The sequence below is a fragment of the Hevea brasiliensis genome, chromosome 10 (genome assembly GCF_030052815.1).
Source record: "Hevea brasiliensis isolate MT/VB/25A 57/8 chromosome 10, ASM3005281v1, whole genome shotgun sequence".
Classification (NCBI taxonomy): domain Eukaryota; kingdom Viridiplantae; phylum Streptophyta; class Magnoliopsida; order Malpighiales; family Euphorbiaceae; genus Hevea; species Hevea brasiliensis.
Window position 1 is genome coordinate 96677453 of NC_079502.1, and position 70435 is coordinate 96747887.

Sequence of the window (70435 nt, forward strand, 5' to 3'; positions counted from 1 at the left end):
AAAAATGTAATTTTATTATTTATTTAACTTAAAAATCTGCTATAGGAATTTTTATGAAATTTTTTAATAATAAATTAAAATGTAAAATGTAAAAGTGAAATGAGTAAAATGAAAGGAATATAAAAAGTAACCGTATGGTGTTTCAGAAAACGAATCTATTCTTCCCAATTTTTTTTTAACCTACTTTTGTTGCAAAAGAAATCAGAATTTATGCTTCCTCCTTTTCCTTTTTTAATTTTGTTGGAAAATAAATCAGTCTTTTTTTTGAAAATTTACCTATTTTTGTCGCAGAATTAATTTTGATTATTCCAATGTAAGAATGGTAAGTAGTAAGTACACAATAATAGTGGTGGGTGAGGGAATATCTTTCTTTAAAAGCTGTGATTTACTTTAAGTAATGTGAATAATTAGATGCTTATCTTCTCTTTGTTTCTTTTTAATTTATTTAAATTAAATTTATGTTAACATATAAAATAAATTATTTTTACTTTTTAATAATTTTAGGAGCAAATAAATAAACATCTTATTTGATAGATGGAAACTCTATTTGCAAACGAGTGAAGCAAAGGGATAAATTCACCTCATTTGGAAATTTTAAATTAGTTTCGACCTTTCCCATTTGTTGCTGTCACAAAAGTGATTCAACCATCAGCCCACAGTTACTGCCCTGAGTCACCTTCCTCCTCAGCTGCTGCGTTAACTTTTTTTTTTTTTAGTTCTCCGTCGTAATCGGTGTTTACTTTTGATTGTGGAATTTATGCAAACAGGTGATGATCGTGCGAGCAAGACCCACACCAAGAGGCAGAAGAAGAACTTGTTTAAAGCTGCTGGGGCTGGGACAAACCGCCGAAGAAGTTGCTTGGCCCTACGATAGAGAGGCCCGCAATATTAGAGGAAAGATAGCAGAAGTCAATTCGCCATTTATGCATCTTCCGTTTTTTATATTTAAATCATATATTCAAAATAAATAATTATTAAAATCCTTATCAATAAAATTGAATCCTAATTAATAAAAAAATTTTATAAACGTCCTTAATTTTGTTAGATTTAATTTGTAGGAAATTTCAATGATATTTTATTGAAATTTATTTGTGTATTTCTTAATTGAAATTTTAGATTCTTCTAGAAAATTTATATATTATAGGGATTTGCATTGAAATTCTTTTATGCAATTTTGTTTTGAATTTTTTTTCTTCACAATCAGAACTTTGAAAATTTCTTTTTGAGAAACATAAAAAGAGTTCAAGCGTTGGGATTAGGGTGTGTAATTCTATCAAAAGAATAACACAACTGAGGAAGAGATGAGATACACAGAAAGGGAGACACAGAGATGGAGCCTAAAGAGAGATGGACCATTTATTTTCTAACAGTGAGATATTTAGATTTTTTTTTAATGACTTATTTACAATAGAACATAAATCCAAATTTAACAGGTCCAAAATTCACAAATCCAAATGCAATATGAGTAGTCTGAAATGACTTAAAACCAGAGCAAAATGTATTACATTAAGGAGACACAGCAGAGATTCACAACATTATTTAATCAGGTGTGAGAATTTCAAATCATGTACAAATTGAAATTGTAAGCAATGTATGAACAAAAAATGGAGCTAGTATAAACGGTAATAATCCTCATATTTGACACAAGACCAATTACAAACAAATGTATTCAAATGGATGACCCAGAGAAAGAGACCATAAGTGTTCAACAGATTGGGAACAAAATCATCAAGCCTGAGCAAGCTTCTTTACCACTGTAGCCATATATTTGCCCTGATGTTCTGCAAGTGCCAGCTCCGATTCACTTGGCTCTCTCAAGCCATCACCAGCATAAACACCAGCACCATATGGAGAGCCGCCTCGTATAGAATCCATCTTAAACATACCAGCTCCAAAGGTGTAACCAACAGGAACATATAGCATTCCATGGTGAGCCAACTGGGTAATTGCTGTCCATCTGCCCCAAATGAAACAAGAGAAATGATTAATATTATATAGTTTCTCAAGCAAGCATTTTAATTTACCCTTTCATTTTTAAAATTTATGATAAAGCTTCGCTAAAATCATCCTTCCCCATAACCTTACATGACAAAGGATACAGATTTCAGAAAGGACATATGCACTTCATACAAACAAGACAAATTTAGTTGTTTATGACAACACTTAAATATATCTTTTTTGAGGAGATTTTCAATCTGACATGAGAAAAATGCCCTATCAAACACCAAAAATTAAACATGTTAATCCCAACACTATATCTGTTATTGCCAATCATAAACGCAATCAAATGCTATAGTTTTGGCGGGCTGTGAACCACGTAAACAAGGGACTATAAAAAACTTCCATATTTTTTTGATGTACCTGCAATTCCTTACAGGAACCATGTACAATTTAGATAGTAACCCAAACCCCCAACCCAATTTTAAGAATGAGAGAATCATGAGATCAAACTTAAGCTGTTGTGGAGCAACATTAAGATTTCTCAGACATCTAATCATGGAAAGGAAAAAAGATACTGCAGTGTAAGGTATTGGTAGCATAAATTTAGGTAGCAAGTCAAGTCTCTCACCTTAATTATCTCACAAATTAACAAGAGAAAGTAGATGGGTGGATTTTTTATGCCACTCTACAAAGAAGCCCTCTAGGCATGTAGCCTATAAGTCATGTCTTTTCTTCAACATAAAAAACCAAAGCTAATTGCTCCTCAACAAACATCAGCTATGAAATGATAATTCATATCCACTTAACAATAACACTAAGTGCTTATTTCATTTGATGAATATGCTTCTAGAGGCATTCAATACTCTACGTAGGACAAAACCAAACCATTTTAATCAACATTCCCTCTTTTAATCCTCAATCTGTGTTACATGCAATCTCCGGCAAGTGTTGTCATTCCTAAAATAACATGAAGGAATATAGTATCAAAAGGTTTACAATCTTTTAATATTGATGCAGAATTGATTTTAAAAGGAGTTGAATGGCGAAAAATGATCCATATAGCTAACCTGACTAATTTTGGATTAAGACTTAATAGTTATTATTATTGTTGTATTAACAAGTGAACCAACTATCTGCATTCTGCATTTCTAATTTTGCATAGAGTTTCATGTGATAATGTCGATTATTGTCCATGTAAAAGTAAAGTGTTAACATATATATTGGATTTTCCTTTTTAACCAAGACGAGATAACTTCAATTAACTAAAAGGTGTTACTCTTTAAGATTCTCCCAAGCATTCATCTCATTCTAAACCAAAAATCCATCCACCAATTATTCGACAGTACTCCAATGTTACACAGAAACAGAGTAAACTTCTTGGATATGGTTTTCCCTAGATTCTTGATTCATGAACACTTCTCATTCTAGTTCTCTATACATCTGCACTCAGGCATAACCTCCCAAAAAATTTTAATGCATATCCAAAAACAATAGCACTTATTTGGTATCTCAAAAAATAGAAGCTTTCTTAAAACCTCATATCTATTAGGACTCGTTACCTCTGTTATAGCCATGAAGTTAACTGCCATAGCCTGACATCTATATATAAATTCAGTGCACTCTAACCTCTTATCCATTGAACTGTCAAATCAAATATCTCCCCACTTTAATTATCCCTATTATGTTACGAAAAATTGGTCAATCCGCATCAGTTCCTCAGAGTTCTGAGGCTTGAATGATCAGCTCTCATGTCAATTCAATTCAATTACTCCAGAATCTAGATTAAACTATATAATAAAAGAACTACATGGAACAAAAAGCTTTCAAGGCACAGAATAGCTTACGCTGTTGTTTCTTGGCCGCCACCTTGTGTCCCGGTACTCACGAAGAATCCAGCAGGCCTTCCAGCAAGCTTCTGCTCTTTCCACAACTGCCCGGTAGAGTCAAAGAACGACTTCATCTGTGCGGCCATGCACCCGTACCTCGTCGGAAACCCGAACAAAACCCCATCGGCATCCGTCAATTCCTCTGCCGTTATCTCCGGAATCTCAGGGTCCTTCGGTGGTGCCTTCATGTGTTCCAACACATCAGCCGGTAAGGTCTCCGGAACCCGATACAAAACAGCCTGCACTCCTTCTACTCCGTCGACTCCCTTCTTCATCCGCCTGGCCAACCCCTCTACGTGACCGTACATCGAGTAAAACACAATGAATATCTTCAATTGTGAGGTGGAATCGATTGCGACGGCGGCATTGTTATCAGCGTTTTCCTCAATAGGGATCGGCGCGTCGACAGATGATCGTTGGGGGTCTTCAGCAACGGCAGGGCGTTTGTTCTTGCTTGGAACACAGCCTCCTCCTTTCCCCATCCCGAATAACCCAATTCCGAGCAAGAATTGGGAATTCGCAATTCGTAGCTGAGAGAAAAAGAATTTGATTGGGTATTTGAGAGCTTCAGATCCGGTGATCGTAGAAAACTGGTCGTATGGAATCTGACGAGTTGGTGTGAAATACAGAATGGATTTGACCTATAATGCCACGTGCATGTTAATATGTAAGAGAAACGACGCCGTGCTAATGTTACTGAAGCGTGAAGCATTTTGGGCCTTAGGCTGTCTCATTCAGGGAAGCCGGCGGGTCCCCCTCATCGGCTGCGTCGGCAGTTATCAAGACGTTTTGTTCCCTTGGATTCATGCCGGCATTTCTAGCGGTTAATGCCTTAATGGTGAAGAGCTGAAAAGTATGACGATGACACGACACGACACGACTCGACGATGTTTTACAGTATCTGAGAAGATTGCAAAAAGGTTTTTTTTTTTATAAATAATTTTTTTTTTTAATTTGGTCGAGCTTTGCCTTCCACTCTCGTTGTTGGTCAATTCTCCTTAGGTTTCATGGCCTTGGGTTATTCGGCGTGTTTTTTAGCTCCTTGCTTGGCTACTTCTTGGTGGTTGCTGTGGCTGAAATCGGTTTTTCTCCTTTGCATGGCCAGTGAAGAGAGTTTCTCTGCTATGTGCGAAGTGTGGCGTTGTGGTGCTCTGAAGATGCAAGCCCTTTTTAGCGGGCTTGGGTTGCTAACCGATTAGCCTGCTTGTAACAGAGCCTTGAGCATTGCATTTGCATAGCTTTACTGTCAATGAAACTCTCATAACTTTTGACAAAAAATATTTACATATAAAATGCATTAAAATATATTTTATAATAAATTATATATTTAATAGTATTTAATAGTATTAAAATATCAGAGCCATAAAAATAAAATATAATATTAATGCAATCCAGTTCACAAAATATTGGACCCAATTAAAACCCAAATTGGGTTTTGTTGGGCACTTTTGGGCCTAGTTTTACCAAATTCCGTTAGAAGCTTCTTGTTCTGGGCTGATTCTCAGGTCCAAGCCACAAACAAGCAGGCTGCTCATCTACTGTGTTAATTTTATATATATTAACTTTATAATTTAACTAATAAAATTATTAATTTTGTTTGAATATCTACTTTGAAATAATTGAAAGAATAAAAAAAAAAGTTACAAAGATAAAAGTGGGAATAAATATCCAAGATCCCATTAAGTAGTGACACTTTAGGTGTTTTTTTTTTTTTAATTTTAATCAATTTGAAATCTTATAATTATAAAAATGAATTTAATATTGTTAAATTTAATATATTGTAATTTTGATTTATATTTATTCCATTAACCCCATTAGTCCAAATCTCTTATATGAATGAGGAGAAATTAGTAGATACATTTAGGGCAACAAACATTTTCATAATGAATGGATTCAAATAAATGCAATATTATATGAATGCTAATAAGTTAAATTAATCAATATCTTTTATTTAATTTTAATTAAAATTTAAACTCGAAATTTTATAATTTTAAAAAATAAATCTAATATTATTAAGCTAAATTGATAACATTTCTTTTCATAAAGTTCTTTCATGTCTAAGTGATGATTAAAAGGTAGATGTGTGGGTTTAAGGATGCATCTTAAATTCCCACTAATCTTAGCAAAGCAGCATTAATAAGCATAATTAAAATTTTATTACTTGAAAGTTTAGCAAATCCCATCAATTAAACATAACATATAATTATAATTATTGTTAGAATCTTTGTTTAGTCTTAGTTCAATGACTAAAAATATATCACTCAATTTATAAACATATATTTTAATTTTCACTCTCTCAATTTAAAAAAAAAAAAATTATTAAAACCCTTGTTTTACATATTATTAATTAATTAGATTAATTAAGAAGGACCAACAAAAAGGTTCAGATATGAGCCAGCCTCCATGTAGTCTTGGCAATGACATATTCCTCCTCTTCTCAATGGACCACCATTAATGCCACTGTCTTTGGATCTGGGACATCTGAGAGAAAAACCTAGAAACTCTTCATCATATCTACACCAACACACAGCCCATGCATCATTCCCCACATTGCTAGCCCTACAAGTGTCAAAGATTTAACAAGAGAGAAAAATAGTACTTAATAACACAACCCAAAAAGAAAGATTAATTAGTGTTCACCATGTGCTAAAGCACACACAGAAGAAAGAAAGAAAAAAAGAAAGAACGAAAGAAAGAAAGAATACAGCTTGGAATTCGTAAAAGAGATTATGAAGAAGGAAAGATCATCCACTTGTCCACTATCCAAGTTTCGATGGTTTTGTGATGGTTAAGCATTAAAAAAAAATTTAATTAATGGGTATAAAAAAATAGGGATTAATATATTGTAAGGTTCTTGATTTTGATTATTAAATTTATAAAAACCCTAAAGATACATAACTTAGCTGTTGCAGTTTTGCAGAGATTTTCTTGCTTTTAAGTATAGAGAATAATCCTACTTTATAGTATTGTAATTTTAGTGAAAGTGCCATGCTTATAGAGGCTAGCCTAAGCATAAAGGCTCCAATCTCCATCTCATCTATTCATTTTCTCCTCCTTAATCCTTATTGATTTCTTTTCAAGTAGTTGACTATAATCTTTTTCACCAATGGGTAGGATTTGAATTAACTTGGAACTTGAAATTAATATATTAATTGAGATTAATTTCATTGGTTGTGTGTTAGCTATGTGTTTAGCACCTTGAACATATAGCTTAATATATAAATAAGATTAAGTCATAATCTACCCACTTAATGGCCTAAATTAAGGCAGAAATCAAGGGTTGCTGAAATCTAAGTCATTGGTATGCAATTAAAGGACAAAATGGAAAGAAAGATCTGGTGTGTGAGGAGGGAAACATGAAAGGATACTGTATACATGTGGCATATACAACGCGAACAAATATTTGGTTTCAAGAAAACTAGGCTTCCATGGGATGACATGTAGACGAGCACTCACAATCTAGAGGAACACACATCCCTATCTCTCAGCTTTATTAAGGTCATATATATGAACATTGGAGGTCTTATTTAGGACCTACCCTATCACATGTAATGAGGATTAAATGTAAGCAATTGGGACACACCTAGACATGATGGGACTACATGCTTGATATTTATAAAGTAAGAATGTAGTTAGTGGGCATTATCTATCACAATTTTAATACATTTTTAACCCTCATGTCATATATATATATATAAAAAATTTTCATATTATTAAAATATAAAAAAATAAAAATAAAGTAAAATATATATAATTATACATATTTAATTAAATATATATTATTCTATAATAGCACTTGACACATATTGTATGTGAAATAAAATAATTACTAACAGATGTGTTTGTTAATAAATAAAAATGTCTATTGCACACAAACAGTTACAACTGTTAGGAGATGTGCTATAACAAATGTATCTATTATAAACAAATATTTTTATTACACACATATATATATATATATATATATTTTAATAATTAAAAGCATATTACTCACTGACAAATTTAAGTTTAAATTCCTACTTCTGTAATTCCATAAAAAATTATTTAATTAATTAATAACTCAATTGATATCTTTGTTTTTCACTGTTATACAATTTAAAAAAAAAAAAAAACATTCGATTAATAGTTCAAGTATTTATTTTTTTAATATAAAAGATCAGGGAATTAAATTCTCATAAAAATATTTTATTATATTAATTATCAATTAGTTTTCCTCAAAAGGGATAATAAAGTTTATAATAATTAATGTTCTTGTTATTAAATTGTATGATTTTTTTTAGAGGAAAAAAAAAAAGAGAAACTTCTGGCCCATGTATTATAAGGTGATGGCATGTATATATGTATATAATCATGGTGATAATATATATAAACATCAACAATAATCAATATATAAGATGTTTTTCTTTGTGCAAAACCATCTATAAGGCCAATAGAAGTATAGAATTAAGCAAAGAGTTGGGACCACTACACATTCCCTTTAAATGGGAATGAAAATGAAAGTTAAAAGATTTTATTGACGCATGTCTAATATGTATGATTAAGATGCATAATTTACTTTGCTAATGAGAGAGATGTTTTTGGGATTTGTTAAATTTTCCCTTAATTAAGGATATTAAGTTTTGATTAGCGAGATCAAAAGATGGGAAATCTAGCTAGCTAATTACAAAATTAATTATACTTATTGGGTTTAGTTTAATTAATTAGCATCTAATTATAGTTGGAAGATGGGAAACAAGAGTTGCAAGTGTCGGTATAAACATGACACCCCATTAGTTTAATCCTTTTTTAATTAGTGCAAATTAAGCAAAAGTAATTAAAAGCTTATAATTAAACAACTCAAAAGCATACAAAAGAATCCCAACCATACCATGCGTATCTTCTTCACTCTTTTTCTTTTAATTAAATAACACCAAAGCTTGGGTCACCATTAACATATAAGCTAAGCTGCCAGCTTAGGAGAATCTCTTCTTCTCTCTCCCTTTCATCCTTATCCTTTCTTACCACCTTTGTCAATACTTTAATCTATGATTAACCCTAGTAATTAAACTCTCACCAACTTAATTTAGAAATAGCCCATCAAATCATGTTCCTGATCTCGATCAGACCCATTCTATTCAATAATATTATTCAAGATAATTAAGATCGGATTGCAGAATCTTTTTCTTCAAATTTTTATTTTAATTTTGCTTTCAATTTTAATTTATCTAAATTTAATAATAAAAATTTTTATTTTTAATTTAAAATTGATCTCAATCAACAAGTTTGATCTAATTAAAATCAATTTCTATTAAGAAGGAATGTATATAGTTAAATGATCAATTTCACTTTTTATTTATTGGTATATTTAATTTTAGTCCATTTTAATTTTTTTTTATCTAAATTAACTTAGAAATTTTAATTTAAATTCAATTTAACCGTTAAATTTTTTGATTTATATCAAAAAATCAAGAAATTTAATTTCTTAATTTTTAGCTAAATTCTTAATTTAATCCAAAAATAAAAAGCTCAATTTTTTAATTTTTTTAATTTTTGATTTAAATTGAGTTTAAATTAAAACTTTCATATTAGTTTAGATTAAAAAAAAAAAAAAAAGACTAAATTGAACATCCTCATTAAGGTCTCATTCTGTAACAATTTTTAAAGTAGTGTTTAATGTATTAACTTTAATCAAAATATTATATCTCTTATTTATACTGTTAAATTACATAGTATTTAAATTAATATTTAGAGATTGAGAGAGTTAATTTATAAAACGTTATGCATCCTAATTTTTAGATATTAAAGGGAGTATTTTTATTAAGAACAAAATGGCGAGATAATTATTTTTTACATTTAATAATAAATTAAAAATTATTTTTATTGAATATTAATATTTAATATTTAATTATAAATAATTAATAAAATAATCAACAAGCTCTAAGAGTAGAGTTAAAATTGAGGAAGGTATACAGTGGTCACATGTTCATTAAAAATATTATTAATCTCTCCTGTTGCTAGGCTAGAGGTTAAAAAGTAAAACAAAGGAGTTAGAAAATGGAAGACCCTCAATAAATTATGTTCACAAATATCAAAACCCAATCAAATAAAAGCTTCTTTTGACACCATTGACAATGCTTTATCCTCTACCTATCACTGACAACTCCATATCACGTGTCATTCTTTGCAGAGTGACCAAATTCCAAATTGCTTTGCTGCAAATAAGTCACCAAAAATTTACCCCATTTGAGCTAATGCCCCATCAAGGAACCTGCATTATCAGTATTATTATTATTATTATTATTTAATACTTTTTAATAAATATAATAAAAATTATATATTTTTCAATAATAGTTTCAATACAGACGCTGACGCCCAGCTCATGCAAGTTGCCAAAATTTCCAAAATTTGACCCAAAGAAGGTGGCTAAAGTTTTTACGCATGAAAACGTTTTGCATTTATGGATTATTCCTTAAGATAAGCTTGCGTAAAATCAAACTATATACTGTACATAATTAAATTAGACCTTCCACATTTGTATGCCTCTCTCTATAATTTTCCTCCTTCTTTTTCTTGGAAACAAGAAAATTTTTTGTTTCGTGTTCCCCATCTTATTCAAACTAACTATCATTGTCATGCTGAATCATCACCCAACAAGTTTCAAAATTTTGGTTTCACATCATTTCCATTGTTTTAATTAATAATTTATTATTTAAAATAATTTAATTCTTCAATTCCATACGATTTAAGGGTCAAACTTGAAATATAAAGAAAATAAAGTTGACAAAACAACAAATCTTTAAAATTGACAAATTAGATCAAATTAAATTAATATGATTTGATTGGGTTGTTCCAATGTTTTAATTCAATTCAGTTTTTATTTTATAAAATTTGGATAATTTAACTTTTACTGTTGGTTTTGATTTAGAATATCCACAATGATGGATTGCTATCCTAATTGATTTAAATATCGAAGTTAATTGGTTGTAATAATCCACCATTGTCGATTAATAATTAATCATGGTGGCCCTCTAGTACTTGTACGGGAAAAGAAAATTACAATGAAGGGTTAAGAGGACGAAGGCCAAAACAATGGCGGCTAAGGGGATACCGATAGTAGCAAAACGTGAGGAAGAGAGAGTCAAGCATTGGTGGGCAGGTGAAGTAAAACAGTGGATTTGTGTATTAGAAAGTTACACGTGGATGGATAGAATATGTGGTCCCATGCAAGTACACAGGGGGAAGTGACACGCGTAAAAGGATTTAGTTGCATCCCATGTGCCTTTACTTAGCTAACTTGTCCTTTGTCGCACCACCCATGACCATATGGGTGTGGCTCTTTTAGCTTGGCTTGCTGAGTTTTTAGCCATTCGAACTCTCTCACTAGCTCTGCAAAAAATCAATATCTTGTATTGTATTTACAGGGAAATGTGTCCACACTGTCATGTGATAAATATTCAAGAAAATCCATTAAGCTTTGATCTTAATTAATTTATAATTGCTAATTATGATACTATTACGTTCTTAATCAAACTTTGAAAAGTCAAAAGGTTCAATAATGAAACCTAAGTTTGAAGTCCTCTCTTAAGATTACACCACATTAATCCGCAAATGCTATATGATTGGAGGAAAAAATTTTTTATCGAGTGAATAATTCAAAGAAAATTCTTTTTTAAATTAAATTTATTATAGATTTAAATTATAAATACGTAAGACCCATTTATATATTAAGTGAATTTTATTATATATTTTATATTTAATATTTATGATAAATTAGATTTATATAAATTATTTAATTTATATCTTTAATTGATAAAAAATTATATCATATTTCTAAATAATGTGTTAATGACTGATTGACTTGGTAACAACTTAATTATTAGTTAAATAAGGGGATAAATTTTATATCTTAAATAATAACTCAATGGATGAAATTGTAGATAATTTAAGATTTATAGTTCATAAAAATAAATAGGATTCATGGCTAATAAGAAAAGGAAAAACCACTCCACTTGCAATCAATGTAGTGAAAGAATCATTAAGCGTTAGAAAGTTAGTACAGCAGCTTTTTAGGGTTTATCTTTCTTTCACGTCCTAGGCAAAATGATTGAGACGGTGCTTCTGATACCAACGTGCCTAGCTGCTGTGGTTGCCTTTAGATGGTGGAATATGAGGGAATGTAAGCCAGTCGATCGGTTTGATTTTGAATCGAATTGACAAAATTAATAGTGCTCACTCTTGAAACATAGCTCCATCAATGTCTAATCGATCTATTGGTCCTTACCTGACTCCCTAGCAAACTGCTAACCCCTGACCTTTCATCTACAAAAGAAAGTGTATGAGTAAGAAGAAGAAGAAGTGATTGGTTGCAAGCAACACATCAAGAGCATCTTTTTATCCTTGATTTTTTTTTTCCTAATGATTTTGTTGTGTTTCAGTTAAAGATTCATTGTCTCTTGCTTCACTGCTAGAACTTTTTTGAGGACAGGCAAAGTGGGCATCCCTTTCTTGTCTACACTTGAATAATATTCTTAGAAAACTGGTCAAGCCAATGCCACATGTATCAATCCCATCTTTATCCATTCTATTTAGACCACCTTTGTTACAATATTGTTGCATTTTAGATGAAAAAAGGAAGTGGTTTTGAATTGAAATGTGATTGGTGTACGTGTTTGATATTAGTGAAGTTGGTAATCACATTCATGTTGTGAAATTTTAAGTTTGAGTTTCAGTCGAAGCTAATTATATTAAAAAAAATTAATATTCAATTATGAAACTATTTATTCGATAACTATATATTAGTAAACCATATATATTTGATTAATTACCAATATAGTAATAGTTTAATGTGGGGTTTAAACATAGGCAAAGATTCACTTTAATGAGTATCCTAATCAAATGAGAGCAAGCAAAAAGAGTGCATATCAAATAAAAGATACATGGTAAGCAAGTATTTTGTCCCAAATGAAGGGTTTTAAGTAATTAACTAGACGTCAACAATGACGACATCTACAGTGCACTCAAATTGCTCCAACCACTTCAATATTTTAATCACTCTCTACGAGTCCGTCCTTGATGTTTCATTTCTTAATGAGCAAACGCAAGTGTGTGTGGAAATTTTCACATTTTCACCCATCTCGAGCCACGCATGAAACAATAGTTTAAAAGCCATAGCTATAAGCCAAGAGCTAAAAGAGTGCGGCTTGGCCACTTAGATATGGAAACGTAATAGGAGAGTACCACCCAATTGGACAACAAAAGTGACTTGCATGTCCAAATCCAGAGGCCAACCGTACCCTTTTGTTTATTGACTTCAAGGTTGTCACCGGGCAGGTTTGGGATCCCAGCCACATGAAATTACAACATTGTGGGTGGGGTGCTTCCTTTCCTCACTTCCATAATGACCTTTCTTTCTTCACTAATTACCTAATTAAGTGTAATATCTCTAATTTTTAAATTTATTATTTTATGAATAAATATTAATATTTTATTTTCTTTAAATTTTAAAAAATTATTTGAAATTTTTTAGATTTTAGAAATCGGATTCGATTTTCTAAAAATATAAAACTTTAATGATTTTTAAAAATTTATTTAAAGATCACATGACAAAACTAAAAATATATTTAGACTCTACGAATTTTTCTGAGTTTTTTAAAATTTTTTCGAAATTTTTGGGCCTCGTTTTCGATCTCAAGGTAGAATAAAAATTTAAAATTTTGTATCATGAATCTGACAGACCGAATCAAACCAGACCGGATTGGACCGATCGAATTGGACCGGCCTTCTTCTTCTTTTTCCTTCTCGCCGCACGTTCCCTTCCCTCTTCCTCTCTCTCCCATTTTCTCTCTCCTCTCACCTCCCCTCACCGGCCGCTGCCACCCCAGCCTCTCCATCTCGTTGGCGCGCTGTCCTAGTGCCTCCCCACGGCCGGCCGACGCTCAAGGCAGCCGGAAAATGCGCATGAAGTTCCCCCTGTGCTCGCGCGCCGTTTCGGCTTCCGGCCAAAATCCGGCGGATCCGATCACCGATCGGATCAAATCTTGTATCAAAACTCATCTACACCTTGAGAGCTTTCCATAAACACCAAGAACACCAAAATTCATTAAGCGTTTTACCCAATTTTTGTCTGGAAAGTTTTAGCCCATTTCAATTGGGTTAGATTTCTCGCAATCCGTGAACCCCACGAGAAAATCGAAAGTACCAGAAGGCTCCACTCGTCGAGAGCTTTGCGGAATATAAATTTCAAAATTTTCCGACACCGTTTTTCGGTGGATCCCACGAAACTTTATAATATTTTTCCGAGCACTAAATGAGCTTAGAAAATTCTGTAAAAATTATATACTAACCCCCATATTGTGGGCTTCGTGTAGGTACTTTCAATTCACGGAAATTCAATGGTTGCCCGGGTCTGTAAATTTCTGACCAGACAGACAGGCTACCAAAAAAGCCTTGAAATTGGATCGAGATTTTAGCTACCCCATCATTGTCAGACGTTTCGAGCACATTTCCAGGGTCGGAATTCGCATAGGTAAACCCGAACCTTACTTTTTCTTAATTATCTAGTGCTTGAATGAGATTAAAAATCCATAAAATATTTGTGGTAGCTTAGAAAATTATAATTCCTTTTGCATTAGCTTAGTAATAATGCTAAGGATCGCGGGCAAAGTTTTAGAATTTTTAGAGCTTATTTGGGTAGTTTTTGCAAAAGGATTAATTATAATGACTAAATTATAATTTTACATATTATGATTGATGACTGTTTGGATTGGCTCAGGAGGGGCTGTGTGATGTGTTTGAGTTATGGGTGTACGGTTTGTAGATATAGAAGTGCGTTTTAAGCTTTTTTTACAAGTTGGGTAGGTCCTAGGTATAGGAGAGACTCTGCCAGATTTTCGGCACGATTTAGGATATTTTTGATCTTTTCTCAGTTGTATTGAGTAAAATGTATTAAATAATTATAATAAAATTATCAGGTGAGTCGGGATAGCCTTCCTCCTCCGCCCAGCCACCACAGTGACTTCGGTTGAGTCTGTGAGTAAAATATTAATTTTAATTATAATTTCAAAATTATTATATGTTCAAGCATGCTCATGCATCACTTATATGTATATATCTATGTAGTTAAATACTAGGCACATTTTATATTGCATTCTTAATTGATGGATTGCCATGGGTGTTATTTGTAGTAATTTGGAGCAGTGTGTATGCGTTGACGTGCGTATGGTATGGTGTTGGATATGAACAGGATGGGTAGACACGGCTTGAGATCTTTGCTGGGACCCCGTATTTGGTTTATTAAGCGAAAGTTCGGCTTGAGATCTTCGCTGGTAAAGGTTGGATTAAGAGGGCTGTATAGGGGATTAGCTCCCGTTTATGTATTGTTTGATGTTATCGGGTGTGTGAGTGCTCTAAATTGCCTTTTTGCTGTTATGATGTGAAAACATTAACGATGTTGCATTTCACTCCACATGGTATATTAGCTTTAGATAGTTATAGAGATTATGGTTAAAATTGATATTTTACTCTCTAAGTCGAATGTTCACTCCTGTTCATTTATTTTTCCAGGCTACAGGAGGATTATTATTGTGGTTAATCTGCTTTTCTTCTTCGCAGGTCGTCTATTAATGTCTGTACTGTTTGTATAATTCTATTAACTCCTAGATTTCGCATGTGTTATAAATATTTATTTGATTGGGTCTGTAATATAATTGTCATGTTAGACCTGTAAACTTATTAAATATATGTATGGTTGGATTGGATGAGGGAGTAGAGCTCCCATTTATTTTTATGACATTTGATTATGTGGAAGGTGAGCTGAGCTCTCCAGTTTATTATATATATTATGTTTACAGGTCGGGCGAGTCAAAAACTCCTCTTTAAATGGTTCATGTTATGGCTGGACTCTGTCCGGTTAAATTTTTGAAATTGAGCCCAAATGGGCCTTATAGTTGGGTTGAAGAATAGTTAGGCTTACTACGGGTCTCGGGAGCTTTAGGCTGGCCCAGGTCTTAGTGCCGAGGTTAGGTCGTGACATTAAGAAAGCCTAATCCACCCCTAACTCCCTATCTATTAAGGACAGAATAAGACATGAATATGCCTCATGAGTATAATGAGTATGCTTCATGATTTAATTATTTTCATGTTTATGGTGGTCCTTTGGCTTTCATTTGCTGAATTAATTTGAGATGCACATAAAGTTAAATCAAGCAGTATTTGATCATATATATAAAAAAAAAAAGGAAATCAATATTGGTTAGATATACATGCGAATTGTTGCACAATCTTGCTAAATGAGCATTTCATTATCATCTAGGGAGATGGGAAATTTTTGCCATATCAGTCCTTGCTTGTGCTATGTATGTATAGGGGAGGGTGACATGGAGTTTGTTTGGGCATGTTCTATAATTTCTTCTCTCTGGTAGCTATTGGTTTTGGGTGAATTATTTCCACCAGCAGAGAAGGTGGATAAAAGAAGGACAGTTAAAGGACGTTGACGTCCTGTTTTGTCTTACATCAAGGTCAATAAATTAATTGTGAATGGCAATGTTGATATTAACATGGACACCAAGTCCTTGCTTGTCATCTAAGCTTGAAAAAAAAAAAAAAGACTTGTGAAAAGCACCTCTGATGCCGCCCCCCCTCCTCTCCTTGAGTCATGCTGCCCCCTTGCCTTATATAATGAACCCCTCCCATGTTTCTTCCAACTTGTCCACTCCTTTAACATAGAACACTACTCATAAAAAGAGAGGAGAGGAAAAGGAAAGAAAATAAAAGAAAAGGAGGGGAAAAAGGGTGAGAAGCTAAAAGATGACAACCACTATGAATCTCAGTAAGGTTGATCAAGATCACATGGTTCTCCTCTCTCAATTGTACCCTGGTGTATACCCACAAATGGTTCCACAGCAAGGTTTGTTCTCAACACAGAAACCAAGCATACACGAAAGAAAGAAAGAAAAACAGATTCTTGTGCATATATGTCTCTAACATGAACTTTCTGATCATCTTCTTTAGGTGAGCCTAAACCACGACGCAGGCGAAAGAAGAACAAAGGAGGAGAAAACGGTGTAACTGTTGCCAAGAAGAGGAAACTCAGGGCTGATCAGGTTAATCTTCTTGAGATGAATTTTGGTAACGAACATAAGCTGGAGTCTGAGAGGAAGGATAAGCTTGCTTCAGAGTTAGGACTTGATCCCCGTCAAGTTGCTGTTTGGTTTCAAAACCGAAGGGCTCGCTGGAAGAACAAGAAACTTGAGGAAGAGTACACTAAGTTGAAGACTGCCCATGAGAGTAATATTGTTGAGAAATGCCGTCTTGAATCTGAGGTTCATCTCTCTCTCTCTCTCTCTGTCTCTGTCTCTGTCTCTGTGCGTGAGTTTTTCTTTTTGGTATCCAAGAGTTTTGAGTACAAGTTACTTGATCAAATCTTATATTTTGACTTGGGGAGTAATGAAAGAATCAAACTTATATGATCCTATTTAACAAAAATCAAGTTTAAGGGTCCCAACTCGTTAATTTTCCTTCTGTTTCTTGGAAACCAAGCAGAGAATTAATGAAAGTAATGGTACAGGCTATACTCCAGTTTGCCATGCTTTCTTTTTTAACTTAGTTTCTTACTAAACTAAAACAGTAAACAACACGTAACCATTTCACGTCTTAAAATAATAGCTAATTAGGATGTTGCTGCCTAATTCCGTGATTTATGACCCATCTTTCCTTGCAGCCAAACTTAAGAGTATTGCCTTTCAATCCTTTTTGCTAGATTTGACCCCAAAAAAAAAAAATTCTGTTTTGCTAGAAAAAGACTTGTCTGCATATGACCCACCAATTTTTTTTTTTCTTTTTTAAATTGCATGAGCTCTGGGCTATGCCACGTAGTTGGGTCTAGGCTACAAAAAACCTTGCATAAAAGTGAACAAAATTGACTAGGAACAGAACGTGTCACTTCCTACGGTACTATATACTACAGAGTCCTCCAATCCAAATCCAATTCACCATGGCTTGCCGTACAATGTGAGGTCGGCTGGCCTGGGCCTCGCAAACGCCCACTAGGGTAGCACCACCACACCTTGTTCCCTCCTTGAATCCTGCACGCCGTGTACGAAATTTTTATAGAAATATCTCTCTCTCTCTTATAAAAAAAAAATTTAAAAATTTTTGTTTTGGATTCGTTGTGTGTTTGCGTGTGTATAGGTTTTGAAGCTTAAGGAGCAACTTTCAGAAGCAGAGAAAGAGATTCAACGATTAACAGAACGTGTTGATGGGGTTTCAAGTAATAGTTCTAGTTCAACTCTGTCGATGGAAGCCATGGACACACCATTTCTTGGAGAATTTGGGATGGAAGGCTATGGGGATATTTTTTACATGCCAGAAACCAATTACATTCATGGCATGGAATGGTTTAATCTCTATGTGTAACTAGCTTAATTAATTTTAGCTTATGTAGATACTAGTTAATTAAGTAACAATCCAATGTAAATTTTATCTATCTAGTGCTTAATTATTATTATTATTATTATTATTATTGGTGGTGTGTTTATTAATTTAATTGGATATGCCAATAATTAGTTAAGTAATTAACTTACTTTTGACTGAAAGCTATGTAGCTAACCTACCCATAACTTTGTTTTATAAAAACAAAGTTCTTGAAAAAATCATTTTTTAAAAATTCTAAACTATTAAAAAACAATACACAAAAATCATGAGTTAAGATTTAATTGATTCCCAAACTCTAAGCATATTTTAATAATTGCATGAGGAGCGGATAAGATTAATTGCACCCATAGATAAAAAGAAAAAGAAAAAAAAAAAGGAAAGGTACTATACTATATTAGTTCAGAGACCAAATTAATGGAGATGTCAAATGGACAAAAAGATGATGGCTAACAAACAGCTCAAAGAGAAGACAAGACTCAAGTATACATGGGATAAGGCCACACTAGTTTTGGAAAAACATTTATGTGGACCTTATCTTAAGGTTAATGGCATCAGACTGATCAATGCCTGATTTTTTTTTTTACAAAAAAAAAAAAAAGAATGTATAAAAATTAATGATGCTAATGTCTATGTGTCTGTTACCCCATTGGTTCTGCAATTGTTGATAAGGGTTAAAATAGTCTACCTATGAAAAGGTGACACATATAATAACAAGGTGATCTCTAGGGTGCTTGAATGTTTGACTTGAAAATATATATAAAGTCTGTTTAATATTACGGTGTAAACTTAATAAATTTCAACTATTTATTTATTTATTTTTAATTATAAAGATATAATGATTTAAGTATAGTGATATCTCCTTTCGTCACACTTCATTATGTTCTTAATATTTTTTAAGGGAGAATATCTAATTGATTATTGTAGAGGTGCAACTAGCCATTGGCATGATGAGTTTTTATCCCGCTAATTCTTATATGTTTCTCTTACCTATAAGTGATGTAAGGACAATCAATTCAATTGTATCGATTATAATATATTAATAAAAGAAGTAGTCGTTCATATTATATTTATGCCTCATTATTTATTATATTTGAGATACTTACTTATATGTAATGCTTGTGATATTTTTTCAATTAGTTTGCCAAACCCATATTAATATACTTATCTTATTGGATAGATTATCGTGAGATTTTCTTAACTGACTTATTTTGAAAGAACTAAATTTTAAAGAATCACGTTTTATTCATATTAATAAAAATATCATTACCACATTATTATAAAATTTAAAGAATGTTGTGATAAATAAAATATATAAATAGAGATATCATTATCATGTTGCCTGATACAAATTTCTCTATAGTAATCACATAGTATCCATACATGACTGGTGGCTGCTCATCCATAAGAAAGTGACATTTGCTCCACTCATCACGCCATGCAAACATGTATAAATAAGAGAAGCAAAGACTCAATTAAGGATCCTTTCACTCAACCTCTAGCTTATTTCTACTAATTCTATGAACTCTAACTCTCTTCATATCTTTCTCATGAGTCGCTGATTTAAGCATCAGAGATTCATGGGTAGGAAACCATCCTTTCCCATCATAACATTTCTTTTGTGGTCGAAGGTCCATGTGCCAAATATCCAAGACTTGCCTACTTCCAACCCTTACATTCTTAATTGACAGGAAATGTAAGCTTGCGTATATTCTTAGGAACTGGATTAACCTTGTTGGATTTAGTTTTTTATCATTATTATTTTTTTTTTTTTACAAAGCAAGGTTTCTATATAAAGTTGAGAATTTATTGCCCACAAAACAAACTAATAATAATAATAATAATAATAATAATAATAATAATATATTTTATTCAGCTCAAAATTCAAAATTAATAAGCCATATATTAGTAAGTGTATTATGATCAAAAAATATATATAATTAAGTACAAAGGCAAAGAGAGCTATATATAGACAGGAATCTTTCAGAAGTTCCAACAACACCCAAATGGATGAGACACCAACAACAAATATTGATGAATATCAATCAGATGTCTCTCAATGCGCTTACCCACAAGGGGTAAAAAAAAATAAAGAAAAGCCAGAAAATGGAGGACAACTTCTTTTTCATTTGGGAATTCTTGTACGCCATGGGTTTCTTCATGACCCTACCAGTTCAACAATCTGATAATGGATCAATTCATGGGCCCTAAGCCCAAATTACACGCGGCAAATTTGTCTGGAATTGGGCTCAAACAGCTGCTTGGACATGGCTTCACCACTGGTTGTACTAGCTACCACCTAATGGTTCTTCTTCAACTGTATGTAGCTACTTCAGATTCCAGACATTCCATGTTAAATTTAATGAATAGAACAACAGGGGTAAGATTTCAGGGGCAGTGGCAATGTGAAAAAGAAATCTGATGGATGAGAGGAACAAGAAGCAGAAGAGTTCTTATCCCAGTTTACTTGTCTGTTTTGACAACTTCTTATGATCTGAATAAAAGTTGTTGCATGGCAATTTCATGTTTTGGTATTATAAGGGTTCAAGAATCAGCAACTCCCATATTAGGCTTGAAATTTTTTTGCACATAATCAATTATTGTACCCCTCATTTGTGATAAGATAGCTTTCTAGCAGACAGGCTGCGTCAATTAGTTGCCATTGTTTCTCTGAACATCACACGGACAAACTCATGTTGCAGAGATAGGAAGGAAATTAGGAAAAACATTGTTTGTATCAAGAAAAGAAGAGTAATACTTAATGTTTTAAATGAATAAAAATTCTACCAATGAGATTTATGTTCGAGTATGTTTATGATCTCGAGTTAAAGTTTCAATCAAATATGAATAAAAAAATTAAAGTGATTAAGAAAAATATAAAATTTATTAATAAATCTATAATATATGGAAGTATGAATAAGGGGAAAAGTTTTAAACCAATTAAAATAATATAATTTTTTCTATAATATTTACAATATTAATTGAAATCTATTATAATTTTATTTAAATATTAAATTAATACTTCCTATTTTAATTAGGTAAGTAATTCTAAAATTATAATTTTAAAATAAATAGAATTCTTTTTATATTATTATTGATATTAAAATTTTATTTAAAAAAAAATGCAATCAATCTAATAATTAAAAGAAACACATGCATACATGGCCAAAAATTTTGGTACATTTTTTTTCTAATTTCTTATATTTTTCTTTTTCTTTTTTTTTGTTAAAATGCCAATTAATGTGAAGAAAAATATCAAATTAATTACTTCAATATATTTACTCCAATAAGATAAAAAAATAAATGCTAAAATTATGGTATTTTAAAAATTATTGAAATCAATAATAATATAAGAAATAAATAAATATAATATGATATTTATATGGGAAACTAATTAAATACGGTTTGCACCCATTTAGCATAATTTTCCATATAAATTATTGTTAGCATTGTAATTTTCTATATAAATAGGTGCATTAAATAAACTTTAATGATGCATATTTACACTGGTTAGAAAAACTAAATAACTTGTATTAATAAATTATTATTAAAATTGATATATTTTATTTTTTAAATATATTAATAAAATAATAAACAAATTATTATTTAAAAAAAAACAAAATAGTTACAATTTGTTGCAAATGAAAAAACAAAATAAGCTTTTTTAGATAGGAAAAATTAAATTAATATGTGTATTTATTTATACTGATTAAGGAATTAAATTATAAAATGTTACTTCTCTACTTTTAAAAGTTAAGCTAATTTAATAATTATTTTTATTAAATATTTTTATTTTAAATTTATTATATAAATAATTAATTATTAAATAAGTATATCTGATAATTATTAAAATATGTAATCGTTATTATAAAAATTAGTAAATAACAGAATTATTTGTGTCTTTATGGTGGGTAATTAATTTAGAAAAGATTATCCATAAGAGTTGGTTGTCAATGATGCTCAGCCTTTGCTGCATAAGTCATAATAACAAAACCTAATCCAGTAAAGCGTGGACAGCTGGATTCCGCTTCTCACACGTGTCACCCCGACAAACCCTAATCTCTCTCATTCCATTCACCAGTCACCTCCACCCTCCACCTCCTCGTCCTACCCCTCCCATTGGCCACCGCCCCACCAAAACATCACCTTCTCTCTCTCTCTCTCTCTCTCTCTCTCTCTCTCTCTGTTTTTGTTTTTAAGACAACCCAATATTTCTGACTTAATAAGAGAGACAATAGAGACACTGAAACTGAGATTAGAAGGGGATTGCTGGGTTCTATTTGTATGTCTTGTCTCTTTCTCTCTCTCTCTCTCTCTCTATGTGGACATTCGACTTGCATATTCTTAGGCCTTTTTGATTGTTCTTCACCTTCAACTCTCAGCCGTTGATCTTTTAGAGAAAAGGGAAAGTATCTAGAACAAAAGAAGTGCTCATTCTTCTTTCCTTGGCTAGTCTTTATAAAATATCCCACCTGGACTTCCACCTCAGTATTTTTTCCACGCCTTCAAACCAGGTCCCTCTATCTTTCTCTCATCTAATTTTAGTCTGTTTTTTTGCATGTGTATCTATCTTTTGGGTGCTCATGTTTAGCTTGTTTCATTATGCTTATGGATCTATGATTCTATTCTGTGGAATTATTAGTTAGGTGACCTCAATTTTGTACATGCTTACCGTGAAATATTTTATCAGTAATTCATATTTTTTGCTTTTCTTTCTGAATTGGGTTTGTTTTTGTTTTTGGTTTTGAGATTGTTGTAGGGAACTGGAAACATTTCGATATGGTTCGTAATTCACTCTTGTATTTCTCTAAGCTTAGGTTTACTTATGTGTCAATGTTTGGAATTTTTGTTTATGCACATCAATTGTCAGTTTTGAGGATGTATGCAATGATTTATTCACATCTCTTTTTTTTTAGCTTAATAATTAACTTATGAATCTTTCTAAAGTTGGTTCAAAGAAATATTTTGTGATAGGTTTCTGCTGCCATGCTTGCTTTTACTCTCTGTAATGATGACCTTTCTATGATGGATTTGTTTTATTTAAATTAGCATAATGCCAACTTGCTCTAGCTTGTCCAAGTAATGGCCATAATGGATGTGTGGGATGTGTTCAAGCACAATCTACTAAAATTTGCTAGGTTTGGATTTTTGTCATGTTAAGATAATGGATAGGTCAGGGAAAAGAAGGGTTCTTCTAGATACATGGTGGTGATACTAGGATGTTATTTGTCACTTAATCATCATGAATTGTGGCTAGAACTGGTGACAAGATCAGATATTTCTCCAGCTTCAAAAATTGTAACGTGTCCATTTTTGTGGCCTGGGAGTCTGGGGTCCACCCAATCACTGCGATTGGGATGAATCCATGCTCAGTACGCTAAATGGCAAATTTGGAGTATACATTTCCCACAGTAGACACCTAGGTTTGTCCCTAATTGTATTTGAACATTGAGATATTGAGAAAATAATGTTATCAAGCTCTTTGCTTTATTGCCATTTCTCTTGAATGTTTGATTGCATCAGGTTAGTTTGGCTAGTCCAATTGGATGATGTTATGAGCCTAAAATAATTAATAAAAGGTATGTAATTTAATGTTTGTGAAGCTTAGATGTTTGGGGTCACTAGTAAGTCTGAGGGGAATATTGTCTTTTTTTAACCGAGAAATCATTTCAGGCAACTTGGCCAAAGAGGTGAAATGTTTATGGCCTTTTGCTTGGAAAATGATTATAACTTTGCTGGAAAACTGCGAATAAGTTGGAATATTTATTTGAAGTGACTTCTCTTTTCCTGTTTGGTTTGCTGCTGAATCTTTGAAGAGCTTCAGCTCTAATCTTTCTTTTAGATTGGGCAATAAACAAAATAATATTAGAAAGTACTGTAATATTGATTGAAAAGTTACCATTCATAAAAAAGATGATATTGAAGAGTCCTTGGCCAATAGGAGTTTGTATTTATGAGATAATATGAGGCTTTAGTATTTTGTATTGCGCAGTCAATGATGATAATAATTTTAGCTTAGTTATGTGGTCCATTCCGTGTCATTTGAGGTTTTTTTTTAAATTTATTTTTTTCATTTGTCACTTGTGGTGAAAGAGCTCAATGACCCAGCTCCATCTGGAAGATATTTTAACATAACTTATCAATATTTTTTTCTATGCGCTTTCTATTACATGGTTAATACTAGGATAATCACTTTCTTGTCAACAATGTTAGTAATGAGAACTTTTCATAATAGAAGTATTTGATTTCTGACATACATGGTTATGTTTTATGATGTCTGCAGGCGCTTCATATACTTACGGCACGGCAGTGCACAATAAGCCAATTGTAATTGTTGAATCTAGTTGTACTTGCTAAGTTGATTTAATGGGGACAGGGGAAGAGAGCACACCTGCTAAGCCTTCCAAATCAGCATCATCAACTCAGGTATTTTCCCTCTCTTTCTCTAGCTGTCTCTTACACGCAATGCCCCTGGGCACAAGTTTCTAATCTCTGTTGGTGTTTGCAGGAAGTACCAACAACACCCTCATATCCTGATTGGTCAAATTCTATGCAGGTTTATGTTTGTGAAATCATAGACTAGTTCAATACCTGCATAAGTAAAATCTTAAATGCTTACAAGTAAGCTTCTTGTTTAGGCTTATTATGGTGCTGGAGCTTCTCCACCTCCTTTTTTTGCATCAACTGTACCATCTCCAACTCCTCATCCATATATCTGGGGCAGCCAGGTAAATACCCCTGCATTAAAAAACTTATAGCAATGGTATATTTGGCTATGGTATGTCCCTTTGAATTCCTAACAAAGAGGGTCTCTTATTTGCTTCTGTTGTCAAACTTTCAGCATCCTCTAATTCCACCCTATGGCACCCCAGTTCCATACCCAGCTTTATATCCTGCTGGGGGATTATATGCCCATCCTAATATGACCACGGTAATATTGAATGATTTCTTATGTAATTGATGTGTATGTTCATGTTCATGTTATGATTAGTTTACTTTTCATCTCTTCTGTAGACACCAAATTCAGCACAGATAAATACAGAGTTGGAAGGAAAGGTTGCTGATGGAAAGGATCGGGCTTCAGCCAAAAAATCCAAAGGAACATCAGCTGGCAAGGCAGGAGAGAGTGCAAAGGCAACTTCAGGTTCTGGAAATGATGGCGCCTCTCAAAGGTTGGCCAAAGCAAAGTTAATCGCTAAATTTTTAGTTTGAAATGCTTTGCTTAGATGTGTCTCCTGTCTCATTGTTTACTTGTCTACTTTTCCATAAAATGAATTTTTGCATGATAATGAAATGCTTTTCTTGTAAATAGTGCTGAAAGTGGTAGCGATGGCTCCTCAGATGCAAGTGATGAGAATCAACAGGTATATGTCAATCGACTGTTGTTAATTGCCATTAGATGTGCTTCTATCGCTTAGTTTGAATGAACAATTGGACTATGGTCTTGTTGAAGACACAAGGAAACCAAGTTTACTAAATAAGATATCTTGAAAAGTTTTGAGAATTACAATTTTTCTGCACTAACCTGCTGATGAAAAGTGTGGTAAATGATAATATGATATTAGATCTTGCATTTTTTAATAGATATATGTCCTTATTTATTTAGGAATTTGCTGCAAATAAGATGGGAAGTTTCAATCAGATGCTTGCAGATGGTATGTTTCATTTTCATCCCTAAAGATTTTTGTTTCGTTTCTTTTTTAGTTCTATAACTACGTTGAATTTGCTGCAGCCAATGCGCAAAATAACACTGCAGGGGCATCAGTGCCAGGGAAACCTGTCGTATCTATGCCTGCAACTAATCTAAATATTGGAATGGACTTATGGAATGCATCTGCTGCTGCTGCTCCTGGAGCTGCAAAAATGAGAACCAATGCATCTGGTGCCTCATCAGCAATAGTTCCTGCAATAATGCCTGAACAATGGATACAAGTATGGAACTTGCCGTTATTTGTTATTGTTTTCATGAGCGTGTGTGGTTTTCTTTGGCAAAATTTTGGTTGAGCCATGTAATCTTGTCACCAAAAGAATTTTGTTTCTGCTATGCTGTAACTGGCCTTTCATTGACACACTGGTTTGACCCTTGGCAGTTTGAATTTCATATTTTATGAATCTCTTTTTTAAATGTTTTTTCTTTTAATATTTCTTTTCTTCTGGAAAGTCATCAAATCTTTTGTTTTCAAAAAAGATATTTAGGATATTTTTTTCCACATTTAGTGGGCCATCTGGATTCCTTTTACTTCCACTGATCATAGGTTTCTGTTGTGATAGGACGAGCGTGAACTGAAAAGACAGAAGAGGAAGCAATCTAACAGGGAGTCAGCCAGAAGATCAAGATTACGGAAGCAGGTACTGTTTATATATATATATATATATATATATATATATATATATATATATTAGTGACTGATTAGACCTCATTGGTGCTCCTGGAAGCAGGCCCCAGAGGGGCAAAAGGAGCTTAATTCTGTTCAAGCTTATCTATCTTCGTTAGGACACTTGGCATAATATGTTGATAATAACTGGGCTAGATATCGTTGGTTAATGGTTATATGTGGAGATGTGGACATCTAGGTTGGCTATACTCTTCTGGTTGAAGGTCCAAGTGAAAACTTGTTTGAGTTCAGTGTATTCTGACTTTTCCTAAGAACTAAGAGGAGAATATATTGTAATGCTAAAAATTGGTAGGAATTCTTTCTCTTATGCTTTTAGGTTAGAAAGTGGGACGAACCAGAAGTTTAGAAGAACAGAAATAGAGAAAGGGAAGAAGCACAGAGAAGAAATCAAAGAGAAGAAACTGTCATTATCTCATTCAATGGTTTGCAGTTGTGATGCACAAGTATTTATAACCAAATGTACAGCAGAAAAACAGAAATGTAACAGATTACAATAGCAGTTCCTGCTCATCCATAACAGACGCTACTCTCACCAACAACACAACCAATCGGAATTCTCTGTTTATTACTTCCAACCTCCCATTGTTCTCTTCAATGCACCATTTAACCTCTAGTCTGCAACAGAAAACCCAAGCAACTGAAAGTTTGGGGAAGTGTTTTCTTTAGAAGTTTACAAGATATTGACCAGCTCATCTTTTTATAAGTTGTTAAATCTTTTTCTTTCATTAATCATCCTTGGCAGGCAGAGTGTGAAGAGCTACAAGCCAGGGTAGAGAATTTGACTAATGACAGTTGCAGTCTTAGAGAGGAACTGCAGAGGGTATCTGTGGAATGCGAGAAACTTAAATCTGAAAATGATTCTATTAAGGTTCATTTTAATTTCTATGTTATTATTATTATTATTATTATTATTATTATTATTATTATTATTATTTTCCCTATGAAGCTCCGATTTTTCTTATTCATCAGACATTCAGAAGTCAGCACATAGCATCAACTTATTTTAATTAATCTTCATACTTGATAGACCTTTTTGGTTTTCCCTAACATCAAAATGGGAAAATGAAATTCTTGCTAATGATTAGTTGGCACATAATGCAATTTCTAACAAATGTGGTTTCATCACCATAACAGGAAGAATTGACAAGGTTGTATGGACCAGATGCAGTAGCAAACCTCGAACAAAGCAACCACTCTTCGGTTGTTCAGTCTCATGGCGACGAGGAAAACAGTTAATAGTGAAGACGTGTGAGAAAAGAGGAAGAATATTTCTTGACCTTAATCCGAGCCTAGAATATTGGTTTTCCTTACTGACTATACCCTTAACCCTTGATAGTTATAATTGTAACATGGCTCCTCGACTAGCCTAATGCGCATTGTTGTATTGTTGATGAATTTAGTCGGAGGATAAAGAAAGAATAGAGTTTTGTTTCTTACTATCTTGTCATTTTGCGAGTTGCACTCAAAACTAAATTGGATTTGAAAGTGGGTTGCTACCCAGATCAAAAGGCCAGTATATCGATAAGTTTCTGTTGCAAATAAGGAAAATTTAAATAAATGTGTGAACTTTACTCGTTTTATATGTAAATCTTGTCTGTTTTAAATTCATAATATATTGAATTTAGAAAAAATTTCTGGCCTTTACTTGATTCTTTGCTCAGCAGAGTTTATTTGCTGATGTGGCAAGGCTGAAATATAAAATATTAAATACACATATTTATTCATTCAGGGTACTTGGTAATCATCTATTATTTTCTCTCTGGTTTTGTTCAAAAAACACCAATCCAATTCCTTTCTGTCCTTTTACAAGTAAATTTAAAAATAAAAATTCAAGGATTTAAAATCATGCAAATGAACAACATAAGTGTTGAGTCAATCGTCAAAATCAGATTCAGTGTCTGCGCTTGTCCTTGTCCCGCCTTCAATTGCCAGGTGCTCTTTAGAACGATCAGACTCGCCCTTACTCGTTTGGTCAGCTGTACAGAATGAATTTTGATGTTGGCCAAAATAGGAATTAGTGATATGAACAAACTAGTCATGCAGATCAGCGTCATACTAACCTGAACCCATAATCTTCAAGATTATAGCTCTAGCATATTCAATTTCTGCTCGGTGTGTGCTGACAATTTTGGCCTGCAAATTTGAAGAAAAAAGCTACCATAAATCTGGATTTTCAATCAACAGATGGAACATAGAAAATTAACGAATCCGCACAAGCACAATTTCCCAAATTTGATCTAATTCTAAGAAAAATAGAATCGGAGAAGGAGGAATTAAGGTCTTGAACTATGTCAACTCCCAAAACATTATACCATCCGGGGGATATACCATTTCACCATAAGCAAAACCCATAAGCAGATCAACTCTAGCTTGATGTCTGGAGAAGAAAGGACGCAGGTGGTTCCTATACAAATACATTGCGCCCTGAGAAGAATAATGATTCGAGTTCATCATTAGTTCATCCCACTTTGTATAAAACATGCTTCACTTCAGAGGCATTGAAAACTTTCAAATTTACAAGTCATTATAATGTTCAAGCGAAATAAAGGAGAAAAAAGTAAGACAAAATTTCATTTTTAGTAGTTGAATGCTTAAAGACAACTGAGTTCATAAACATGATTAAACAAAAAGACACCCACTTTCCCCACCCCTACCTCCCACCCCCACCCCCAACAAAAAAAAAAAAAAAAACGCCCAACCCCATCCACATTGCCTCAATGAATGCAAATCTTTTTTTCTTTTTTTTTTTTGGGTCAAAATAACTACCTACATTACGGTATAAATTAGACCACGATATATGTCAAAAAGGAAATTTGTGATGAATTTCATCTAATATTTGACAACATGATTGATTTTTTTTTTTTTTAATTCTAGATCAATGCAAAAAGAAATGTCTTGCCATTAGACAAAGGATGCATCATATTGCACAAGGACATCAGAAACTCCATCTTCTTGCATGTGCATATTGACATAGAAATGTTTAACTTTAATAACCCTGTGCAAAAAGAATTTTATGAGCTCCCGCCTATATTCTAGATCATACTTATTGCAGATTATGTGTCCATCCAGAACATTAACTGACATTTCAAGGGAAAAAAAAAAACGTAGTACTTTCTACTTATCAAACTAAATCTAGCTTTTCCCAAGCATCCTTGTAAGCTCATGCTCATTAGGTAACTCTAAAATTTCAAATAAATCAGAAAAACTTTTTACATGAAAATGAAGAGAAAAGAAGAACAAAAGAAAAACGGAAAAGAGAAAAGGGCATTCAACCACAAAAGGCAGCTCAAATTCTAGTAGAGTAGGCTAACTCAGGAAATATGCAGTACTAAAATTTACTTCAGTGGATGGAAGTTGAAGCCACACTAGAAATGCAAACTTCACATGATAATACATTGGAACCCTGCACAAAAAGGAAATCAGTTATCAAGGAATAACAGAATTAAGAAAAAAAAAATTACAAAAAATACTAAAATTTGGCCTATTATAAACTTTGGACCTTGCTTTTTTCCAAAATCAAACACTTTAAACCTTCTATTTTCCAAAAATCAACATTTTGGTCCTCGATAGGCTAAAAATTGGTCCAAAAAAGACAGGTTTGGTTAATAACACAAAAGGAATAACAGAGCCAAGAAAAAAAAAACCAAAAATACTAAAATTTAGCCAAATATAAACTTTGGACTTGCTTTTTCCAAAATTTAACTCCTTAACCCTTCAATTTTCTAAAAATCACAATTTTATAAAATTCAACACTTTTGGTCCTTAATAGGCTAAAATATTGGTAAAAAAAAAAATACTAATTCTGGTTAATAATACATAATTTTGGTCTATAAATTAGGTGTCAAATTGTATAAAACTCAGGGATCAAAGTATTTGATTTTGAAAAAGGACCAAAGAACGTATTACACAAAATCTCTCCTTTTTTTTTTTCAAACATTCCTACAAATCACAATCTACAAATATACAAGGCAAGCATGCATGCAAGTGTGGTTATCTTTTGGCTCTAGAGCATGAGCATGTCTAACACAAAAAATGGAATCGTGCAGAATTTAGAAATAAAACATTGAAGGTTCAGAACTGTACCATGAGAGTAACTTGTCTGAAAATGCTTCCACAAGGCTGAGAGAACCATATGCTACAATTATGGGAAGAAAGTAAATACGGCAAGTAACATATCCTCAGATTACCAACACAACCAGTAAGTGACAGGAACCTACTACCTGCCCAATATATTAGCCATTTTTGTTGCTCATTTTGATCTTTCCTCTCAATTGCCTTGAATGTAGAGTACACAGGTAAAATAACCCCAACAGAACAGCTGCGTAAGTGTGAAAGATGAGGTTAATGTCCAACATTATTCAGCGTCAGAGTAAATGTATATAATAAACTTTGCACCAAATGATAAAATGCAGAGCTAAATGACAGATAATGAGTCTCCAAAACAAAAATTAGAGTGCTAAAATACATTTTGAACAACATATTAACCATAAAAGAAGTACTAAAAATTAAGACAAGAAATTGGAAAAGGAAAATATATATATATATATATATATATATATCAAACAGGCTAGGCTATTAACAGATTAACAAGGACAATGAAAAGCAGATAAAGGCTCACCATGCTGTTCGAATTACAACATTAGAACCAAGTGGGCAAAGAAGTAACCGCAGCCCAACCTGTATCATATGGTACATATTGCTAAATTAACAAATTATGAGAAAGCATCCAACAGAAGTTGCAAACTTTAAGAGCTGAATAAGCACATAATAGACATAAAAACTATGTAGAATTTTTCAGTTCATTTATTCCACAACTCAAAAATTTTCCATGGTTACTAAGCAAAGATAAGAAGATTTTTTTTTTTAAAATGTAATTGGAGATTTAAGTACAGGAAACGGAAATAGCAAAGGATTTATATAATCATTAATTTGAATTCATGTCTCTATTAAAAATATAATATCAATTCAGAAAGAGTTGCATTTTCTTTTTCTTAAAAACTAATTATTACATATTGCAAGAAACCAAAGAAAAACATCATAACAGTATCCATTTTACTTCCTCGTCATTGAAATGGTTGAATGAAGTTTTCCACCAAAATAACTTTGAATTGGCCTAACATTAATATGTAATAAGGTCAGGATATTAAGAAATTTCCTGAAAAAAGAGCATCATTTTCTGTAGAGAGAGAGAAGAACATGAATCTATAGGAAGAAAGCTAGTGCAAAACAGCAAATAGCAATTAACACCCAGTTTTCCATAATCTCATTATTATCTCAACAATCAGAATCAGCCATAACTGAATATCATCTCCGTGCTCTCAATCATAAACAGTAAAACAGTATTCCACAAGGTAAACATGTGAACCCTTTCAAACTACATCAACAATCATGCAACCTTGATATTAATGATGCTAAATTCACATCCCTGTTATGATTTCAACAATGTTGCAATTCCTAGGAAAACCCGAGCAAGCGAGTAGAACTATGATTTCCAGAGAAACAAAAAACAAAATCATGCGATTTTAGAAGCATTTAATCCTATTACTATTAGCACCGTCATCTTATTGCTCTATAAACCATGCAAATTCAACCCGGAAAATAAGAAACGATATGAGAATTAAAGCGTTTCAGAACAATTAAGTGGAAAAACTGGAATCACGAAAGATGATTCATAAGCTAAAACGATATCTGAGTACTGGTAATAAAAAACCTAAGATAAACAGAAAGGAAGAAAGAGGAAATCGAAAAATAAGAAGCAGGAGCAGGGCTAACCTCGCTTGATATATTGGATCCGAGAAAAGCCATTGGGTAAAAGAAGCGCAGAGAGACTTTTTATTTCAATGGAGTTTTTTGCAGTTGCAGGCGAAATTTCGCGCTACCTGTTTTGGGAAACGGAACTATCAATTTGTAACTGCCCAATTTGCTCTCTAGACCGTAGGGTGAGCGTAAAACCGCAAAATCAACTGATTTTCCATGATTGAAATTAAAAGGTAAAATAATATTTATTTAATTTCATTTTAGGTTTAAATATTTTTTTAAAAAATTCAAGTTGAAAATATTTATTTATTTATCAAGACATTTTATTAATATAATTTTTATAAAAATTGTTGAATATAATTAATAGCTAAATAGTGATTAATCATTCAAAACTATTGCTCAATATGAATATTTAGGATAAGATTCAAAAAAATTTTTAAAAAAATAATTTCAAAAAAATTTAAAAAAAAATAATTCTTACTGTCCGATTTTTAAAATAGGTTCATTATTTGATTAAATTTAATTTTTAAATTAGCAGATCAGATTCCTTTAGCTCAATTGGTGATTTTGTCCATCCAGCTTCTTATTGGTGTGTGTTAGAAAATTGAGAAGAGCGTTCGTCAGTTCATAGGGGATGGTTTCTTGGGAGATGAGATTGCCCTGCCCAAGTCTGTGGGTGGTTTGGCGCTTAGGAATATGTCTCAACTTAACAAGCTTTTTTCTTGAAACTAGGATGGGGTTTAGTTACCAATCTGGATGCCCTTTGGGTTAGAGTGGAGAGGAAGAGGTATGGTGTTGGTTTGTAAGTCGTTCCAAGTAGCTTAATGCGAAGAAATTACTCTGTAGTTTGGAAAGGAATGAGCAATATTTGAGATATATAGTTTGTTAAGAAGCAGCGTTGGACGCTGGGTAATGGGAATTCCATCAAGTTCTGGATTGACACCTGATTACCAGATGATATTATTTTTCGTAGAGGAGTTGTGGTGGAGGTGCATGCCCTTTTGCTTAACAAAAGGGTCTTTGAGTATGTTGATGACAAGGGTAATTGGAACTGGGATGCTTTTGCTTGTTACTTGTGAATAGTGTTATCAATTTGATGAAGCTGGTCAAACCGCTGTTGTTTGGGAAGGAGAGAACGTATGTGTGTTGGGCTAATTCTAAGCATGGGAATCTCTCTGTGTTGATTTAGGTGAGGAAAGGGGAGATTCTTTTGTGGATTGGAGAGTTGCATATATGGGACCTCAACGAGCAAGAAGCTTATTGCTTATGGCTTTGTTTGCATGGGAAATTTTTTGCTAATTTGGAAAGGCATCGCAGGCACCTAATGAAGTGTGCTGTTTTGATAATACTTCAGCAATGGATTGGTTGATTTGTAATTTGAGTGCCTCCGTTGGCCATTCTAACGAGTTCATGTGGAGCTTAATTTTTAGACAACTTGTTAGTCTTTGTAGAAAAGGCGAAATGAACTTGTTTTCAATGATGCTAGTGCTATTCAGGATGGTTTGTTTAAGCTGATTATAGATGGGTTTTTGATAGTTCAAATCCCATTCAACATACAACAATATGTCAATAACACTACCCATTATTCTATACTTGCTACCAAGTAAACATAAAATCAAGTTGTGGGTACTTTTCTTGTATGTTAAGGGCCTGCATCCTCTTATATGGGTGTTGCTGAAGAGGAAGGAACGCATTACCATTTTGGGCAGAGGCAGTGTTATCTGTTTTGAATATAGACGGGGTTTTGATTATTGTTTATGGCTTTGTTGGCGTTGCTTATCCTAGACATCAACTGGTATAGTGCTCTTGCACTGGTCTGTTTTCACTAAAAAAAAATAAAAATAATTTTAAATTAATTTAAAGAATTATTATTTTTTTTAATAGCATATCAATGTCAAACACACCTTATGAAATAAAGAGGCAAAAGTTAAAAGTAAATTATACAAAGAGAGGCCAAGGCCCAAGGTAGTTGGCTAAAGGCACCCAGCACAGCCCACTTTCTACCATCCACACCCCAACTGAAAACAACTACCAAATCCAAAAATCAAATTGCATTTGGAATGCTACATTAATTATTTACATCCCAAACACACACCTAAACCTATTAATAATAAAATATTATAATTATGATAAACCCCTTAATTAATTTCTAACACTTCCATGCTGACGTGGCTATGAGTGGCCGTTCGTGCCAACAGAGCACCAACTCAGCTTGTCGTTTTGCCACGTCGAACCCTCTGACTTGGACCTTCCCCAGCAAACACTCGGCTTGAAAATCTGCAAATTGACTAAACGCCATCGGCCTCATTCCCGCCCCACAAAACAGCTCTTTCCAAGGCGTTGCCACCCTCCTCCCGCAACTCTCAACGGAGGAAAAGATTCTCGGTTTTAATAAAAACATCTCAATTTTTCTCGCCAAGTCTCCGCCAGCAGCTGCGGCATCAAGCGACTCAAATATCATGGAGAAAAACTCAAGGCCGTTAACAAAATTCCTCCTAAAAGACGCTGATCCAGATTCGGCCCACCCTTCACTATCTACAACGACAACGACTCCAGGGGATACTCGTCGGAGATCGGTTACAAATGCGGTGATGCTACTGCTTGAACCCAGACGGCGAAAAAATGTTGGAGATAATAGAATGGCTGTTTTCTCTCTTTCCATGAACTTGATTGATTTAAAAGATAACATTTCAAAAGTACGGAGAAGGACGAACTCAATCTGGAATCTGATCTTGAGTTCAAGAGCATACTGGGAGAGACACTGTTTAATCAACTGGGTTTCAATTGCATAGTCCTCCGTTACCACAGCTGTGATTCGAAGAACAGCAGAGGAAAGCTTGCAAGAGTCTGCTTTCTCAACGAGCTCTCTCATGAAGGAAGCATACTGGCAACCAAGGCCAATATCGAAATCTATCACATGAAGGAAAGGAGGAGAACCGTCGAGGTTTTCGAGGAGGGCTTGATTTGCAGTGAAATGAATGAACATGGGGATAGGAGAGATACCTGAGAAGGCCTTATAAACCCTTATAGTTTGGACCACTTCGGACCACGAAGCAAGTCGAGTTGGTGGGCGAGGTGATCCAGTGAGAAGAGATTGAAGAGCTTCTTTGAAAAAGAAGGCAGCTCGTTGGAGCGGTTTGCCTATCGGTGATTGCAGGCGGTGATTGAGCCGGTCCAATATCACGTGGGCGAGTTGTATCTCGTTGGAGTCGACACAATCTGCTGCTCGAATAAGTTCTTGAATAAGATCAAAACCAACGTTCCAATTGCCAATGTTATGAGACGAATCAAGGGAACCTAAACTTTGAGTGGGGATATTGAAGCATGTACCATTAAAATCAGAATGAAGAAACTGAGTAGGATCCGTTTGTGCAGGCGCAGTAAACTCCTGGAGATTTTGGTTATGGATTATGGACTCGTAAGAATTAACTTGAGGGAAGCTCTTGAGGGTAGGGGCAGAATCCTCATGAAAGTCCAGTTCTTTCATGATAGAGTCCCAGTCAAAATTCTGCAGAACATGCTCATCCCACTCAAGAGAAGGATCAGTTGCAGAGACTGGTTTCCCAGACACAGGACTTGGACTTCGGCGCAGGTCAAGCACTGAGGTGGGTTCAGGGTAGAATTTTTGATATGGAAGCGCGTTAGTATTATTGTTGCAAGAAACGGGCTTGGGGTTGGGAGAAACGGGAACTTTCATAGCTAAGAGCACAAAGCTATGCCGCTCTGTGTTTAATTAAGATCTTTTCCTTTCTCTTCTTGTTGACTAGTTTAGAAGAAATTAGGGAAAATGGAGGTAGAAGGGCTTTAGGTGGTGATGATTACTGGCCTTTTATCTTTGCGTGTGCATGCATATATGGAGTGTTATGGGATGGATGATGAAGATAAATGCATGCTCGACACGAGTGAAGCCACTTTTTTATCTCTTTGAAGCTTGAAGCTCAAGTCATTACTTTGCCTTGCTTTTTGGGATTCTCCATAGCTCAGCTCGTGCTGGTTTAATTTTCGGAGTTGTTGCGGCCACAGATATGTTGAAAGTCAAAAAGAAGCAGAGTTAAACTTATTTTCAAATAACCCGCGAGCCAAGCAACGAGAAAGAGGCTCGTTATTTAAAACGTACGGTGTGCAGCATATTAAATGAAACGGTGCGTAGCATAGTTGTAAAACAGAATTTATGGAAGAGAGACTAACAAGCTGCGAACAAGGGTCAAGATATATGTCAAAGTCGCCGCATGCCAACAAATGCGTGCATTACACTCAATTTTCAATTTTATATTATAGAATAATATTAATAGACGTCATGTTTTATAAGAAGCAAAGCACCAAACTCTAGTTAATTTCAAACACAATCTTCCAAAATGTGTAAATGGGTATCAAACACTAAACGACAGCGAACAAGTCAATTGTGGGAGTTAAAGTTCCAAAATATGGACTACCCCACAAAAGTCTTAAATAAATACAGAGCTGGCCAAATTGCGAAAACAAACACCTACACCATCCTCTCATTTGTCACATCAGATTAGCTACGAATATTAGAAGCATGATATATAATACTATATTAGTTTAATTAGACTAATTAAGTTTAATTTTATTAAAAAATAAATTTTTTTAATTTTATTAAATTTTTAAAATTTTATTTAATTTTTGTTATAAAATTTTGTACTTAGTTTATATATGTTGCAGCTTTTTGAAAAGACAGTTCAAATTCTTTTAAATATTTTTTAAATAATTTAAAAAAGTTCTATCTTTTTTTCTTTACTTTTACCATTACATTAACTATTGGAACTTTAAATAGAATCAATGATAAACTTTCGATTTTCATTGAATTAAATATGGAGAGAATATTAATTAAATTATATATTAATTTATTTTAAATAAAATTTATATAAATTATTCAGTTATTTTATTTATTAAAATAATTAATTAAATTAATATTTTTTTAAATAACTCTCGGATTGGAGATCCAAGCATAGACATGCTTCTCAAAATGACCATGATGCGTTCACACTAAGGAAAAGTGTGGAATTCTCTGTTGTTGACTCTTCTGTAGGGTCTACCTCATAAAGCAAGTGTCAAGGGTCCCACAAATGGACAAAGAAGTCTGACCTAATTGGCCAGTGTCACCACTGAAGGAACCCACCAGGGCGGCTTTTTGTCGGACATGCATGGAGGAAGGGGTGGGTTTCTTCTATCCACTACGACTCATCCATACGCCATACTTGTAACGTAGAAACCACGCCCACGTAGGACAATAGGATTTAGCCTTTTTTGGCCTCTGGAAATGGCCGCCAACGGAAAAGAAAGGACGTAGAGAATATGTTCTCTGTATGAGTGGTAGAGCCGTATCCTTCATCCATGTATATATTAAATAAACAATGACATGACATATGTTAGTGTATGTTATTAGATTAAAATATCGATGGTTTAAATCGCTGATTTTGATTCCACTCTAAATGTTTTCTCTTTTTAGCCGTTTCAAATACATCACATTGGTGAAATTGGGTATCACCCGTTTTCGTTTTATGATTGATAGAAGATTAATATATTAAATATTTGATCAATATATATATATATATATATTCGTCATTATATATATCATGATTCATAACACCTTTCGTGATTTGGGTTATTTAACTTTTCAAAGGAGAAAGAAAAGGCTTTTCTTTACAAGGCCACGCGATTAAAAGCATATAGAAGGTAACATCTTTGTCTGATATATGCACTTACCTCCTAATCAACCTTATTAATATTATGTGTTCTTAATTACATCTTATTAACTCTTCTCTGTAAATTATAAACTGTTGAAAGGAATCTGATGCTATTCATTTTCTTTCTTTTAATTTATTTTAATTTTAATTAAAAATTTAAATTCAAAATCTTACAATTATGATAACGGTTACGATATTAATAATTACTTAAACTTATTAATAGCGTAGTCCCTTTTCTAGAATTATATTAAAGGAAAATTTATAATTTAGTCTCTAAATTTTATCCTGTATTATATTTTAATCTTTAAATTTTAAAAATTATTTATTTAATTTTAAATTTTATATTATATTATACTTTAATATATAGATTTTGAGAAATTAATTATTTAATCCCTTTAATTTTAATATACAGAATAATTTAATATCTATAATTTTAATATTTATAATAATTTTATTTATTAATAGAATGACTAAATTATTTTATATATTAAAATTACAGATACTAAAATATGAGACAATACAAAATTTAAGGACTAAATAATTAATTTTTTAAAATTTAAGACTAAAATGTAATATAAAGTAAAATCTAAGCATTAATTTATAAATTTTCCCACATTGAATTACTTTTCCTTTCCTTTTTTTTTCACTTTTAAAAAAGTATGACCTTGAACTAACTATTAATCTCCATTTTCCGGGAAAATGAAAAGGGACACAAGAAAAAGTGGGAATAAAAAGGATTTCTAATGTAAGAAAAAGAACTTATAAATATAGATTTACAATACTCTTTTTACCCATATATATATAAAATTTAAAAAGAATAGAAGAGCTGTGGATCAGCTTAGCTAGGGTTGCAGATTTCAATTGCATGGTAGCAAGGCGGAACTAAAAGTTTATCTTGAAGGACTAAAAATAAATATTAAAAAAATTCATAAAAATATAAGAATTAAAATAAAATATAATAAATGAAATTTACATAAAAATATAAAGATAAAAACTGAAATAAAAAATATTATAAAAAATCGAACAATAATTTTTAAAAAATATATTAAAATTCAGAGTAAAATTTTAATTTCAAAAATTTTTGAGGGAGCAGGCGACCAAGCCATCACCAAGTTCACCCCCTGCATGGTACCAAAGCATGCCAATTCCCATCTTTTTGAATTTATATGCATGGGAAATCACTACGTAATCAAAATCAAATCATGTCTATCATATGAAGTTGGAAGCATATTCTTGGTAAATATGAAAACGACCATGGCAATTGAAACACACCAAATGATTCCACAAAATATATATGATTAACACCTTGTTTGCGATGTTAAATTTTAAAATATAGAATTAATTTATAAATAAATTTCAAGTAAAACTCATTTGCAAATGAATTTTTATATTTGATGTATTGAAATTTAAAACATATATTTAAATTAAATTCCATAAAAGCATGTTTGGAATAATGTAGAATTGAAGATTCGTTTACATTTATTTCCTAAAATCTTGTTGACATACAAATTTTATAAAATAAATAATAAATTCATAATTATATTTGTTTCACTTAATATAATAATCTTTTATTTATGTTTTTTTTTTATCAAGATAAATAATATACTCATATTTTATATGTTATTACTTTAAAATAATATCTATCATTATGTAAATTAAATAATTTAGAATAACAAAATAATATGGGTTTTGGAATGGTTATACTAAAATGATATATTTAAGTGGAAAAAATGGGTTTTGTGAGAAATTAATAAAAATAAAAAGTGAAAGTATGAATAATTTTGTTACAAAAATTTATATGATAAATTTTGTAAAATTATGAATTTTATCTATTTTGGTGGAATTTGTGATAATTAAATTCAATTCTGCATAATTCAAATTATATATTTATATATACTTTCAAACACAAAATTTTAAATTTAGAAATGAATTCCATAAATTTATGGAATTCATTCAATCCAAATGGGGTGTAAGTTTTTTTTCATAATTATGATTCAATGGGACAATTTTGTCATGTTATTTTAATCAAATTAAGACTTCGTTTATTTCACATATTTATTTTGTAGAAAATAAATTATAAATAAAAGAAATATTTTTTTATAATTTTTTCCATAAAAATATTTTTTATTATTTAGTCGTTATATTAAATTAATGATATGTATTTATATCATGCATGTATAAATGTTTTCATATTTCAATAAAATTATTAAAGTTTAGAAAATAAAAAATAATTTTTTATTTTAAAAAATATAAGTCATTTTTCTTTTAAATGATTTAATTTTTCCTTTAACAATAAAAATATTTTTCACTATTCTAAATGACTTAAATGCTAGAAAATATAAAAAATATTTTCCTTTGTAAAATAAACAAAGCCTAAAAGTAAATTAATATTATCTCCATTAAAATTACAATTAAATAAGATATTACAATGAACCAACCTACATATTTGTTTGCTTTTGTAGATTCTATATCTAGAACTCGTGATTAACATTGAAGTTTAATCTATAATTAAGAGTATTAATATAAGGACACATTTTATAAGTCAAATACTTAGGTATTAAGGATTTTAAGTACACGGGACACACGCGGTGGAAAAGAGAGAGGCAGCTTGTAGAACACAAAAGCAAGCTAGTGAGATTCCAATTAAATGATTTCATGTAAAAAGGATAGATCTCCATTCACCCACTCAAAAAGACAAAGAAAAAAAAAAGGAAAAAAAATAAAAGCAAAGAAAGGTAGTTAGCTAAGATTAGTATCAGAAAGTGATAGATTTTTGCCTACTTTTAAAATCATAGAGAGTTGAAATATTTCAATTTAAGTTTATCGATAGCTGAAAGTATATCATTTACTGATACAGTCAAATTTGAATATCCACTATCTTAATTTTTTACTGAAATTATTTATTTTTATGATGAGAAGTGAATATTATAGCACACTAATTTTGTTCAATTATGCGAGTTTTTATTAAAGAAATAATAATAATAATAATAATAATGAGTCATTTTGCAATAAGGGTATTTTGGGTGGGGGATCCTTTAGGATATGTTGGGTTTGCTTTATTTTTCTTTTTGTGAAAACACCTTTGATTCAATTATAGGTTTCTTTATGGGCACAATAATTCATATACTTTGACGTGGGATTCCTTGCTCACATATTGTACATTTACGTGTCTTATGGATTCTCTTGATGTCTTTGCTATTATGGGAACCACTAAAGAAGAGGCTGGCTAGCCACTCATCAGTTACAATCATAATCATCATCAACATCATAATGGTTGTGGTCTTTTTGCCCACTTGTTGTTTGATGAAATTACCAACTCGGAGGAGATTGTTCCCACTTGTCAAAGAATTTTGAAGCTGGTAGAGTTTGGAAATCACCATAAAACTTAGAAATCGATCGCTAGAAAAAGACAGAGAATAGGTATCCTTTTTTTTTTCTCCTACTTCAAATTTGAGAAGAAAAGGAAGGAAAAAGCAATTTCTTGTTTGATCTTCTTTCTGTTTCTTTGCTACAAAGGGATAAAAAAAAAAGTATAGAAATTTGAATTCAACTTTAAATTTGAATTCAAATAAATAAAAGAATTTAATGAATATTAGTTAAATGAGCAGTGCAATACAACACTGATCAATTTAAATAAAATATTTTATGAATAATTAATAAAAAAATTAAGATTTTGACTTAACGCATGGAAGAATAAGGATTATAAATAATTTTTTTTAAAATATAAAATTTATTTATTTTTATTTATCATATTTAATTTTTTATATTAAAAATTATTTATCATATTTAAAAAAATAATATCTCTATTAAATATTATAATAAATATTTATTTAAAAATTTAAATAGATTGTATTGCATTACCAAATATAGCATTATATCTTAATAGAAAATATACACAATAAATTAAAAAATAATAATAATTATTTCTGATTGATTTAACAGAATAAATCTTTTTTTTTTTTTTTTTTTTTTTTCTGTTTGGTAGTTATCCAATGCAAGGTTTTGAGTACTTTCCCTGCACAAGCAGGCAAGTAGCATTGGGCTAAACTTGGGAGCAGCTCTTATCTCACAATAAAATCAGAAGATAAGGCCTGCCATTCCTAGCCCAAGATAAGCCTAATGATCCAGACAAGAAAAACTCGGCTCATATGAAAACTTCCCATATTCATCTGCAGACCATAACCAAAGGCCCTGCCATTTCAATCCTCTCTTTAGAAACTTCAAAACTTGAAACGGAACTTCTACCCCAAAATTTGAATCAAAACAAATTTCTCTCTTTGCTATTCTCCTAAATATTTATATATTTTTATAGAAAGCTCGAACTTGAACTTATTGTTTAGTCAGTGATTGTACTAATCCAGACTAGCCCATGATAAATTTTTTTAATTGCCATAAGTGATATTAAGCATATCACCGAATTGGCTATAGTGTATATTGAGCAGCGATTCTCTAGTTGCTGGAAGATGCAATTTCTGCGACAATTAAGGTAAAGATGAGCTCGAGGACCAAATACAACCCACAATTGTCTATTAATCAGCGATCAAAAATTTCTTATAACCACCTTTGTATCTTAGCCGAAAGAATGCATCTTAGTATCCGTCAAGTGTTCCACGACCATGCACGTGTCCACATGCAGAGGACACGTAACACTCGTCGCCTTCCTCGTTAGTCTTTATATATACAGATCAACAATTGATCACCAATGGCAGTGACTCTTATCGAAAAATTTTCTTTCTGTGGAAAAAAAAAATTGAAAAAGAATGTTTCAGAAAGCTTCAATTATGCCTTGTTTACTCTTATCACTCGTCCTTTTGCTTTCCCTTTGCTGCTCTCTTCGTGCGGAGGCCTTCAGAGAGGAGGAATGTGATTATTTTGCTGGGATGAAACCCTCTATGGTGAAGAGGGAACACAGGAAGTCTTTAGTGGTGACTGAATATGGAGAGATCTCAGCTGTTGATATCTCGAGTGGTACAAGAGGGGCATACCATCTTGAGTTTATGACATTGGAGCCTAATTCCTTGTTTCTTCCTGTTCTTCTTCACGCTGACATGGTTTTTTATGTGAAAACAGGTAAATTTCTCTTTCTTCTAGTGGAGTTCAAAAATGTTTTATTTATGCGTGCAATTAATGCCTGTGTTGGATTTAGGGAGTGGGAAATTGAGTTGGGCTAAAGGTGGAAGAGAAATGAAGAGGGTGAATTTAAAGAGAGGAGATGTGCATAGGCTACATCCAGGCTCAATTTTCTTTGTGCAGTGTAGCTTGGAACCAGAACGACAGAAGCTCAGGATTTATGCCATCTATTCAAATACAGATGAAGATCTCTACGTATGAAATTCTTGATTGGGAGCTTTTCTTTCCCCATTATAGAAGCTGATAATATATGTATTGAATTCTTTTTCCCCTACGGGTGCAGGAGCCAGCCATTGGAGCATACTCTAGCATCAGAGATTTGGTTCTTGGCTTTGATAAGAAACTCCTACAATCAGCTTTTATGGTACTGTACTGCTTCTTGTAATTAACTTTTATGTATCATTTGGTGACTAATTAGATAGTACTCTTACATTATATGCGTAATTATGAGAGAGAGACTGAAACATTTTGGCTCAAACTTGCGTCTCAAAGGTCTCTGATGATGTAATAGAAGAAATGACAAGTGCAATGAGGCCACCAGCCATAGTGCATGCAGTGTCAGAGAAGAAATCAATATTTTTGGAACTAGAAGCTAGGTTTCTAAAAGCTCTTACTGGCAACAAAGATGGCTCCTTCTATGACATCAATGGTGGGAACAAGAAAACCAAGACATTCAACATTCTAGACGCTGACCCAGATTTTGAGAACTGTAATGGGTGGAGTGTGACTGTAGGCAGAAGAGACTTGAAATCTCTAAGGGGTTCGAATATTGGAGTTTTCATGGTGAACTTGACAAAGGTATATATTTAGTCTATCCATAAATATATCATAGATTATTTTTCCATCACAGCCACAGAATCAGAAATGTAGCACTTCCATTGATGTATTTTACTTGCAGGGGTCTATGATGGGGCCACATTGGAACCCAATGGCTACTGAGCTAGCGATAGTTTTACAGGGACAAGGGATGGTAAGGGTGGTTTGTGCTAGCAATTTAAATGAAACAAAGTGCAAGAACACGAGGTTCAGGGTTGAGGAAGGAGATGTTTTTGCTGTACCTAGATTCCATCCGATGGCTCAAATGTCTTTCAATAATGATTCATTTGTTTTTATGGGTTTTAGCACATCAACAAGGAAAAACTACCCTAAATTTCTAGCTGGGAAAAGCTCAGTCCTACAAACTTTGAACAAACAGATCTTGGCCTTGTCCTTTAATGTCACTAATGCCACTATTGATCGATTGTTGACTCCTCAGGCAGAGGCAGTAATATTGGAATGCACTTCTTGCGCCGAGGAAGAGGATATCATAATGAAGGAAGAAATGGAAAGAGAAAGGCAGGAAGAGGAAGCTAGGAAGAGAGAGGAGGAAAGGAAGAGGGAAGAAGAGGAAAGGAAAAGAGAACAAGAGGAAGAGGAAAGGAAAAGAGAAGAAGAGGAAGAAAGGAAGAGGGAAGAAGAGGAAAGGAAAAGAGAACAAGAGGAAGAGGAAAGGAAAAGAGAACAAGAGGAAGAAAGGAAGAGGGAAGAAGAAGAAAGAAAGAGGGAAGCAGAGGAAGAAAAGGAAAGGGAGAGGGAGGAAGAAAAGGAAAGGAGGAGAAAGGAAAAGGAAGAAAGGAAGAGAGCACAAAAGAGGCAAAGAGAGGAAAAGAAAAGACAAGAAGCAGCAGCAAGAAGGGTGCAAGAAGAGGCCAGAAGAGAAGAAATAGAAAGACAAGTGAAACAAAAGGGAAAAGAAGCTAGGAAGGAGAAGGAAAGAGAAATACAAGGTGGTGAGAGCCAATCAGAAGAGGAGAAACAGAAAGGAGAAACAGGGGAAGAAGAAGAAGGAGGAACTAGAAAAGAAGAGCAAAAGCGTGAAGGCGGCAGTGGCAGAGGAAGAAGAGTGTGGAAATTTTGAAGGGTGACCTAATAGCTGCTGCATTGGACGATCCTCAGCTACTTTCTCTGTAGATGTAGCAATAAAAGCTCCTTCTACGCTATGCAGTTTGCCCTGTTTTCCCTCTTTTTATTCCTTACTAAGCTCTGCGATCCATGGATGGAGATTGGACATCATGTGCACCCTGTAATGAATTTGGATCCTTTTTTTTTTTTTTTTCATGAGTTTGGAGATGTAAAATAAAATTTGAAATCCAAGTTCGTTTTTTTTTTTCATCTTCTTCTTTACTTGTCGTTTGATCATGATTTTTCTATGTGCTCTGTAACACTTAATAGCCATAGACTTCAAGCTTTCCTTCTGGAGGTCCTAAGCCAAACCAGTACCTGAGTCAAAGCTTCAATAATAAAATGAATAAATAAAATATAATTATAATAATTAAATATAAATTTTGCATATGAGTTCTAAATTATTTTCAGTGGTTAAATCCAACCAAAATTCAACTTATTTGTTGCAGAGGCCCAATAAAGATAGGCCCAACAGAGCATCTAAATCAAGCCCAAATCCCCACCACCCTCCAGTCTTTGGTCTGATCAGTCACAACTCACAGCACACGCTATAACACAGAACTTCAGCCTATGCACATTGTAAGGGGGTCAACTGCAAGGCACCACACGCACACAGCCATGGAAGCTCCGCTCGGAGCTCGACTAACCCTTGCTCTCTCCATTTTCGCATTTCTCTCACTTCTTACCACGGCCTTCTCTCAACAGATCCAAATCCTCAACGCCGAGCGCAGAGTAAGATCATATCCATCGCTTCTATAAATGTATGCTACTCAGTTTCCGCATTGAATGTGTTCCGATCGTGTGATTTTACGAAATTATAATTACACTCTTTGATCTGTTGAAATTTCTTCTATGATTTTATAATCAGTTTATCATTGCCACTGTGTGTAGAGTAAGCTTTTAATTTTATTAACTGTAATGGAATAATCGAAATTTGGGAAAAGAAAAATGAAAAGGCACAATTAGCGGCTTAGGATTTATGGTAATCGGCTTCTGCTTGTTTTTCTATTTGAAATGTTATAGCTTTGGCATTTGGTATTTGCCATTTCTTATTTGCACACTACGTTTGTTGAGTTTTGTAATTTAGGGTTATAGTCTGCTGTTTGGGGCTAATACTTGGATTTTGATTCACTTTTGTGATTATATCTGATGTTTTAACTTCGTATTTGTATGTGGGATTGCTTTAGATATTTAAGCTATTTGTGAGAATATGTGGGAAATTTATTCTTTTAGGTTTTGGAGTTTTATGCCTCTAAGGCTACGCAACTCTTTGGTTTGGCATTATCAGATTTTGTTACTTGAACTAATTTTTTCCATTTTTGTGTTGATAATGGATGCAGGTTGATCTGACTTCACATATTGTTAGGGTTTTCTTGACTTTGAAGGTATATAATTTTTAGCACTGCTATTAAAACTTTAGGGATGCAATTTGTTTATTTTTATTAGTTTAATGGCTCTTGAAAGAAAGGTAATGATGTTTCATTCCAATTGTTAGAATGGTGGTCTAAGACACTGTACTGGGTTAGTGAAACATGCAACGGACAATTCTTATGTCAAATTTCATCATTGGTCTTTTAAATTCACATTTAGTAGTTATCTTCGGCAGATTATGTTTGAAATCATTTCAGTTGGTCAAAAGCCATCTGTTTTAAGTTGTAATTTGAATTGTACATAATCTCCATATTTTTCATAGAGAAATGTGCATTTTGAATAGCTTTTCTTAATTTTATTTATTTTTATTTTTTTGCATTAATATGGATATCTCTTACAGGTTGAGAATACTGGAACAGCTCCTGCCACTGAAATCCTTCTTGCTTTCCCACCTACTCAAGTTGACCATCTAGCAGTTGTCAAAGCACAAGCTGCTACGGGAAAGCGGAAGAAGCAAACTTATGTGCCTCTTGATGTAAAGCCAACAGAGTTACCTGATGCACCAAATGGAACTAAATATTTTATTATATCTTTGCTCAGTCCATTAAATTCAGGTGAAACTGCAACCCTGGAAGTGCTTTACATTTTAACACATTCTTTGGAACCTTTTCCAGCTGAGATAAGCCAATCAGAACCACAGTTGGTTTATTACCATGATAGTGCTATAATATTGTCACCGTACCATATTAAGCAGCAAACAACTTTTATTAAGACACCAACTGCAAAAGTGGAATCATTCACAAGAGTGGAACCCACTAACCGTGTCAGTACAGAGCTAAAGTATGGGCCATATGAAGATCGCCCTCCATATTCATTTTCTCCAATAATTGTTCATTTTGAGAATAACAATCCATTTGCTGTTGTTGAGGAGATTGTACGGGAAGTGGAAATTTCTCACTGGGGCAACCTTCAGATAACAGAACACTACAAGTTGGTTCATACTGGTGCTCGACACAAAGGCGTGTTTTCAAGGTATGATTTGCTCCTGCTTTCTGGTTGTATTTGTATTTCTTTTAATTTTTTATTTTTCAAATCTTTTATCCCTTAGTAGTAACATTGAATACCTCACTTTTTCCCCTAGCCTATTTTTATTTCCTTCATTGTCACTTAACTCGGAACTTAGACTGTAATGCATGAAAGAATATATCATACTGCAGAAGTTTTTAAACAAGTAATAATGACTCAGTTGTACTAAGCCTCAATACCAATTACCAAATTAGATGATGATTCACTATATTTATCTTTTTCTCTATGTTTTGGACCAAACGTTTGTTGTATTAAATTATTTGTTATCATTCTACCCACATAATTTTTCTGTTTACTCCTCATCTTCTTTGCTCCTGGTGCTTGAATCCAGTACAACTATTGATTAGCGCATACGTAGGTCTGCATTTAATCTGGACAAACAATTTTTAATAAATCTTTTAACTCATCTTTAATGACAGCCACCTTCATTTTTTTTTTACATATACATGCATTTTTAAATTCTTAGCGTATATGTTCAAATCAATAATATCTTGAGATAATAAATCTTTGCTAATGTCTTGCAGACCTAAACTCTAGCTCTAATTCAGAGGAATGTTGTCAATTTTGTGAAACTGTTTGAGGAGAATGACTGATCTTGTTAATGTATCGACTATTACTTACTGCCTTTTATCATATTTGTTGTGAAAGTTTGGTAGCAAAGCTTATATGAGAAATCCATCTGGTGTGCGTGTGCATGAATGTGTATTTAAGTTTTCTTTCTTAAATGTAGTTAATATTAGGATACTCATTTAATGGGAAGACAAACTTCTAACTGTACATATATAAAATTTTGTGCTCGTTTTTTAAGTACATATTTCTTTATCTGTAATTGGTAAACTTCCGTTTTGGCAGGGTTGATTATCAATCTAGGCCATCTTTTAGTGGCGTATCTTCATTCAAACACCTCCTGGCAAGATTACCACCTAGGGTGCATTCTGTCTATTATCGAGATGAAATAGGGAACATTTCATCATCTCATTTACGTACAGATAATCGAAAGGTATTTTGATTCTCTTTGTCCCTCTCCCATTTCCCTTCCTGTTGGGATTGCCTAGGGTGCATTTTTGCCAATTACCAAGATGAAATAGGTAACATTTCATCTTCACAGTTATCTACATATAATCAAGAGGTGTTAAGATTCTTTTTTTATCTCATCCTCTTTCCTTATCTTGTGTCATTCTTGGTTTGCCTTAGTTTACTCCCTCTCTTCTGTCGCAAATGCAAATTTGGAATAAAATTTGCCTGCATTTTCTAATTGTCTGTTCTCATCTTAACAGAATTATGTTGTATTTTAATTGGAGAGTAATAGAATTACTGCAAATGGGGGATACAGTATTCACTGTTTATGAGATGTGTTTTTGATCTTCAAATTTGTTGACTTAAGCTCAACACTTTCTAAACAGTCAGAACTTGAAATTGAACCGCGATATCCTTTATTTGGAGGTTGGAAAGCTACTTTTGTCATTGGGTATGGGCTACCATTGCAAGATTTCCTTTTTGAGTCTTCAGATGGCAAGCGTTACCTCAACTTCAGCTTTGGCTGTCCTCTTGCAGAGACCAGTGTGGACAAGTTGACCATCAAAGTGAGTTTATTTCTATCCTTCTACTTTCATGGTGCCATTAGCTATGGCTGTGAAGTATCAATGCACTGGAATCTTTTGCCAAAGTAAACTTTCTAATGCAGAAGCTGTGCTACTTCAGGTTGTTCTGCCAGAGGGATCCAAAGACCCTTCAGCTGTGGTTCCCTTTTCAGTAGAGCAACGCTTGGAGGTAATTATTATATTTACTCATAAAACATTGCACTTGATACTTATTTCTTGCATGTCTGTTAACTTGCAACTTAGGTTCTTAGTTTGGTAAGCACACAGATACATGGCTACATATTTCATTTCTATATAAGCAGTAACAAGAAAGCTACTGTGATTTGTGACTATTGAGTATTTGAACATTACACAGTCAGTACGGTTTTTTGAGGTAAAGCTAGAGTTACTAATTGTATGCATCTATAACCTTGCACTTTTATGCACTCTGGTGAACTGATGTTTTGTAAATTTGGATATATGCAGACCAAATATTCATACCTTGACGTTGTTGGGAGGACTGTGCTGGTTCTGGAAAAGAAAAATTTAGTTCCTGAGCATAACTCTCCTTTCCAGGTAGATTTGCAATCCCCCTGTACTTATGTCTTGTTCTCTGATGGCATCATATCTAAGTTTATATCATCTTTGTTTCAAAATTTGCTTATAAATTGTTGGTTGAGGGTTTCAGTTTGCCATTAAAACAATAATCTAAATGCTTTCTTTGGGCAACAATATTTAGGTGGCAGGCTTTCATGGAACCTTTTTTTATTTCATTTACAACGCCTAATTTAATGCGTGAAAAAAAAAATTGCCAACAATAATGCCACATGGTAGCAGCACCAAGTTGCCAACTCCATTATGAGCCTATGTTACAGTAGCTCATATGCATGTTGAATTTGCTATCCAGAGTTCCAGAGATTACATGATATCATACCGAAAGGTGATCAAGTATTACACGATATCATACCAAAATGTGATCAAGTATGTTGGATTAGAGTTTATAAGATGCACACAAATATGCCACATCGTAATTTTATTCTGCAGCTTTTAGTGTTCCTTTCTTTTTCAATTGGGGGTGGGGGAGGCATTAGGGTTTATAAGCTGGACACAAATGTGCTGCGTGGTAATTTTATTTTTTTGCTTTTAGTGTTCTTTTTTTATTTTGGTTTGGAGGGTTGGTGGTGGGGGAGGCTCTCTAGGGCCTTGCACTACACAACAAAAGGATGACTCTCCCCTTCCCTAACCCTAAACCCCACCGTTTCTAAATCATCAATATTTGATGGATGGTAAGATTTGAACTCAAGATCTTCTACCCTCCATACCATTAAGAGTGTGTTTGGTAGAAGGTTAAAAAATCAAGGGTTAAATGTTATCCTCGTAAGTATAAAGAGGGTAATTATTAACTTATGTCTCCCAAGGTTAACGTTTGACCCTCAAGAATGCGTAAATATTAATAAGATAAAAAATTAATCTAGTCTCTTTAAAGTATCCAAATAACATTAATGAGGGGTTAAATGTTACTCGAGTAACAATTATCTCTTATTAACCTCGTACCAAATATCCCCAAAGGAGTATGGAAAGATGGCCTGATTGTCATACTGTGATTAATTCATTTAAAATAATGGAGCCGAGAGCCATGATATGGTGATTAGTGGGTATGTTTCTTAGGTGGGGCTAAATTTTGGGATTGGTCATCCTTAGCAAAAGAAAATTAGCAAAATGTTTGATTTCAAAGATTTTTCTGATACGTTCTGCAATGTTAGATTAATCTTTCACATGGTAACATTTTCATAGAAAAGTACCCTACTCAATTCTTTGATTTTATATTGATCTTATATGTAATAATGATTGCTACCTTCTTTTGCACCTGCTTACACTAATGAAAATCTGTTTTGACTTCCGCAGGTTTATTACACTTTCAACCAAATCTTCATGCTAGCAGAACCATTGATGTTGGTATCTGCATTTTTCTTCTTTTTTGTGGCTTGTGTAGCTTACTTACACATTGATCTTTCCATACGCAAGTGACAAACCCTAAACTGCCCCTACCCAAAACGCATTTTATCAAAGGAATGATTTTGTGATTTATTAGCAATGGATTAGATCTGTAATCTGGAGCTCAGAATGGTGTAATTTTAACTTGGTTAACTCCAGAGACTGAGAAAGGTCAGAACTTCGGATGACCATTTTTCAGATAGTTATAAAATTTTGACATGTTCTCTAGTGAAAATAGTTTGCACTTAGAAATTTTGCTGTTTATTTGCTAGATTGGATTTTGTGTCCATTCATAGGGGGAGCATTGAACTATTCTATCATACATGAAATGTAAGAATCCGAAAGGTATTTTGGCCGAAACTGCATGCTTCATTTTTCATTTTGGAAAACTTCAGCACACAGAGAGAAGGTACTTTTTCAAAATCTTTTCCATCTAGAAAATTGTTTCGACCCATAAAATAGATATTATTGGCCTAGAATGTGCCAACATAGACAATTTCAACCTGGAATCAACTTTGGTATTAGTTTTCCCTTTCTGACTACGTTTTGAGTCCAACTTAATGCGGAATCACCCGAAATTGATTGAAATTTAGTTAAATTTCAAAACTCACCTATTGTCTATTGCAAGCCTCAACTTCCATTGGTGGATATCTTCTGTCAAAATTAAGATATTGCCAATGAACAGTCATTAATTTCAATCTTAAAAATAGCTTAGATAGATTTTCCATGGCCTATGGAAGACTTGAACGATTTCCCAATATACCTTGAACCGATTGGCGAACCCTACTTGGAGGTAATGAAGGGGCAAGGGAAGGTAATTATTCTTAATTTTATAGTGAAAATTAGTTTCAGAAATTGGGCCTCCTGTGATTATTAAGAGATCAAACTTGCTCAAGACATGTCCTTGAATAATGAGTTGGGGTTGAGGTGGTGCATTCTTTCAGTGTGACTATTAATTGTAGTGTATTTCTTCATATAATATTCCCAAAGCTTTTCTTTGAGTGTGAGACCATTGCCATGTAACAATCAAGCGCTCGAGGAATTTCAAAAAAATCGAGACAATAAATAGCACTTCTTAAAAAAATATATACTTATTTACGAGTACCAGTTTTGCATTGTGGTCGGAGGGTGAAAATTATTTTTTAATTAAAAAAAAATATCATTTTAAATATTGTTATAAAAAATAAATTTAAAAAAAATTATTTTGTTATTTTAAATATTAAAATTTATTAAATTTAATTTTAAATTATTTGTTATACTTTTTAATTAATATATTTAAAAAAGTTATTTTTTATTTTTGTTATTTGTATGTAGCATGAATTTCGGATATATCTTTATGGACTCGAATTGTGACTTGACTAGAAAATTTTATACTATGACCTGATTGAAATAAAAAATAAGGCATGTGGTGGTAGCGGAGGGCACAGTTTGTCTTTTGTGACAGAATTGTGAGATATTCAGGAAACACTCTAAAGTTAAAGTTTGAGAGTTATAAGGTAGTGCTCGGTATAAATGAATTTCAAAAAATTTTATAAAATTTATTTGTAAAATTTTAATATTTGATTTAAATAAAAATTTATTTAAAATTTTTAATAATCAATTCCATAAAATTTGTTATAACTAAATCAAATTCATCAAAATGGATAGAATTTGTAAATGAATTTCAAACTTAAAATTATATATATTTCAAATGATAAAATTATCATTTTATTATATATTATTTTACTTTATTTTATTTATTTCAAACATCAAATTCATTTCATTTGAAATGAATTCCATATTCTATCATAAAATTCATTTGCAAAAAAAATAAATTTTATCATAGAATTAAACTAAACAAGATTTAAATGAAAATTTTTTCTTATTTTATCATAGACATAAATTATATAGTTAAACTACATAAATCCTGTTTTATTCTTTTTTTCTCTTTTTTATATTATGTAATTATATAATTGTGTGTGCCTTCAATTTACATACATGCTATAACAATTTTCAAGAAACACACACCAAAAATGTATTGTATCAAAAGCTTTTAAATTAAATCTTTACTTATAAATTTTAATATATATTTTTTTAAAAATATAATTTACCTTCCAAAAATTTGTAAAATTAAAATTTTTAAAATTCCGCCCCGAATGCTTATCTGTTCTAAATTGTCTTTGGTCTAATCGAGATTTGTCATTACAAAATAAGGTGTCAAAAGATGTACTCAATTGACACATGATTTTTTATTTTATTTTTTAATATTCAAACTGATCTTTCGTGAATATGAAACTCTATTTTTTTTTTTAATTTTCTTAAAATATATTTTAAAAAAACTATCCTTATGCAACACAAGTCAACCAAATTGCTCAAGTGCGCAGGCATGGAAAACAAAGTTTGATTACCAAAGAAGGCAGCAACATGGTTTAGTTTGACAAGACTACCTTATCATTTAGGGCACAAAATTGTGGGGCCAGGTGGCCATGATAGAGGTCTTGTGCTATTGCAATTTTACCAAAAGGAGTTGCTTCTACACCTTAAATTCTAAAGGGTTGCTCTTATTTTCAACACAAGGAAACTTAGGCATGAATGTAATGTCTCATCTCTGACCTTTTCACGCATTTGATTCACACCATGAAAGAGACCAACACATCGTTCTGGTAAATGTCATTATCAAAATAAAAACATGGGTACTAAGCGGTAAGCAAGTACCATGTATGTTGTCTACCTTAATCAAAACTTAGGCAAGAAACACACCTTCAAAGGAGAGGGGGCCTACTCTAACTCTACAGATATATGAAACAATGGCTGCTTATTAATGCTATCCAGCAAATGCAAAAATCAAAGGCATTATTATTGCCTTTGTTTTGTTGTTTTCTTGGAGAAACCTATATCACTTGGTGATCGATTCGATAGATTATTCAATGTATTCAATGCATATGTTTTTTTACTCACATAAAAGTAAAGCCTATTCTTCTTATTTTATGGAGAATTTATTTTTATGTGAGCAAGAAAATACTTTCAAATTGAATCTAACCAAATCTGTCTGTAAGATAAGTCTCTTATAAATCTTAAATAGCATATAAGATATTATAGATTACAACTTAGAAAGTATCAAGTACACTTATTATGTTCTAAATTTTAATTAATATAAATTTGATCACATTTATGGTCAGAGCTTTTACTATTAAAGAAATCTAATATTAAGGTTGATGAATGATATAACACAATGAAAATGTTTAATTAATTATGTAATTCAATCATTCAAAATAAATTCACTAGAAGAATATCAATAATTCTTTCTAAAAATTTCTTTTTTTTTTTAATAAGGAAACTGAGATAGTGAAGACTTGAATTTAAGTCTATTAAGTGAGTAATATACATTTAATTATTAGACTAATATTTCTAAATCAGAAATTATTGACTAATTAAAATTTAATGATATAATCTTTTATCTAATTCAATTTGGCATAATACTCAATTACACTCCTATATTTATTGAGAAAGTTTAATTTAATCTATTTTTGACTTTTTAACTTAAAAGTTTCAATTTAAGCTCCATTTAGCTCAAAAATAAAGAAAATCAAGAAATCAAGCTTCTTAATTTTTTAGTTTAAAGCAAAAAATTAAAAAATTTAGTCCTAAAATAAAAAAAAATTAAACTTCTTGCTTTATATTTAAATCAAAAAATAAAAAAAAATAAACCATAAATTTTAATTTTTTGAAATAAATTAAACTTAAATTAAAACTCCAAAAATAAGTTAAACAAAAAGTAAAAATAAATTAAATTAAAATTTTCTAATAAATATAGAAACTACTTTCAACATTTTATCAATTCAATTCTAAATTGAACTTTTAGACTATGTTTGGAATATGATTGAAAATTTTAAAAATTAATTAAACTAAAATTAATTTTTCATTTAAAATAAATTAATTTATTATTTTAAATTTTATATAATTAAATATTTTAAATTTAAAAAATTGTAATAAGGTCAAACATAGCCTTACTCTAAAATAATGTTTTAGGAAGCAAACAAGCAAACAGCTAAACCAAGAAAAAAATAAAAATCTTGGAGACATTTAAGAAGTGGAAAAAGACAAAGAAGAAAAGACAAGTGGAGATGGGAAATTTGGACTCATTGATAGAATACATTGTTGTTATTTAATTGTGAACAAAATCCTTTGCTTTCATTAATTCCTTCATGTTCTTAGGCTTCAAGATAGATGATTGCCTTTCTCAATGGTCAAAACTTACTTCATATTATAATAGTGTTCAATATTTACACCACCATTGCTACCAAGATTGACAATTTGTTTTTGTTGCTAACCAATCTCTCTTGTTTCTTCAAATTAATTTTTCTTATATTAAGAAAAGAAAATTTATTATTTCATCTTTTTATTTTCATATTAATTATTTAATTTTATTATTTTAAAAATATATTAATTAATCTGTATATTTTTCCTTCGATTATTTTTTAATACATCTATTCTGTTTAAATTAATTTTTTTGTTAATTAATATATTTAAAAAGAAAAAAATTAATATTACAAGACTTATTAATTTAAATTTAAAAATAAAGAGATTATAATTATTTTTTAAATTATAAAATTTAAATAAAATTTAAATTAATATTTAAAATAACTGTAAGGATTTAATTAATGTATTTTTTAAAGTAGGTAATAATAATTTTTTTTATTAAGAAATTACCATAAAAACAAATAATAATAATAATAATAATAATAATGATAAAAGCAACTGGAACTGTGCAAGGTTATTTATTTCCTTCCTGTGGTCCTGTCCTAGTTAGGAACCAATTATGACTCAACCTCCATCAGCCTGACTACAAATAACTCTTGGCTTATCCTCAAGCAGACGGGGAAAACAAAAGAAAGTGCTATAGCCATTGCTCATAGGCACTCAAAGCAAGGAAATGCATAGTAATGCAACTTAAAGCTGGCAATTTTAGAGAGAAATTCAATGACATATAGGCCTTGTTTATTAGGGTAACTTAATTAGAAAACTTAAAATCTTTAGAAAGTGTAAAAATTTAATTTATTTAATTGATATTTTATCTCAACCTTTTAAGAAGTTAAAAAAATTATTTTTTTCATTTTTTAAGATAATATTTAGTGTTTTGATCATAGTTAAGATATTATCTCTCTTATTTATATTATTTGATAACATAATATTTATATTTATATTTAGAAGTTAAAAAAATAATTCATAAAAAGTTACTTCTCTTAATTTTTAAAGGTTGAAAGAGCGTTTTAATTAAAGTTAACAAGATTATACTATTATTTTTATACTTAATAGTTATTTATATTGAATATTTTTATTTTAAATTACCATATAAATAGTTAATTTCTTACGATTAATAATTAATAAAATAATTAATAGTAATTAAAATAATTAACGGCTATTAAAACAGTTAATATTACTAAATAGGGCCTTAATTTTATAAGGATAAATTAATTTCTAAACCAAACAAGTTCTTAGTTAAAATTCATTCTTTTTAATATTATTTTTATGTAATTTTAAAGAGGTATTCTAATACAAAAAGAGCACTCATTTTTAATATTTAAATACTTAAATTATTTAAAATCTCGAAGTTAAGACGCTAAAAACTTACACTTTAAGCAAATATCTATTAAATTTAAAGAATGAGTATGTATATATATATATATATATATATATATATATATATATATATATATATATATATATATATATAAAAGAATAACAAAATTCAAAATTTAAATCTTTTAATCTTAAAAGTTCTAATGCTATATTAAATTTAAATTTATAAACAAAAATTTTAAAAACAACACATTAGCATGTAGAAAGGGAAAGGAGACAGTTTTAATTCAGTACGGTGACAATTTTTTCAAAAAAATCCAGCCAAAAAGGAAATTTCAATTATATCTGCCTGAAAACAAAAAGGAAGATATGGAGATTTGAATCTGCAACACATTCCATCCACAATTTCAGGGGAGGAGAGAATTATTGACCTCATTCTCTACCTTTAACCAGAGACATGGAGGCATTAGACATTGTTCCACATGAACACGAAAGGCACCATATCCACATCTTTACAATGGATCATTGAATATAGGAATCTTTCCTTGTCTTTCATCCAATTAAAAAAATAATAGAAAGAGTGGCATCTCAAATCTCAATTATTCCCTCCTGGAGGATACACCATGAATCTGTGTACAATGATGTATTGGAAAGAAAATGCTAATGATACTTGATGTCATCAAACGAAAAGGAAGATGGTATCAATCACTTGATCTCTTTCCCCATGTAGTAATAACTCTTCAATCATTTGCAGTCAGAGCTCCTTTTCTTTTCTTTTCCCTTGTATTGATCTTTCTGTTATATGCAGGCAAGGCATTCTTTTCTCTATCGTACAGGTTTTTGAAACAAAATACACTGCGAAAACTCAGCTCTGAAACACATTTATTTTTTTCATTGCAAGTTGTCTTTGAAACGAAACTCTCATTGCTGAAACTGAAACACACTCGCCTGACACTCCTCATGAAGCCTGCCGTTCTTGCATGTTGTCTTCCAATCATCCACTGGAAGAGCCACACTTTCTTTAATGGTTTAGTTTAGCCTATCATGCCAGTCCCAGTAAGACACAATCTTGATTGCTAGCTAGTACAGAAATCCAAATTACATTGTTTCTTTTATTTTTGTAGCAGTAAATAAACATCAAAGCCTTCATATCTCATCTCTCAACCTAATGACATGAAGATGGACCCTATGAAGTTCAAAATCTTACAATAACTTCAGATTTCATTTATAAGAACAAGAGTTGCAGAAGCAAAAATCTAAATATAAACAATTACAAGATCAACTTAAATGCAACTATCAGCAGCAAGATGCCCATTCCATGTCTGATTCCCACCTCACAGAAACAAATATTCAGGTCTAGAGCTGCTAATCAAATTATGAAGTCTCATCTACTTTCCCATAAAATGATCTCAATACTTGTAGTGCACAGCAGATATCTGCATGGATGACCATGTTGATCAACGGAGAAACAATGTAAATTCTTTAGCTCAGGTGATCGTAACATTCAGTGCAAGTAGACCGAATAAGTTAAGCCCCGAATACATAATGAGGAAAGAAAAGTTCTTTGCATTTTCTCTTATCACAACTCTGCCTGATCAAGGCAACACAATGATTTTAAAAAGACCAACTGCCCATGATGACCCGACGCTTACCTCCATAATGGCAATTATTTATGCAAAATTTTATCTTTAGCCTTGTTCTTTTGCAAAATCAATTGCCCTGAACCAGATATTCTATACAATGTACACCTTATTTCCCCAAGTCAAAATTGGGAAGTAATAGTTTCATTCCCAGACTAGGTCAAGAGCTCCTTCCCATGTCTTTGCCAGTGAATTCTCCACCTCCAAAGGAAGCCGCTGCAGCGGCCACATCCAGACCACTACCAATAGATGTAATTAGAGCTGATAGGCCACTACTAGGGCTTCCACCAGCAGCCATCCCCAATCCCAGAAAATCTAGGGTAGTTTGCTTAGGACCAAACACAGAAGGAGTTCCCATCATCAATTCCTTTAATCCGGAACCTCCATCACAATGTAAGCCTAATCCCAGCCCTGCAGTGACAGAGGTATTCTCAGGCTCTACTTGCCCGTGACCCCATGGCATATTGTCTTGCTGTGAAGATGATGAAGAAGATGACACAATCCCCAAACCACGGAGAAATGATGCATTTGTAGAAGCAGCCCCCATTTGAGCAGCTTTTTGCAATAGTGCAGTGGCAGACATTGCTGGTTGAGGTGGAGGTGCATATTGCCTACGCTCTTGCCCTGCAGCACCAAATATTGATGACCCATGATTGGAAGAAAGGCAAAGAGAAATGGGTTCAGTGGTTGGTGCAGCAAGACCCGCTGGGTGATCAGGGTGAGCCATGGCCCGGATTAGGTCAGTAAATGCTGGAGTTTGAGGAGGCTGTAAGCTTCCAGATGCAGTTGATGAAGCAAATAAACTAGCAAAGACACTGCTGCTGCTGCTGCCATTGCTGCTTGAGCTGGTGCTACTGCTACAGCTTCCATTTAAACCTGCCAGTGCTGGTGCCGGTGCCCGTGCTTCTTCTATATTTGGAGTGGGATTATCTGGCAAGTCTGCATTAGTAAAGCAAAAGAAGGAAAAGAGGAAAACATATGGGTCACTTGAACATACAGTAAAAGTTAAGCTTTTCTTTATGAAGACTTTGGACGAAAAAGCAAGAGTCAATAATGGTTCCCTTTCTCTAAACTAAACAACCTTCTCTTTCTTTTTTTGGCTTTTGAATCACTTGTGTTCTTTATCAAGATTGGACAAACTGAATCTCACAGTTTGGAAGAAAAACTTGTTTTTCTTGCTTCCTTTAGCGCTTCAACAAATACTCACTGTGCTATTTATCTTAATAAAAACAAAGATCAATAACAGACAAAAACTACTAGACTCCAAGATCCATAGAATGATAGAGAAAAACAACAAAAGATTTCTTGTTTAGTATGACAAAAAAATCGCAACCGACAAAATTCAAACGAAATTTTGGCAAGTTTCCAAATTTGGGTTAATATTTTACCTGGACCATGAGTCGGTGAAACCGCAGAAGATATTACACCAGCTGGCTGAGACAAAGCTGGTGGAGCTGGAGCTACTGGTGGTTGTGGCGGCGGAGGCGGTGGAGGTGGAGACGGATCAACCTGCATATTCGGCTCCGATTCTGGATTCGGTTTTGGATTCACAGCAGGTAGATTCGAAGCCGGTGTTGGAGTTTGAGGCTGAGTTCTGGCACTCTCCTCTGCTAAAGCATCACAGAAGGCTCTGTGCGTGATGAAACTATCCCTCCTTCAAAGCAATAAAGGAACCAACTTCAAATACACAAACCCACTTGAAAAATTAGAAATCAAACGCAAAATTAAATGACAGAAACCTTGAAAACAGAGTTCCACAATCGCATTTGTACTCTCTTGTGCCGCAAATCTTCGAGTGAGCTTTCCAGTCAGACTGAACCGCGTATTTCTTCGAACACTTATCGCATTTCCACTTCTTCTCACCATGTTTCCTGCAGAAGTGCTTCTTTATCCCCGTGAGATCGCCCAGAGCTCTAGAAGGATCATGGTGAACACAAGTTGGCTCAGGACACACATAAACTCTCTTCTTCACTTCCTTGCTGGATCTCTGCCTCAGCTTCCACGGTAGATTATGGCCTCGACGATGAAGCTGCAAGTTCTGGTCCCTTTGAAACCCTTTACTGCAAATTTCACACACGAATCGGTTCGTGGCCAAAAGGGCTTTCGGTGAAAGAGCAATCACCTCTGCATCTGGATCTGCAAGAAATTGATTTTAAAAAATCAAGCAAGAAAGGGATTATCAAAATCTCATTTCTAGCTTCTTTTTTACATTACCGGGCATTCCAGGGAGGTTCCGTTTTTTCTTGCCCGTGGCGGTGAGTTTGGGTGGCGGAGGCTGGTTGCCGGAGGAAGAAACGCTAGCTTCACCGGAAGCCGTAGAGGAATTATCTAAATCGACCGGCATGAGTACTAGAAATGGAAAATAAAACTACTTACGCACTAGTAACGACAATTGTAGATCAAAAACTAGTGGACAAAATAGAGGAAAAGGGTGAAAAAAATCAAGATCATTTATCTCAGAATTTAAAAAAGGAAGCTACTGGACAAAAAGAATTTCATCTTGGAATTTCAATGAAGCTTTTGGAGACAAAGTTCCTCTTTTCTTCTAGGGTTTCGTTTTAACTCTCTCTCTCTCTCTCTCAGCTACCAGTCAAGCTGCCCTTTTTTACCCACCTACCTGCTCTTTATGAGCATCTGACCCTAAAACTCACATTAACCAATGATTAAGCCCAGACACTGAAACTCTGCAAGCTATAGCTTTAAGCTCAGAATCACTAATTAAAACCAGTAACCGGAAACTGATCGCCGGCCACCTCCACTCCGATCCAATGGTCAACTTTTGAATAAACAACTACCCAGAATCTCAAACGCTGAAAAAAAAAAAAACACCAAATCTGAAAGTTGCAACAGTGTTAAGGCTGCTTTAGAAAATTAAATAACAGCGAACAGAAAAGATAGACTTCCAGTGATGGCTTTTTGCAGAAAAAAGGCGAAGCCTTTGGTCTGTGCTCTTACTTCTTAAGGAAGAGAAAAAGAAAGGAAATAAACAAATTTTTTTTCAAAGACTTTGGTTAGTGTTTCTAATCAATGCGATTAATTAGATCTTAATAAAATAATTAAGTATTGGCTTATTGCGCAAGTTTTTAATTACACAGAAGAGGATTTACCGTGGACTTGTCGTTTTCAGACACAAAATGCTATTCGGTGCTTTGTCGTTTAGTGAAGTGTCGGACTTCGTTTTCTTGTATGTTTGTTTGCTTAGGACAAGAAAGAAAGAATAAGTTCATTGTATTGCAGCTTTGTCTTAATTTTCATTAAATTAAAAGCCAAACTACTTTTTATCTCGATTTAAAGACTTTTTCGTTTCTTCAGCCAGCCTGGTTTTGACACGTGGCGTGTATAAGTGAATTTGAGAATGTTTAATTGGTCCCTTAAATTTATAAAAATAGATTTTTTTATTAATCTTAAATTATAAGTTATTTTATTTTTATAAATAATAATTTATTTATTAACTTATTAATATACTTTTATTTAAGATATATTTATTATTTTTATTATATTAATTATAATTTTTTTTATTTATATAAAAATAAAAATAAATTTATTTTTATAAAATATTAATTAAATATTATTTTTGAAGCTCTTAAATAGAGAAGTTTTTTCATTAGATGTTGCATAAGCAGAAAGCCATGTGGATTTGCCTTTAGTTCTCTGCTTTTGAGGATAGAAATCTTTCAGGTTTGGGAAACGAAGATTTAGAATTTTTTTTTTAATTTATTAAAAAGTCATCCTTTTTAATTAAAATTATATTTTCATATATGTAAATGTTAATTAATAATTAAGTATTTATTTATAATAAAAAAATCATGCTTTCAAGTACTACATTACTCTGATATATCTCTAATAAAAATAATTTATTTATTTATAATTATAATAAAAATTCCATGAATAAAATGTTTTTTTTTTAACATAAAATGTGTGATTATTAATTTTTATAATCTTAACTCAATACATGTGTTTAACATATAATAAAGAATATTATGAATTTTGAGTTTCCAAAATCTTAATTTTTTTTTCATTAAATCGATGAAATAAAAAAGACTTTATACTTTACAATCTATTATTTTATTTTATTTTATTTTAAAAAATGTTTTTTTACATTGAGTGCAAAAAAAATAAAAAATATAATATTTCAAATTTAAATTTCTTTATATATCAATTATGAAAATATATAATCAATACAATGATATTTGAATAGCCTCTAGAATTATAACATTTTGACTTTAAATATTAATTAAAATTAATAATATAAAATATAAAATTGTTTAACACATTAATTTAATAATAATTTAATTATTAATTTAATAATATTAAAAAATAGCTTGTTTGTTAAATGGGTGGCTAATGTAAAATTTAGGAATAAATGTGCACTCAAGAATAAACAATTTGTTAGTAGCCATGAGTGTGATACAGGAGCTAATGACATTGATATCCAACTCAACATGGATGATAATCATGACAATCATAAAGTTTTCCCAATTTTTAATTATTTTATTTTATTTTATTTTTCTATTTCTTTAAATTCAACACTTTTTAGCAATTCAGTATATATAAAATTATATTTATATGATATTTTTTTTAATTATAATCCTTAAACTACTATTAAATTTCATTATATTATTTAAAAATTATTAAAATATAATTCTTCATAATATACATTTCCATGGTAACTGATTTCATATTATTATTGATCAAATTTATTACTAAATGCGATTTTAAAAGGATGTCAAGACAAAAAAATATATATTATTTTATAAGGTTATATCATAATTTTTTATATTAATAATTATTATTATTATATAATTATTTAATTAATTATATATATAAATATGAAAAGGGTAATATTTCTACTATTCAACTAAAGAAACACTGCATGCAATATCATAACTAATAATGATGGACAAGTAATTATGGCATAGATTTTCAAAAGTAAAAAGAGAAAATTATTAATAATAAAAATAAAAATAAATAATAATAATAATAAATTAATTGATTAAACATAGATGCTGAAAATAAGATTTTCATAATTAGAAAATAAAAAATTATTTTACAAAGAAAATATTAAATTTCATTGAGCTTATATTAAGCTTAATTTAATGCAAAAAAATTTTAAAAATTATTACATTTTATATTCGGTGTTTAAATTTGAGGAGATGTTACTTGCACTTTATATATAATCGATATATTTAATAATTTATTGTATATTATGAATTTAAAATAAAAATATATAAAATTTATATATTTAATAAGTGAATATAATATATTTTAAATTTATAATAATTTAAATTTAAATTAAAAAAAATTCATAGAAGAAAAATACCTATACATTTGGAGCCAATGGCCAGTGGGTGGATCTTAAACAGAGCAACAACTAAAAAAACTAACTAAAACAGAGTTGGTAACTGGTTGGACCCAATCATACCCACTTTCTTTCAACGATGAATTTGATATTGTTAAGTGTATGGTGACCAAAGATTAGAGAATTGTTTAATCTTGTAATCCTTGATTATTTTTAAGTAAATGACGAAAGGGCTTAGCTTTGGAGAGGAGTCTGAAACCGTAAATATATACAACCAAAAAGCCGGCATCCTTTATATATATATATATAATTGTTGATGGTGATTCTATCATCACTTGCATTGACTTGGCATGCCCCAGGCTTTTTATACTTCAAACACTTCATTATTTTAGGCTGTGTTATGGGTCCAACCCTCCTTTTTCTTTTGGGCCTTTTTAGAAACGGCAAATGTTACCTTTGCTTTGCTTTATCACATTATCTGTCTTCTAAGCATTTTTCCTGTTTAAATACAATTTATCATAAATTTAAAATATAAAATATAAAATTAAGTGTTATTCAATTTAAATTAAATAAATTAAATTGAACTATTCTAATTTAATAATTTGATTTAGTTTTTAAGGTGATTTAATTTTATTCGATTTTAAATATTAAAAATTTTAATTATTTTGATTCGTTTCAATTATAAAAAAAAATTTAATTACACTGAATCGAACTAAATTGTTTAATTAATTTTTAAAATTACTTTATTTTTATTGAAAATTTATGTATTATATATATATATTTTATATATATAAATGTTTTAATTTCATTGATTAATGGTTATTAGGTTCAAATTAAGGTTTAAATCAGACCAATAATTTAAAAATTAAGTCTAAATAAAAAAAATAATTAAAGCTCAAAAATTGATTAGTTTGAACCGAATTAAACCAAATTAAGATGATTCGGTTTAGTTTAATTTTCATGCATTTCAATTCAGTTTAGTTTTTAAAATATCGTAACTCGATTAATTCGGTTCGGTTTGAACCAAATACTCAACTTTAACAAAATGTATAATAAAATTCACTTACTGAATCTCAGCAAGAATTTCCCCTATCCTCCATTTTGTACCGAGTGCAATTTTTTCAATAGAAATAAGTTTCATTCCATTGGTAAAGAAATTACAATGCTAGAAAAACCAAAATATATTAAAAGCTCTACACAATAAAATGTTTAACACATTCAATAAAATGTTTGCATAACAAGTTTGACAAAAAATAAAATTGATTCAGATATATTATCAGTGCACCACTTTCCTGCTTCTGGTATTGGATCCCACATCGCCCAAGTAACGTGTATGTGTGGTACATAAGCATGTGCATAACTGCTATTTTCCTGCTTTTGGTCTTGAATCCTACATCGTCCAAGTAACGTGTATATGTGGTATATAAACATATACATAACTGCCTTCTAGTCAACAATTGCCTGGAGGTGTAATTGTGCACAGTAAATCTTTCCCGTATCGTGTGTGTATGTGCAAATTAATATTTGTAGACTTCATCACTAGTAATGAAACCCAAATGACGATACGATGAATCAAAATTTTGAAACCAGCTGCAAAAACTATATAAACTTTTCTCTCTATATTTTGGTTGAGAGGATTTATATTGAGAGAGAGTTTACTCTAGCTCGGCAAAGATGCTGAGACAAAGCATACTTGATCTAAAGGAGGGTCCACCTTAACAAGAGAATGGACTGCTTCATTATAATCACTCTTCACAGAGAGTGTTTGGACTTGAAATTTAGGTGAAATTTTAATTGAAGGGATATAATAATTGGAACAAGCACTTTTAGGGGTGATCACTGTTCAATTTGAACTAAATAAATTGAACCAAACCGTCTTAATTCAGTAATTCGATTCGGTTTTTAAGATCATTCGATTCGTTCGGTTTTGCATTTTAAGAAGTTCAAGTATTTCGGTTCAGTTTGGTTTTAAAGAGAAAAACCGATTGAATCGAACTGAATCAAATTACTTTATTGATTTTTAAATTGATTTATTTTTATAAGAAATTTATAAATTATATATAATTTTATACATATAAATTGTTTAATTTCATTGATTACTAGTTATTAGGTTCAAATAAGGTTAAAATTAGACCAAATAACTTGAAAATTAAGTCTAAGTCAAAAAATCCATTTAGACTCAAAAATCAATAAGTTCAAACTGAACCAAATCAAAATAGAGTGATTTGGTTTAATTCGGTTTGATTTCTAAAATATAGTAATTCAATTAATTCAGTTTTGATGATTCAGTTCGGTTTGAACCGAATATTCAGCCCTAAGCACTTTTCTTTTATATCGACTGATTTCTCATTCTTCTGCAAAATTTATTTAAGTCCCTTGTGAGTTTTTTTGGATGACTGCTTGTGAGTGATTTCATTGATGGTTACCCCTCTCTATATTTTGTTATTTTTTTCTTTTTTATTTTTGATAATTTATATTATAATTTTAAATAATTTTCAAATATGCATCATAATAGATTTGTACGAGCACTTATATATATATGTCCTTATTAATAGATTTTGGTTTTTATTTCATCCTTTTTTAGAATATGTTGTTTCCTCTATTGTGAGAATATATTATATATTATTCAAATAATTGAATCGAATCGAATTAGATGAAAATAAGGTCCAAATCAAAATAAAAACATGAAATAAGGTAAAAATCAAATTCAAAGCAAGATAAAAGTATGAAACAAGATGAAAATTAAGTTTAAATAAAAAGTCCAAACTGATTAATTTGAACTCAATCAAATTAAATTAAATCAATTTAATTTAGTTCATTTTTTTTAATATTTCAATTTAGTTTGATTTATAATTTTCTAAATTTAATTAATTTGAATTTAGCGACAATTTAAATCGAATGCTCAACTATAATATTTGATGTGTGCTTGCCAATAGTGCCACAAATGGTGTTGGTTATATTAGTGTAGCGGTAAACACATATTCAAGTCTCATAAATATTGGATTAATTGTATTTTCCATATAAACAATTAAGTGTAGCATAATTCAGTTTAAATAAAAAAAAAACTATTGAATTTATTTAATTTAAATTACATCCACTAAGAATCTATTTGGCAATATTAGCTATTCTAATAATTGTTAACTGTTCTAATAGCTATTAACTGTTCTATTAATTATTTATGTAGTGATTTAAAATAAAAATATTCTATAAAAATAACTATTAAACTAGCCGTTAAATATAAAAATAATGGTATTATCTTTTTAATTCTAATCAAAATATTTTTTTAACCTCTAAAAGTTAGGAGGGATACTAATTTATGAATCATTCTCTCAACTTCTGAATACTATATAAATATCATGTCATTAAAATCAAAACACTAAAAATTACTTTAAAAACTATTGCTAAATAAGGCTAATTAATGATTGAATGAAGTTTGAAACCCTTGAACAAACAATCGAGTTAAGGAACAAGTACCCTCAGAGTCAATGGTGATATACAGTTACTTACCATAAAAGTTCCAATCCCCACCACAATTTCAACCTTCATCATCATCTAGTTCTGCCAGGTCTGCTAACTGCCTTATGGTTATGGAAAACTACAAGTCAATGACAAATCATTCATGCACTTCCCTTTCTCTCACTTTAGATGGAGAAGAAAGGAATTGAAGTAGGTGGAAATCTCACTACCCATCTTTAATATGAAAGTTGGAAAAGCTAATTCCTTCTCTTTTTATTATGCTTAATATTGACAAGCACAAGCAATGACATGATCAAGTATCCCATGTTCCATTTTTCATTTGTAATCCTTTAAAGTAAGTGCTATTTGTCTCGACTTTAAAGCTAAATTAGGTTTTTCTCTTTCTAATTTCTTATCTTTGATAAAAATAAAAAAATGGCTTGAAATGTGATTTCTTTGGTGTATTTTTCTAAACTTCTACTCAGAAATTGCCAAGTACAGCGGCTAGAAGCCAAGTAATCCTATAGTGCTACTCTCTTAATTTGCTAAAGAATGAAGTTATTTAATTAAACAACTTAATTAATAGCATATTGACCTATAATATAAAGAATCATTAAGAATTCCTTTGAAATTTACATCTCACCATGAATCTTTATATTCTTTATGATTCAAGTAAATTCAGATTTGACTTATAGTAGTGTGGAAGCAATCAAACATAGTCAATTTTGCTATTATCAAGAGAATGACTACCTTCTTAGTTCTTACCCATATTCCATTTCAAGAATTCACCAATCTCTATATATTCCATTTCAAGAATTCACCAATCTTTAGAATTAAAATGGGTCAAAATCAATCTTCATTGAATTAAAACTACTTGTGAATTAAAATCGGTTGAAATCTGCCCACTACCCCTACAAGGGTATAACTACTTGTGAATTGTGATAGTCACAATTGCTGGACAAAATAAGGTGAGATATATAAAAATTCTACATGTAGAACTTATTAAAGAAATTTTGGTTAATTGGATAAAAATATTTGCTTTCATTTATATTTATATCTAGAATTTATAATTTTATGTGAAATAATCACACCTTTAAGATTTGTTATGATTGTATATAATGAAGTGAAATTGAATTAGATAAATTAACAGTAAATTACAATGTAATACCTGAAAGTTTATTTGATTAACAAATAAAAGTTTTCAATATAATCATAATTTAACATAAATGCTTAGCATTTTTGTATGACTATTTCACACAAAAATAAAAATTATGAATACAAATATAAATTGAAGTAAGCATTTGATATTTTTTTATCCAATTGATAAGAAATTACTATATTATAATTATTTAGTTGCAAAATACATAAATAACTGTAAAAGTTAGTGATTATTATTATTATTATAAAATGAAAACAGCAGCACTCATAAACCTGATACTAGAACTGTTCATAAGTCCATTTGAAAGCAAATTTCCTTTCAAGCCGACCCAATTCATCATTATGTAAATTAAGATGGTCCTCTGATGCAAGTCGACTCAACCTCACTTAAGAATTTGCTGGTTGGTCTGTCGGTTAGGTCTCATTGATTACTGAATTCATGTCCAATTATATAATTTTAGTGTATATTTAGAATAATGTAATAAAGATAATATAATTTAAAAAAATAAATTAAATGAAACTTGTTTTATTATTCTATTACTCTTATATTTATTTTGTCCTATCAAATTAGTTCTTAATTCATTTAAAGCTAATTAGCTAATAGAATTAGTCATATTGCCCTTGAGTAAATTATTTTTTATTATATTTAATAATAATTTTTTTATACTTTTAAAAATACACTAAAATTTTGTTAGTGTTTAAATTTTTAGTTAATTATTTTAATAACATAATTTAATAAAATTGATTAATATATTATTTCATTATTTTTCTTAATTATATTAAGCTTTTAAATATGCTACATGATACAACTGTCCAAAATGCCAGTCAAATAGTCAACGCTTGGATAAAGGACCAACGTGGTAGTTAAAGTATCAGCGCTCGGTCAAAGAGTCAGACTGAGTGAAAGACTGCTTAAACAGCCTAGACAGAGCAGAAGGGTACTCGGGCAATCTAGATCAAGCAAAACTTGGATCGAGCAGAAGCTATTTAGTCTTTTGATTTATAAATATGAGAAACAATTATTAATCTGATATACTTACTTTTTCAAAATCACTATAAAACTCTCTCTATTTTTATTTTCTCTATTCTCGAATGGTGTTTCTAACTTGAGTGTCGGAATAGCTGGCCAAAAGGCCACCGACCTCAATATTCTCATTTTAGAGGCTCACGTGGCACTTAAACTGGTCTTCAAAGGCACATCATAGCATCACTACATGACAATTTTTGAAGTTATATATATAAACATAATTTAAAATTTTGAGTAGTTATATGTGTATCAAAATTAAATTAAATTTTCATTTCTTAAAATAAGTTAATTAATAAATTATTTTTATTATTTCTTAAATTATATTAATTTAATATTTTAAAATATCATATGATGATTTTTTATAAAGTTAAATGACTTATTCTTGTAAGATATTTTTGAAAACTTATCTTTCATACACACACACATAGGGGTGTGCAGTTTTCGGTTTAAACCGAAGAACCGAACCGATTAATTCGATTCAATCGGTTCGGTTTTAAAATTTAATCGGTTTGGTTCGGTTTATAATTTTGATAATTTCGGATTAATCGGTTCGGTTCGGTTATTTTCATAAAAAAATAAAAAAAAAACGAACCGAACCGAAATTATTAATATATATAGGAAATAAAAAAAATCGAACCAAATTGAATCGAACCGAACCGAAATCAAAGAAAACCGAACCGAACCTTAAGATTTTTGAGTGTTGATTTCTAATTTTTTTTGTTTTTATGTTTTTATTATTTAGATTTAATGTTAAAAATATGAAATTTTATAAATTTTGGTTTGATCGGTTTAAAATCGAACCGAACCGATATTTATCGGTTCGATTCGGTTCGGTTTTCTCTTATCAATCGGTTCGGTTTGGTTTTTAAAATTTTTGATTTTTGATTTTCGATTTTATAGGTTCGGTTCGGTTCGAAACCGAACCGACCGTTTGCACACACACACACGCACATATATATATATATATATATATATATATATATATATATATATATATATATATATGACAAATGATATAAAGATGATATATAAATTATATTTATTATTTTTCTTAATTATATTATGTTAAGTCTTTTAATATTTTATTTAGCAATTTTTAAAG

General features: G+C 31.6%; 8 protein-coding genes across 14 annotated transcripts; 4 read left to right on the forward strand and 4 right to left on the reverse strand.

The window, feature by feature from the left end:
* Window positions 1–1524: 1524 nt before the first annotated feature.
* On the reverse strand, window positions 1525–4630 carry LOC110669961 (probable NAD(P)H dehydrogenase (quinone) FQR1-like 2). The gene is made up of 2 exons (XM_058128350.1): window positions 3786–4630; window positions 1525–1957 (listed from the first exon to the last, which is right to left on the reverse strand). Exons 1-2 carry the CDS (start codon window positions 4307–4309, stop codon window positions 1729–1731), a joined length of 753 nt encoding a protein of 250 aa, XP_057984333.1. The 5' UTR covers window positions 4310–4630; the 3' UTR covers window positions 1525–1728.
* Window positions 4631–16480: 11850 nt separating this feature from the next.
* On the forward strand, window positions 16481–18312 carry LOC110670018 (homeobox-leucine zipper protein ATHB-40). The gene is made up of 3 exons (XM_021831941.2): window positions 16481–16710; window positions 16815–17125; window positions 17994–18312. Exons 1-3 carry the CDS (start codon window positions 16611–16613, stop codon window positions 18216–18218), a joined length of 636 nt encoding a protein of 211 aa, XP_021687633.2. The 5' UTR covers window positions 16481–16610; the 3' UTR covers window positions 18219–18312.
* A 4068-nt stretch (window positions 18313–22380) lies between these two features.
* On the forward strand, window positions 22381–28065 carry LOC110669980 (G-box-binding factor 1). Of its 7 annotated transcripts, XM_021831881.2 has the most exons (13): window positions 22383–22747; window positions 22993–23015; window positions 24517–24659; window positions 24742–24789; window positions 24872–24961; window positions 25075–25164; window positions 25248–25405; window positions 25546–25597; window positions 25840–25888; window positions 25966–26165; window positions 26505–26582; window positions 27372–27497; window positions 27764–28065. In XM_021831881.2, the coding sequence occupies exons 3-13, from the start codon at window positions 24600–24602 to the stop codon at window positions 27863–27865; spliced, it is 1053 nt and encodes a 350-aa protein (XP_021687573.2). In that variant the 5' UTR covers window positions 22383–22747; window positions 22993–23015; window positions 24517–24599; the 3' UTR covers window positions 27866–28065. The 7 variants fall into 7 exon arrangements, 6 of the variants coding, with proteins under 6 accessions (XP_021687574.2, XP_021687575.2, XP_021687576.2 ...); XR_002497802.2 differs by lacking the exons at window positions 22993–23015; window positions 27764–28065 and adding an exon at window positions 26673–26832 and having other exon boundaries at window positions 22381–22747; window positions 26946–27483; XM_021831880.2 differs by lacking the exon at window positions 22993–23015 and having other exon boundaries at window positions 22384–22747.
* A 260-nt stretch (window positions 28066–28325) lies between these two features.
* LOC110669981 (HVA22-like protein k) lies at window positions 28326–32611 on the reverse strand. Its single transcript, XM_058128352.1, has 8 exons — window positions 32402–32611; window positions 31248–31306; window positions 30850–30947; window positions 30713–30764; window positions 29969–30032; window positions 28958–29053; window positions 28690–28762; window positions 28326–28605 (listed from the first exon to the last, which is right to left on the reverse strand). Exons 1-8 carry the CDS (start codon window positions 32432–32434, stop codon window positions 28502–28504), a joined length of 579 nt encoding a protein of 192 aa, XP_057984335.1. The 5' UTR covers window positions 32435–32611; the 3' UTR covers window positions 28326–28501.
* A 1667-nt stretch (window positions 32612–34278) lies between these two features.
* On the reverse strand, window positions 34279–36570 carry LOC110669995 (scarecrow-like protein 15). Its single transcript, XM_021831899.2, has one exon. The coding sequence runs from the start codon at window positions 36081–36083 to the stop codon at window positions 34536–34538; it is 1548 nt and encodes a 515-aa protein (XP_021687591.2). The 5' UTR covers window positions 36084–36570; the 3' UTR covers window positions 34279–34535.
* Window positions 36571–42255: 5685 nt separating this feature from the next.
* Window positions 42256–45370, forward strand: LOC110670008 (vicilin-like seed storage protein At2g18540). The gene is made up of 5 exons (XM_021831930.2): window positions 42256–43161; window positions 43238–43416; window positions 43505–43585; window positions 43714–44019; window positions 44120–45370. Exons 1-5 carry the CDS (start codon window positions 42852–42854, stop codon window positions 45116–45118), a joined length of 1875 nt encoding a protein of 624 aa, XP_021687622.2. The 5' UTR covers window positions 42256–42851; the 3' UTR covers window positions 45119–45370.
* A 246-nt stretch (window positions 45371–45616) lies between these two features.
* Window positions 45617–51429, forward strand: LOC110670010 (dolichyl-diphosphooligosaccharide--protein glycosyltransferase subunit 1B). The gene is made up of 8 exons (XM_021831932.2): window positions 45617–45894; window positions 46503–46547; window positions 46934–47565; window positions 48472–48619; window positions 49023–49202; window positions 49321–49389; window positions 49686–49775; window positions 51105–51429. The coding sequence occupies exons 1-8, from the start codon at window positions 45733–45735 to the stop codon at window positions 51225–51227; spliced, it is 1449 nt and encodes a 482-aa protein (XP_021687624.2). The 5' UTR covers window positions 45617–45732; the 3' UTR covers window positions 51228–51429.
* Window positions 51430–57841: 6412 nt separating this feature from the next.
* Window positions 57842–61405, reverse strand: LOC110670009 (zinc finger protein ENHYDROUS). The gene is made up of 4 exons (XM_021831931.2): window positions 60608–61405; window positions 60133–60529; window positions 59782–60047; window positions 57842–59332 (listed from the first exon to the last, which is right to left on the reverse strand). The coding sequence occupies exons 1-4, from the start codon at window positions 60735–60737 to the stop codon at window positions 58554–58556; spliced, it is 1572 nt and encodes a 523-aa protein (XP_021687623.2). The 5' UTR covers window positions 60738–61405; the 3' UTR covers window positions 57842–58553.
* Between the last annotated feature and the right edge of the window lie 9030 nt (window positions 61406–70435).

Excerpts from the sequence above, each read along its gene's own strand:
- LOC110669961 (XM_058128350.1), bottom strand. The coding sequence starts at position 4,309 with ATGGGGAAAGGAGGAGGCTGTGTTCCAAGCAAGAACAAACGCCCTGCC. Across the intron at positions 1,958-3,785 it reads GGCGGCCAAGAAACAACAGC|ATGGACAGCAATTACCCAGT; the intron begins GTAAGCTATTCT and ends CATTTGGGGCAG.
- LOC110670018 (XM_021831941.2), top strand. The coding sequence starts at position 16,611 with ATGACAACCACTATGAATCTCAGTAAGGTTGATCAAGATCACATGGTT. Across the intron at positions 16,711-16,814 it reads ACAAATGGTTCCACAGCAAG|GTGAGCCTAAACCACGACGC; the intron begins GTTTGTTCTCAA and ends CATCTTCTTTAG. Across the intron at positions 17,126-17,993 it reads AATGCCGTCTTGAATCTGAG|GTTTTGAAGCTTAAGGAGCA; the intron begins GTTCATCTCTCT and ends GCGTGTGTATAG.
- LOC110669980 (XM_021831881.2), top strand. The coding sequence starts at position 24,600 with ATGGGGACAGGGGAAGAGAGCACACCTGCTAAGCCTTCCAAATCAGCA. Across the intron at positions 24,962-25,074 it reads CATATATCTGGGGCAGCCAG|CATCCTCTAATTCCACCCTA; the intron begins GTAAATACCCCT and ends TCAAACTTTCAG. Across the intron at positions 27,498-27,763 it reads CTGAAAATGATTCTATTAAG|GAAGAATTGACAAGGTTGTA; the intron begins GTTCATTTTAAT and ends TCACCATAACAG.
- LOC110669981 (XM_058128352.1), bottom strand. The coding sequence starts at position 32,434 with ATGGCTTTTCTCGGATCCAATATATCAAGCGAG. Across the intron at positions 30,033-30,712 it reads TCAGACAAGTTACTCTCATG|GGTTCCAATGTATTATCATG; the intron begins GTACAGTTCTGA and ends CTTTTTGTGCAG. Across the intron at positions 28,606-28,689 it reads CTTGAAGATTATGGGTTCAG|CTGACCAAACGAGTAAGGGC; the intron begins GTTAGTATGACG and ends CATTCTGTACAG.
- LOC110669995 (XM_021831899.2), bottom strand. The coding sequence starts at position 36,083 with ATGAAAGTTCCCGTTTCTCCCAACCCCAAGCCCGTTTCTTGCAACAAT.
- LOC110670008 (XM_021831930.2), top strand. The coding sequence starts at position 42,852 with ATGTTTCAGAAAGCTTCAATTATGCCTTGTTTACTCTTATCACTCGTC. Across the intron at positions 43,162-43,237 it reads GGTTTTTTATGTGAAAACAG|GGAGTGGGAAATTGAGTTGG; the intron begins GTAAATTTCTCT and ends TGTTGGATTTAG. Across the intron at positions 44,020-44,119 it reads TCATGGTGAACTTGACAAAG|GGGTCTATGATGGGGCCACA; the intron begins GTATATATTTAG and ends TTTTACTTGCAG.
- LOC110670010 (XM_021831932.2), top strand. The coding sequence starts at position 45,733 with ATGCACATTGTAAGGGGGTCAACTGCAAGGCACCACACGCACACAGCC. Across the intron at positions 45,895-46,502 it reads TCCTCAACGCCGAGCGCAGA|GTTGATCTGACTTCACATAT; the intron begins GTAAGATCATAT and ends TAATGGATGCAG. Across the intron at positions 48,620-49,022 it reads TACGTACAGATAATCGAAAG|TCAGAACTTGAAATTGAACC; the intron begins GTATTTTGATTC and ends CTTTCTAAACAG.
- LOC110670009 (XM_021831931.2), bottom strand. The coding sequence starts at position 60,737 with ATGCCGGTCGATTTAGATAATTCCTCTACGGCTTCCGGTGAAGCTAGC. Across the intron at positions 60,530-60,607 it reads GAACCTCCCTGGAATGCCCG|ATCCAGATGCAGAGGTGATT; the intron begins GTAATGTAAAAA and ends AATTTCTTGCAG. Across the intron at positions 59,333-59,781 it reads TTCACCGACTCATGGTCCAG|ACTTGCCAGATAATCCCACT; the intron begins GTAAAATATTAA and ends TTACTAATGCAG.